Source organism: Aulonocara stuartgranti (assembly GCF_965226115.1).
Source record: "Aulonocara stuartgranti genome assembly, chromosome: 7".
Taxonomy (NCBI): Eukaryota; Metazoa; Chordata; class Actinopteri; order Cichliformes; family Cichlidae; genus Aulonocara; species Aulonocara stuartgranti.
The window spans coordinates 1,370,946-1,443,034 of NC_138945.1; the positions used below are offsets into that span (position 1 = coordinate 1,370,946).

Genomic DNA, 72,089 nt, shown 5'->3' on the forward strand with positions numbered 1-72,089 from the left:
CTAAACTTACACTATTAATTCATCATTTTCACTCTGTGCCACTGTTCCTCATCAGGGCTGTGTGAAGCACAGCAAAGAACTCAGTCAAGGCCTTGAGCCATAAACAGACATCACGCACAGACATTGTTTTCATAACCAAACTTTTTTAGACCTTATTCCTAAAATCTACATAAATGCCTTCTAGGTGACATATAACACATTCTAAGTAATCAATGGCTCCTCATAAAAATTATGTATTGGGATGTTTGTGTGCAGCATTTTGCATATCAGCATAAGCAAAGCATTCTTCATTGCATCAGCGTGTATGTGTGTGTGCGTGTGTGTGTGTATGTGGATCACTTCTCAGTGAATCAGCATTCCAATGTGTGTGTGTGTGTGTGTGTGTGTGTTTGGGCGTGCGTTTGTGTGACCTCCTGGGCCCTGTTTCAGGAAGCCGGTTTAGAAAACTCAGAGTGAAAAACGATACTCAGGGTTGAGTAACCCCGAACTGTCCAACTCGGAATATTCGGTTTCAGAAAGGCTGATAACAATTAGTTCAGTCAACGCGGAGTTGCTTTAACCCCAAGTGAAGCGCGCGGACGAGGATACATAAAGCCCTGATAAGCGGAGCACAGATTAAGCGAGTCACCATGGAGACGGAGGGAAAGAAGGCGCGGTCAATGTATTTTACAGCGCTTGAGGCCGAAATTCTGATGGCAGCATATGCTGATAACATGCAAATTCCGCGGAAAAAAGTAACACAAAAAAGTATCATAAACCAAACCTACGGACGTGTTTCGCTCTCGCGTTGCCAGCGTTCAACTGCACCGTGAAGCCAGCATCTGCTTTTCCTTAAATCAACTTCTATTTCATAGCCGGCAAAAGCCAGGACGTCACTGACACCATAAACAAAATAAACAAACCTCGACTTCAATGTACTGGACTAATGGCCGCGTCTTCAGAATAAATTCTAACGTATTATTGCTACAGAAGCCAGTATTAGACAAAATTAAATGTGGAAGGTAAAGTGGCTGCAACTGGCTCAACGTAGTATCTTATTAGTTTCTCGGTAGAAGCAGTTTATTTAACACACTGGAATTCAGCCTCAACTTATGTTGTTAGTATCTTGCGCCAAAAACCAGACACCGACAAATTTACTGTGAAAATACATGTGACTCAGCGAACAGAGTAATTTGGAAAGCCCAATATGCACATTTGGTATTTATAATACAACAGGCTGTGCTTACCTTTTTATTTTTGGACCGGTCCTCTGTTCACCTCGCCTCACGATCTCACCAAAGGTCAAATCTGCACCTCCTCAGCACACCAAAGATCCGGGTCACACGGCACCAAGTTGTTGAAATCTCCCAATTCTTTGAATCTTTGGGCTGAAGGAGGGACAATACTCGGTGTATCAATGCTCAATCAACAATCATTTATTTCCATACAATTCAACAGTCAGAGCATTACAACGTCCGGACGGGAGAGATGCTACCAGAGGGTCAGGCACATGTCTCAAAATGGTGACGGGTTGCTCAGCTTTTTATAGTCTCTAGTGGCCCCCAGCTAGTCGTAAAAGCCAAAACATCACATTTTTTCTCTGTTACAGCGCCTAAGTTATGACCTCGGCAGTTGTTTCTCTGCTTTCTGTAAGGTGGGGGTGTGGAATGTGGTCTATCTATCTCCCCTGTCTTTAGACACAGAGTCTCCTGCTTACAACCTTCTCTTCATGATTCAACAATTAAGCATGTCAAGAAAACAGTGTAACACATTCCCAGCAGATCAAGGATACAGAGTGATGCACATTTATCTAATGAACTAATATGTGAATATGTTCTGTTAACTCAAAAGTATAATGAGAACTAAACTACATACAGCTCACACACTCTATATTAAAGGGTATAATGTGATCTACAGCAGTATTCTAATTCACCTACTTTGATTACATATATAAGGTAACATATAATAACAGAATAATCTAATAGAACTGAGAGCATGTCCGCGATGTGTCACATGAGCAATATTAGGCCTGAGGATGTTATTCAAATAAATTATAGATTGTGCTGAAAAACGGTAACGTTCACACAGAAAATCATCAGGAAATGATAAAATCAATCAATCAATCAAAATTTATTTATATAGCACATTTTTAAGACCGAAGTACACCAAAGTGCTTTCCATTAAAATCGCAGTACAAATAAAATCACAATAAAATATAAATTACAAATATATAAAATATAAGATAATTACATAATCTAAATACAGAGCCAGATGTAAATTACCCTAATTCGCCTTAAATGCTAGATCAAACAAATACGTTTTTAAACGTGATTTAAAAGACTGAATGGAATCTGACGCGCGAATATGAAGAGGGAGAGTATTCCATAGCCTGGGTGCAGCAACGGCAAAGGCACGGTCTCCTCTGGTCTTCAGCCGAGACCTAGGTTGCACCAAGAGCAGTTGGCCCGATGATCTTAGTGCTCTCTGAGGGCTGTACAGACAGAGGAGATCAGCTAAGTAGTCAGGTGCCATATTGTTCAAAATTTTATAAGTAAACAATAGAATTTTAAAATCAATTCGATATCTGATAGGAAGCCAGTGTAAATTTTTCAGAACAGGGGTGATAGAGTCAAACTTTCTAGTGCCGGTCAAGAGACGTGCTACGGCATTCTGGACCAGCTGGAGACGCTGCAGAAGAGAAGATTGTAGACCCAAGTAGAGAGAGTTACAATAGTCCAGTCTTGACATAATGAAAGCATGGATGAGTTTCTCCATATCTTTGTGTGGTATGTAGGGTTTAGCCTTAGAGATTAGGCGTAGTTGATGAAAGCTAGTTTTTACCACATTAGAGACCTGTTTGTCAAGTTTGAAGGAACTATCCATGAAAACTCCAAGATTCCTGGCAGTATCAGTAAGGTAGTTAGCAACAGGCCCAAATGTGTCAGTCAATTGTCCCAGAGGCATATTTTGGTCAAAAACAATAATTTCTGTCTTCTTTCCATTTAAAGTAAGATGTAAATGTCCAAACACGCTCTAATCACTCTCTCCCGGCGGAGAGCTCTGCGGAGAATTTGGGCTTCAACATCTACTGGCTCTTCAAGGAAGGAGCACGCCATGTCTGACACTTCCTACAGTCAGGTTTCTGACAAAGAGGCGGAGACAGTCAGGGTTAGTTGAAGTAAACCTGCTAGGGGGCAGGTTAGCTTCACGGAGTGTGTCGTCATAGTAACTCACTCAGAATTAATCTAAACTCGCTTTGTGAAACCGAAAACCCAGAGTTTTCGTTAACTCAGGATATACTTACTCAGAGTTTGCACTAAACCGGCTTCCTGAAACAGGGCCCAGGTCGTCTGTTGTTTCACACCATGTTTCCAGGTCGCATGTATTCATGTCCAGGTTTGTTCATGTCAGGGTTCTTCATGTTGTGTTTTAGTTCACCCAGTTTAGGTTAAAGTTTAGTTTTGCATCAGTTTGCCTTGCCCCTTTCTTTGTACCCTTCTATCAGCCTTATTGAACTGCTGGAGTGATGATGTCCTATGACATCATCACTCCATAAGCCAATGAGATTATCACATGACAGTTTTGAATGGGGATATTTCTTTTGAACTGTTTTCAATTTAACGTAATATTTAAGTGTTTCTTAGTTTTAGACTAGCTGGTTAGTCTATTTCAACGTTTTAAACCATGTCCCAGGGTTTTTACTTCACCATTGATGGGGTTTTAACAAGCAAATAAAAGACAGAGCTTAACTCTGTAAAGATTAGATGAAAAATACTCAAAGGATAAATTCAATTGGTTTATTATTTTCTTACATAAGTTGAAAAAAGTAAAACAAGTAACTACAGAAACAACAAAAGAAAAGTTAAACAAGCAAATAAGTAAATGAAGGGGGGAAAGGAGGAGGGGAGGAAACCCCAACAACCCCCTCTGAGCAAGCACGAGGCGACAGTGGGGAGGAAAAACTGCCTTTTAACGGGCAGAAACCTCCAGCAGAACCAGGCTCAGGAGGGGACAGTCAACTGCTGGGACTGGTTGGGGGGGGAGGGTGAAAAACGAAAAAAGATGAAGAAGGTGGAGAATATGTGTTAGGGGGGACAGGAGAGGTGCAAGGTAAGATGGATCACAGGTGGAGGAGGACGAGGCTAAATCATCTGAATAAGCGGCAGAACCAGCCTTTTTTCTTCTTTTTCAGGTATTTTTCCATGAGCTCTTTCTCCAGGATAAGGGTTCTCAGCTGATCGTTTGTTTCTGCATTCTGCTGCTCGAGTTGCTGGCATCTTTGCTTCATTTCTTTTAAGGTTGCTTGTTTTTTTCTAAGCTTTTCTTGCTTTTTGTTGTGCATCTCTTCTAACAGCTCATTTTTTCTCTGGATTTCTTGACTCGTACGCTGCAGGTCTTCATGCATTTTCTCTTGTTGTTGCTTTTGTGCCTGCATTTCAATTATTTGGCTCTTCAAGTCACTGGACTTCAACAACATCTCCTTAATGACCGCTGAGTGTTTCCTCTTCATTCCATCAATCCTACACTGCATCTCTGAACATCGTTTTTCCAGTATTTCCTTTTCTCTTTCCAGTTCAGGTGTTTCACAAAGTTCTAGCAATGCTAGATTCCTTCTCTCAAAGTCCTGGATAATACGTTTTTCTTCTTCCTGTTGCTTTCTTTCTTCAAGAAGCTTTTTATTTTTGCGCTTTATTTGACCAAACCTGACTATCAGATTGTTGTACAATTTCCGTGTGGCTTTGAGTTTGTCCTTCATTTGTATTTCCTTTTCTCTTTTCAGTTGAAGTGTTTCCTCATATTCTTTATTATAAAATTCTTGCAATTCTAGATGCCTTCTCTCAAAGTCCTGGATAATACGTTTTTCTTCTTCCTGTTGCTTTTTCTCTTCAAGAAGCTCTTTATTTTTGCGCTTTGTTTCACCACACTTGACTTTCAGATTGTTGTACAATTTCTGCATGGCTTTGAGTTCGTCCTGCATTTGTATTTCCTGTTCAGTCTTCTGTTGGTGGATTTTTTCAATTGTTTTCTCCGCTTCATTGAGCTTTCCTCGAAGCACCTGATTCTGTTTCTCAATGTTTTGGAGATCCCACTGTATCTCCTCAATATTAGCTTTCTTTCGTTGAAGCTGGGCAGATGTTTCTTTTAATTCAGCACTCTGTGTTCCTGATGAAAGAAAACGAGAAAAAATCTTCTCTCGTCCTTCATCAAACTTCACTCCCGAGCCCTCGTTGATCATTTTTATATCAGGCTGGCGTTGCTGTTTTTCTTCCAGGTCTTTATTTCGTGCTTCCAGTTGTCTGCACTTTTCCTCTAGTTGAAGCTTCTCTTCTTCAATTTGTTTAATTTTGTAATGTAGGTCAGATTTTTCCTTCTGACTTTCCTGTAATGTTCTTAGGACTGATAAGACACCAGCCGTGGTAATTTCTCCTGGAGAGATTGGCCGCACAATTTCTCCTGGAGAGATTGGCCGGCCAGAACACAAAGGACAGGGAGCATAATCTTTTTGTCTTTGTTGGCCTTTTCGAGGCATGTTGGAGCCCGTGCACAGTGACTCTGAAAAGGCTTAGAAATATTTCCAAATGTATCTCTGGTCGAACGTTTGAAGGCTGTGAACAAACTGATTAATTGCTGCTTCTGACCCCTATTTATAGACTTCAGATCAAAGGCAACAAAGTCCTTGTGACATCATCACTCCGTAAGCCAATCAGATTGTCACATGACATTTTAGAATGGGGATGTTTTGTTTTAAATTGTTTTCAAATGTAACTTTAGTGTTTCTTAGTTTAAGACCAGTTGGGCTAACACCCCCCCCCCCCCCCCCCCCATTTAGTTGATTCACATATTAATTGCCACAAACATGTCAATAATAAATTTTATGATAAATGTTTTTTCATTATCCTACTTTTATAAAAGGAAACATTATTTAAAGCAGCGGTCCCCAACCTTTTCTGCGCCACGGACCGGTTTATGCCCGACAATATTTTCACAGACCGGCCTTTAACCTGCAACCAAATCTGCAGCTCCATACAGCAATGTTACGACTTGGATTATATCTTATAACTCATAACTCTTATGTTAGCTCCCTCAGTAGCATACTGTCTGAAATATTCGACGGCTGCAATAATTCTTCAAGTGTTATTTTTTTCTTTGTATTCTAATTTCACCGAAGTTTACTAAACTCAACAAACTTAATATTACGTACCGGGACATTTATTCTCTCCTCATTTTCTTTCGCCGAAAATTGTTTTCTGACAAACCATCCTACTTTGGCAAAACGTCCTACCGTAAGTAGTTTATGCACATTTCTGCTGTCACAGAGTAATTCCAGGCCAATTTAAGTAGGTATGACGGTTTGCCACCTAACTTTGCCCATCAGAGTATACTTGTAGCTGTTATTAACAAAAGTAGGACGATTTGCCACTAAATTTTAGCCGTTTAAGTATGCTTGTAGGTGACATTCACAAAGGTAGGATGGTTTGGCACTGAATTTCGTGTTGTGCGCATGCGCAGAAACAACGGGTAGGATGGTTTGCCAGGTAGGATGGATTCCCAGAACACCGTCTTTCGTGCTTGGCTCTCCTACCTTTCCTAAGGTGATGCTCATAGTGCAGAAGCCAATGCTGCATTCACTTACACTCGGATATCTGAGCTTCACTGTGAAAACATGATCGTACATTTGATTGAATTTTATTGTTTTAGCTTCGGGGTGGCACCTGGGGTGGCCAGTCTGGTTGGGGCTGTGGCCCGTGCCCCCCCGCTGGACATGCCACTGAACTTCACACAATGATGTTAAATCAGTCAGTCTTGTCAGCTTTAACCAGTCAGTCAGTTCCCCATTGTTTTTTAAATTCTCACACACCAGAAACTCACAATCAGCTCACTCATTTAGGCCACAGACATGTTTTATTCAGTTTTCCTTCTTTCCCTTCATCATAAAACACGTGACATGTTGTCATGCACTTCACAAAACAAGTTTGTTCTTATGTGTTCAGTATTGTGTATCTGGGTGCAGGGTTCGCTCGCACATCAAAACAGGAAACTCAGTGTTTTAGAGTCTCCAACACATCCCATTCACTTGTGCTAAAATTCAGTCACCTTTCCTTAATCTAATTATGATCAGCTAATTTGCATATCAGCTACCATCCCACCAAGTTGACAGGACAACAGAAATGCATGTTCAAAATGTTATCACAAAAATAGAATTTCCCTCATACAGTAAATTACTTGTGCTGCATCAGACAGAAAGCATCTCCCAATTTACTATATTAACAACTAAATTTATTGTCTGATCACTGGTTGTTCAAACCAGAATCTTTTTCCCCACAAAAGTTAAACTGTTGTCCTGCAGCCTACAGAGTTAATTTGTCAGCATTGGATAAATTCAGCATTTGGTAACAAGCTGATTTTCATTGCATGTGTGTGTGTTATTAGGCAGGTTTAATCGATGTCTGAGGAGCTGCATCTCCAGCAGAACATGTTGTTAAAGCTGCCTTTCCTACACACTTGTTTGCTATTATTTGATCTTTTTTTTTTTTAAACTAATTTGCTATTAGTCCAATGGTCTTTGCATCACTTTTCATCACACTAAGTGACTTGGACAAGATGACAAGCAGAATCTCATGCTTAAGATGCCGTCTGGTCTTCATGAGTATCATTGTATGTGTATATGCATGTAGGGTTAGCATGGTTAATGCATTTTCTGTATGTTTTTGTGTTCCTCTGTCATCAAATTTTCATTATTCTCATCACTGCTTAAAACAACACACATCTCTCTGTTTTTTTTAAACTGTCCTTTTCTCCAAAACAGAAAGTAGCGTTACAGTTGTTTCAGACTGAGAAACACCAAGCACTCTTCATGTTATCATTCATACTTCATCCACACAAATATTTTATTTCTTTTTGTCCACTGGGCAGGTGACCTGCAGAATCATGTCTGCCCCAGCTGGATACCTTTTCACACACACCGTGATGCCAGACACACTCACTTCTGCTTAGCGCACAATTTCACTTCATTCGTCAACGATCCACACACCACGTACTGCCCAATAAATACTTTGCAGTGTATTTCACCCTTGGACTTCTTTTACGTTTGCGGCAGGAAACGCGACTTACCCCAAAACCCAGGCTACGTGTACACAACAGATCACAGAATTCTAGTTTCTAGGTATGTGTCTGTGTGTATGCGTGTGCATGTGTGTGTGTGTTTGGGCGTGCGTGTGCATGTGTGTGTGTGTTTGGGCGTGCGTTTGTGTGACCTCCTGCTCACCAAAAGGGTCATAAAGGCAGGACGTTTACTAAACAAGAAAACAGAACCCTCACATAGGCTGTGCCTGTAATAAAAGACTACAGCCTCCCCCACCATTCAACAGGCTGGGGAGGGGGTCACAAACAAAGGAATGTCCTTGACCATATAGTTTGAACCAAGACTTACAAGTTTAAGTACAATGATGGCAACATTTAACATTTGACTCCAACACTTTCACTACCCCTGATCACCTCCTGTGTGCTTTAGTCTGTGTTTTCATTCGTTCCTTATCTGGGCCCTATTTCAGGAAGCCGGTTTAGAAAACTCAGAGTGAAAAACGACACTCAGGGTTGAGTAACCCCGAACTGTCCAACTCGGAATATTCGGTTTCAGAAAGGCTGATAACAATTAGTTCAGTCAACGCGGAGTTGCTTTAACCCCAAGTTAAGCGCGCACACGAGGATACATAAAGCCCTGATTAGTGGAGCACAGATTAAGCGAGTCACCATGGAGACGGAGGGAAAGAAGGCGCGGTCAATGTATTTTACAGCGCTTGAGGCCGAAATTCTGATGGCAGCATATGCAGATAACATGCAAATTCCGTGGAAAAAAAGTAACACAGCCTCAGCTGCAAAAGAAAGTGAGCATGCATGGCAAAACATAGCCGACAGAGTCAATGCGTGAGTGTTAATTTAAACATTGATCTAGGGATTTCCACCCATTTAACACGTTATTTTATTATATTATTTTATTTTAGCAAGTAAAAATGAAATATAAAAATATAGTCCAAACAGGTAAGGTGTAATTGTATTATGAGCCATAGTGCTTGGTCTGTTTGTCCCATGTAAATCAATTGCAGTTAGAGGCTACATTAATTTCCCCTCTGTAAGCACTTATTGAAATTATCTGAGCACATTACAAGTACATATTTGCTTACTCTGTATGCTCAAATGTGGCCCGTTATAGCCAACAGAAAAAAAGCGGAGGCCCGAAAAACAGGTGGGGGTCCTCCACCACCACCACTCACAGAGGCTGAGCAGTTGGCCCTCAGCCAAAACAGTGGGCGCCCTGTGGCCGAAGGCATCTCTGCGGGGACATCCTCTGAGTCAATAACCCCGCAAGACACAAGTGCCTACATAAGGGGTAAATCCAAAATAATACATGATGTGCATACATCCTTTCTTCACAGTCACCTTTGCAGTGCTGCTCATTCATCTGATAAACTCTTTACCATAATGGATTATTTTGTAGTGAAGTTATTTTCCGACTGATTTTGCCTTCCCTCAGTCTTGGTTGTCTTTGAGAGCATAATGACAATGAAGTGTAAGGTGCTTGGTATGTTTGTTAATTGCCATTTGGTCCCTTGTAAGTTATAAGTGACCTGTATAAACCTCATATTCTATCAGTTGATGGTGGTGGTGTACTGCATCTGGTGCAGCCTCCTGTTGAGCCAGACCAACATGCAGTTGTGAGTAATACTCCACAGATTATATGAGTTTACAGTAGAACAGCAATGTTGTCTATTTCTTTACTACAGGAAAATAATGAAGAAACATTGACAGCTGTTACAGAGGAGGAAGCAACAGAGACACTTTATGAGGTTTACATCTTTTAATACTTTGTGTACAGGAAACACAGGCGACCAATAAAGCCAGTTGAACAAAAAATCTGTTTATTCTTCTTTCAACATGTTGAGGTGATGGGTCAAAAGAAATGATTGTGACATATGGTGTCTCTGACTGCGCTTCCATCTTGTATGTCCGTGGGAGGGTCAGGATGTTCATGGTTTGGATCACTGCTGATGTTTGGTTCAGAAGGACAGTGTTCTCCTCTAATTGTGGCAATGTTGTGAAGAATCACACATGCCACAATAATGTCACATGCCCTTTCTGGGGTGACCCTGAGTCTTTGCAGGCACTGGAACCGGGCCTTAAGCATTCCGATAGTCATTTCAATTCTGGCTCTTGTCCTGCAATTAGCCAGATTATATCGCTGCTGTGGGCCCGGTTCAGGGTCAGGGTAAGGGGTAAGCAAATAGGGTAAACATGGATACCCCCTATCACCAAGCAAGTAGCCAGTGAACTCTCCTAAGACAGAAGGGTACACTTCAGTTCAAATGTCCCTGAAGCAATTGGTCTTTATATATTTTAAAGTATTCTCAACTCACCATGTCCAAATTTTGTGCTCAGTGTACATTCACGGAATATTTGTGAGTCATGGACAGAGCCTGGCCACTTGGCTTCCACATTTGTGATAATGTTGGCAGCATCACATATGATCTTCACAGTGCAGAGAACACAAATTAGCATCCATTACTATAATGAAATAATTTGTTAGTTTGAAATGCTACAGGGAACTATGTACCTGCACATTAATGCTGTGGAAAGACTTCCTGTTCACATAGTCTCCTTCATTTACTGAAGGAGCAATGATTGGAATGTGAGTGCCATCTGTACAGCCAATCACGCCTGGGAACCCTGAGAATAAATGTAAAATTTAAGTAGTAGTTCAAGTATCACCACATCATGAATTAAGTTCTGGTCATCCTGATACCTGCAATTTTGTGGCATCCCTCTTTGATAAATCTTGTGGGTCTATGACCGGGGAACACCACAAACGAGTACAGGAGACGTTTCAGTGCAACTGTAACATTCCTGACTGCCCGACAGACGGTAGCCTTGGAAACGTGCTCAGCGTCACCAATATTATACAGAAAGCTCCCGTTTGCAAAGAAACGGAGTGCGGTACAAATAATATGTAATGAACTGTTGAAATCTCCCAATTCTTTGAATCTTTGGGCTGAAGGAGGGACAATACTCGGTGTATCAATGCTCAATCAACAATCATTTATTTCCATACAATTCAACAGTCAGAGCATTACAACGTCCGGACGGGAGAGATGCTACCAGAGGGTCAGGCACATGTCTCAAAATGGTGACGGGTTGCTCAGCTTTTTATAGTCTCTAGTGGCCCCCAGCTAGTCGTAAAAGCCAAAACATCACATTTTTTCTCTGTTACAGCGCCTAAGTTATGACCTCGGCAGTTGTTTCTCTGCTTTCTGTAAGGTGGGGGTGTGGAATGTGGTCTGTCTATCTCCCCTGTCTTTAGACACAGAGTCTCCTGCTTACAACCTTCTCTTCATGATTCAACAATTAAGCATGTCAAGAAAACAGTGTAACACATTCCCAGCAGATCAAGGATACAGAGTGATGCACATTTATCTAATGAACTAATATGTGAATATGTTCTGTTAACTCAAAAGTATAATGAGAACTACACTACATACAGCTCACACACTCTATATTAAAGGGTATAATGTGATCTACAGCAGTATTCTAATTCACCTACTTTGATTACATATATAAGGTAACATATAATAACAGAATAATCTAATAGAACTGAGAGCATGTCCGCGATGTGTCACATGAGCAATATTAGGCCTGAGGATGTTATTCAAATAAATTATAGATTGTGCTGAAAAACGGTAACGTTCACACAGAAAATCATCAGGAAATGATAAAATCAATCAATCAATCAAAATTTATTTATATAGCACATTTTTAAGACCGAAGTACACCAAAGTGCTTTCCATTAAAATCGCAGTACAAATAAAATCACAATAAAATATAAATTACAAATATATAAAATATAAGATAATTACATAATCTAAATACAGAGCCAGATGTAAATTACCCTAATTCGCCTTAAATGCCAGATCAAACAAATACGTTTTTAAACGTGATTTAAAAGACTGAATGGAATCTGACGCGCGAATATGAAGAGGGAGAGTATTCCATAGCCTGGGTGCAGCAACGGCAAAGGCACGGCCTCCTCTGGTCTTCAGCCGAGACCTAGGTTGCACCAAGAGCAGTTGGCCCGATGATCTTAGTGCTCTCTGAGGGCTGTACAGACAGAGGAGATCAGCTAAGTAGTCAGGTGCCATATTGTTCAAAATTTTATAAGTAAACAATAGAATTTTAAAATCAATTCGATATTTGATAGGAAGCCAGTGTAAATTTTTCAGAACAGGGGTGATAGAGTCAAACTTTCTAGTGCCGGTCAAGAGACGTGCTGCGGCATTCTGGACCAGCTGGAGACGCTGCAGAAGAGAAGATTGTAGACCCAAGTAGAGTGAGTTACAATAGTCCAGTCTTGACATAATGAAAGCATGGATGAGTTTCTCCATATCTTTGTGTGGTATGTAGGGTTTAGCCTTAGAGATTAGGCGTAGTTGATGAAAGCTAGTTTTTACCACATTAGAGACCTGTTTGTCAAGTTTGAAGGAACTATCCATGAAAACTCCAAGATTCCTGGCAGTATCAGTAAGGTAGTTAGCAACAGGCCCAAATGTGTCAGTCAATTGTCCCAGAGGCATATTTTGGTCAAAAACAATAATTTCTGTCTTCTTTCCATTTAAAGTAAGATGTAAATGTCCAAACACGCTCTAATCACTCTCTCCCGGCGGAGAGCTCTGCGGAGAATTTGGGCTTCAACATCTACTGGCTCTTCAAGGAAGGAGCACGCCATGTCTGACACTTCCTACAGTCAGGTTTCCGACAAAGGGGTGGAGAAGGTCAGGGTTAGTTGAAGTAAACCTGCTAGGGGGCAGGTTTACTTCACGGAGTGTGTCGTCATAGTAACTCACTCAGAATTAATCTAAACTCGCTTTGTGAAACCGAAAACCCAGAGTTTTCGTTAACTCAGGATATACTTACTCAGAGTTTGCACTAAACCGGCTTCCTGAAACAGGGCCCTGGTCGTCTGTTGTTTCACACCATGTTTCCAGGTCGCATGTATTCATGTCCAGGTTTGTTCATGTCAGGGTTCTTCATGTTGTGTTTTAGTTCACCCAGTTTAGGTTAAAGTTTAGTTTTGCATCAGTTTGCCTTGCCCCTTTCTTTGTACCCTTCTATCAGCCTTATTGAACTGCTGGAGTGATGATGTCCTATGACATCATCACTCCATAAGCCAATGAGATTATCACATGACAGTTTTGAATGGGGATATTTCTTTTGAACTGTTTTCAATTTAACGTAATATTTAAGTGTTTCTTAGTTTTAGACTAGCTGGTTAGTCTATTTCAACGTTTTAAACCATGTCCCAGGGTTTTTACTTCACCATTGATGGGGTTTTAACAAGCAAATAAAAGACAGAGCTTAACTCTGTAAAGATTAGATGAAAAATACTCAAAGGATAAATTCAATTGGTTTATTATTTTCTTACATAAGTTGAAAAAAGTAAAACAAGTAACTACAGAAACAACAAAAGAAAAGTTAAACAAGCAAATAAGTAAATGAAGGGGGGAAAGGAGGAGGGGAGGAAACCCCAACAACCCCCTCTGAGCAAGCACGAGGCGACAGTGGGGAGGAAAAACTGCCTTTTAACGGGCAGAAACCTCCAGCAGAACCAGGCTCAGGAGGGGACAGTCAACTGCTGGGACTGGTTGGGGGGGGAGGGTGAAAAACGAAAAAAGATGAAGAAGGTGGAGAATATGTGTTAGGGGGGACAGGAGAGGTGCAAGGTAAGCTGGATCACAGGTGGAGGAGGACGAGGCTAAATCATCTGAATAAGCGGCAGAACCAGCCTTTTTTCTTCTTTTTCAGGTATTTTTCCATGAGCTCCTTCTCCAGGATAAGGGTTCTCAGCTGATCGTTTGTTTCTGCATTCTGCTGCTCGAGTTGCTGGCATCTTTGCTTCATTTCTTTTAAGGTTGCTTGTTTTTTTCTAAGCTTTTCTTGCTTTTTGTTGTGCATCTCTTCTAACAGCTCATTTTTTCTCTGGATTTCTTGACTCGTACGCTGCAGGTCTTCATGCATTTTCTCTTGTTGTTGCTTTTGTGCCTGCATTTCAATTATTTGGCTCTTCAAGTCACTGGACTTCAACAACATCTCCTTAATGACCGCTGAGTGTTTCCTCTTCATTCCATCAATCCTACACTGCATCTCTGAACATCGTTTTTCCAGTATTTCCTTTTCTCTTTCCAGTTCAGGTGTTTCACAAAGTTCTAGCAATGCTAGATTCCTTCTCTCAAAGTCCTGGATAATACGTTGTTCTTCTTCCTGTTGCTTTCTTTCTTCAAGAAGCTCTTTATTTTTGCGCTTTATTTGACCAAACCTGACTATCAGATTGTTGTACAATTTCCGTGTGGCTTTGAGTTTGTCCTTCATTTGTATTTCCTTTTCTCTTTTCAGTTGAAGTGTTTCCTCATATTCTTTATTATAAAATTCTTGCAATTCTAGATGCCTTCTCTCAAAGTCCTGGATAATACGTTTTTCTTCTTCCTGTTGCTTTTTCTCTTCAAGAAGCTCTTTATTTTTGCGCTTTGTTTCACCACACTTGACTTTCAGATTGTTGTACAATTTCTGCATGGCTTTGAGTTCGTCCTGCATTTGTATTTCCTGTTCAGTCTTCTGTTGGTGGATTTTTTCAATTGTTTTCTCCGCTTCATTGAGCTTTCCTTGAAGCACCTGATTCTGTTTCTCAATGTTTTGGAGATCCCACTGTATCTCCTCAATATTAGCTTTCTTTCGTTGAAGCTGGGCAGATGTTTCTTTTAATTCAGCACTCTGTGTTCCTGATGAAAGAAAACGAGAAAAAATCTTCTCTCGTCCTTCATCAAACTTCACTCCCGAGCCCTCGTTGATCATTTTTATATCAGGCTGGCGTTGCTGTTTTTCTTCCAGGTCTTTATTTCGTGCTTCCAGTTGTCTGCACTTTTCCTCTAGTTGAAGCTTCTCTTCTTCAATTTGTTTAATTTTGTAATGTAGGTCAGATTTTTCCTTCTGACTTTCCTGTAATGCTCTTTGGACTGATAAGACACCAGCCGTGGTAATTTCTCCTGGAGAGATTGGCCGCACAATTTCTCCTGGAGAGATTGGCCGGCCAGAACACAAAGGACAGGGAGCATAATCTTTTTGTCTTTGTTGGCCTTTTCGTGGAGGCATGTTGGAGCCCGTGCACAGTGACTCTGAAAAGGCTTAGAAATATTTCCAAATGGATCTCTGGTCGAACGTTTGAAGGCTGTGAACAAACTGATTAATTGCTGCTTCTGACCCCTATTTATAGACTTCAGATCAAAGGCAACAAAGTCCTTGTGACATCATCACTCCGTAAGCCAATCAGATTGTCACATGACATTTTAGAATGGGGATGTTTTGTTTTAAATTGTTTTCAAATGTAACTTTAGTGTTTCTTAGTTTAAGACCAGTTGGGCTAACACCCCCCCCCCCCCCCCCCCCATTTAGTTGATTCACATATTAATTGCCACAAACATGTCAATAATAAATTTTATGATAAATGTTTTTTCATTATCCTACTTTTATAAAAGGAAACATTATTTAAAGCAGCGGTCCCCAACCTTTTCTGCGCCACGGACCGGTTTATGCCCGACAATATTTTCACAGACCGGCCTTTAACCTGCAACCAAATCTGCAGCTCCATACAGCAATGTTACGACTTGGATTATATCTTATAACTCATAACTCTTATGTTAGCTCCCTCAGTAGCATACTGTCTGAAATATTCGACGGCTGCAATAATTCTTCAAGTGTTATTTTTTTCTTTGTATTCTAATTTCACCGAAGTTTACTAAACTCAACAAACTTAATATTACGTACCGGGACATTTATTCTCTCCTCATTTTCTTTCGCCGAAAATTGTTTTCTGACAAACCATCCTACTTTGGCAAAACGTCCTACCGTAAGTAGTTTATGCACATTTCTGCTGTCACAGAGTAATTCCAGGCCAATTTAAGTAGGTATGACGGTTTGCCACCTAACTTTGCCCATCAGAGTATACTTGTAGCTGTTATTAACAAAAGTAGGACGATTTGCCACTAAATTTTAGCCGTTTAAGTATGCTTGTAGGTGACATTCACAAAGGTAGGATGGTTTGGCACTGAATTTCGTGTTGTGCGCATGCGCAGAAACAACGGGTAGGATGGTTTGCCAGGTAGGATGGATTCCCAGAACACCGTCTTTCGTGCTTGGCTCTCCTACCTTTCCTAAGGTGATGCTCATAGTGCAGAAGCCGATGCTGCATTCACTTACACTCGGATATCTGAGCTTCACTGTGAAAACATGATCGTACATTTGATTGAATTTTATTGTTTTAGCTTCGGGGTGGCACCTGGGGTGGCCAGTCTGGTTGGGGCTGTGGCCCGTGCCCCCCCGCTGGACATGCCACTGAACTTCACACAATGATGTTAAATCAGTCAGTCTTGTCAGCTTTAACCAGTCAGTCAGTTCCCCATTGTTTTTTAAATTCTCACACACCAGAAACTCACAATCAGCTCACTCATTTAGGCCACAGACACGTTTTATTCAGTTTTCCTTCTTTCCCTTCATCATAAAACACGTGACATGTTGTCATGCACTTCACAAAACAAGTTTGTTCTTATGTGTTCAGTATTGTGTATCTGGGTGCAGGGTTCACTCGCACATCAAAACAGGAAACTCAGTGTTTTAGAGTCTCCAACACATCCCATTCACTTGTGCTAAAATTCAGTCACCTTTCCTTAATCTAATTATGATCAGCTAATTTGCATATCAGCTACCATCCCACCAAGTTGACAGGACAACAGAAATGCATGTTCAAAATGTTATCACAAAAATAGAATTTCCCTCATACAGTAAATTACTTGTGCTGCATCAGACAGAAAGCATCTCCCAATTTACTATATTAACAACTAAATTTATTGTCTGATCACTGGTTGTTCAAACCAGAATCTTTTTCCCCACAAAAGTTAAACTGTTGTCCTGCAGCCTACAGAGTTAATTTGTCAGCATTGGATAAATTCAGCATTTGGTAACAAGCTGATTTTCATTGCATGTGTGTGTGTTATTAGGCAGGTTTAATCGATGTCTGAGGAGCTGCATCTCCAGCAGAACATGTTGTTAAAGCTGCCTTTCCTACACACTTGTTTGCTATTATTTGATCTTTTTTTTTTTTAAACTAATTTGCTATTAGTCCAATGGTCTTTGCATCACTTTTCATCACACTAAGTGACTTGGACAAGATGACAAGCAGAATCTCATGCTTAAGATGCCGTCTGGTCTTCATGAGTATCATTGTATGTGTATATGCATGTAGGGTTAGCATGGTTAATGCATTTTCTGTATGTTTTTGTGTTCCTCTGTCATCAAATTTTCATTATTCTCATCACTGCTTAAAACAACACACATCTCTCTGTTTTTTTAAACTGTCCTTTTCTCCAAAACAGAAAGTAGCGTTACAGTTGTTTCAGACTGAGAAACACCAAACACTCTTCATGTTATCATTCATACTTCATCCACACAAATATTTTATTTCTTTTTGTCCACTGGGCAGGTGACCTGCAGAATCATGTCTGCCCCAGCTGGATACCTTTTCACACACACCGTGATGCCAGACACACTCACTTCTGCTTAGCGCACAATTTCACTTCATTCGTCAACGATCCACACACCACGTACTGCCCAATAAATACTTTGCAGTGTATTTCACCCTTGGACTTCTTTTACGTTTGCGGCAGGAAACGCGACTTACCCCAAAACCCAGGCTACGTGTACACAACAGATCACAGAATTCTAGTTTCTAGGTATGTGTCTGTGTGTATGCGTGTGCATGTGTGTGTGTGTTTGGGCGTGCGTGTGCATGTGAGTGTGTGTTTGGGCGTGCGTTTGTGTGACCTCCTGGGCCCTGTTTCAGGAAGCCGGTTTAGAAAACTCAGAGTGAAAAACGACACTCAGGGTTGAGTAACCCCGAACTGTCCAACTCGGAATATTCGGTTTCAGAAAGGCTGATAACAATTAGTTCAGTCAACGCGGAGTTGCTTTAACCCCAAGTGAAGCGCGCGGACGAGGATACATAAAGCCCTGATTAGTGGAGCACAGATTAAGCGAGTCACCATGGAGACGGAGGGAAAGAAGGCGCGGTCAATGTATTTCACAGCGCTTGAGGCCGAAATTCTGATGGCAGCATATGCCGATAACATGCAAATTTTGCAGAAAAAAAGTTACACAGCCTCAGCTGCAAAAGAAAGTGAGCATGCATGGCAAAACAAAGCCGACAGAGTCAATGCGTGAGTGTTAATTTAAACATTGATCTAGGGATTTCCACCCATTTAACACGTTATTTTATTATATTTTATTTTATTTGTTATTTCATACATTTTATTTTGTGATGTGATGTGAGCGCAGGTGCAACCCAACAGGCCCCAAACGTTCCTGGCAGCAAGTAAAAATGAAATATAAAAATATAGTCCAAACAGGTAAGGTGTAATTGTATTATGAGCCATAGTGCTTGGTCTGTTTGTCCCATGTAAATCAATTGCAGTTAGAGGCTACATTAATTTTCCCTCTGTAAGCACTTATTGAAATTATCTGAGCACATTACAAGTACATATTTGCTTACTCTGTATGCTCAAATGTGGCCCGTTATAGCCAACAGAAAAAAAGCGGAGGCCCGAAAAACAGGTGGGGGTCCTCCACCACCACCACTCACAGAGGCTGAGCAGTTGGCCCTCAGCCAAAACAGTGGGCGCCCTGTGGCCGAAGGCATCTCTGCGGGGACATCCTCTGAGGCAATAACCCCGCAAGACACAAGTGCCTACATAGGGGGTAAATTCAAAATAATACATGATGTGCATACATCCTTTCTTCACAGTCACCTTTGCAGTGCTGCTCATTCATCTGATAAACTCTTTACCATAATGGATTATTTTGTAGTGAAGTTATTTTCCGACTGATTTTGCCTTCCCTCAGCCTTGGTTGTCTTTGAGAGCATAATGACAATGAAGTGTAAGGTGCTTGGTATGTTTGTTAATTGCATTTGGTCCCTTGTAAGTTATAAGTGACCTGTATAAACCTCATATTCTATCAGTTGATGGTGGTGGTGTACTGCATCTGGTGCAGCCTCCTGTTGAGCCAGACCAACATGCAGTTGTGAGTAATACTCCACAGATTATATGAGTTTACAGTAGAACAGCAATGTTGTTTATTTCTTTACTACAGGAAAATAATGAAGAAACATTGACAGCTGTTACAGAGGAGGAAGCAACAGAGACACTTTATGAGGTTTACATCTTTTAATACTTTGTGTACAGGAAACACAGGCGACCAATAAAGCCAGTTGAACAAAAAATCTGTTTATTCTTCTTTCAACATGTTGAGGTGATGGGTCAAAGGAAATGATTGTGACATATGGTGTCTCTGACTGCGCTTCCATCTTGTATGTCCGTGGGAGGGTCAGGATGTTCATGGTTTGGATCACTGCTGATGTTTGGTTCAGAAGGACAGTGTTCTCCTCTAATTGTGGCAATGTTGTGAAGAATCACACATGCCACAATAATGTCACATGCCCTTTCTGGGGTGACCCTGAGTCTTTGCAGGCACTGGAACCGGGCCTTAAGCATTCCGATAGTCATTTCAACTCTGGCTCTTGTTCTGCAATTAGCCAGATTATATCGCTGCTGTGGGCCCGGTTCAGGGTCAGGGTAAGGGGTAAGCAAATAGGGTAAACATGGATACCCCCTATCACCAAGCAAGTAGCCAGTGAACTCTCCTAAGACAGAAGGATACACTTCAGTTCAAATGTCCCTGAAGCAATTGGTCTTTATATATTTTAAAGTATTCTCAACTCACCATGTCCAAATTTTGTGCTCAGTGTACATTCACGGAATATTTGTGAGTCATGGACAGAGCCTGGCCACTTGGCTTCCACATTTGTGATAATGTTGGCAGCATCACATATGATCTTCACAGTGCAGAGAACACAAATTAGCATCCATTACTATAATGAAATAATTTGTTAGTTTGAAATGCTACAGGGAACTATGTACCTGCACATTAATGCTGTGGAAAGACTTCCTGTTCACATAGTCTCCTTCATTTACTGAAGGAGCAATGATTGGAATGTGAGTGCCATCTGTACAGCCAATCACGCCTGGGAACCCTGAGAATAAATGTAAAATTTAAGTAGTAGTTCAAGTATCACCACATCATGAATTAAGTTCTGGTCATCCTGATACCTGCAATTTTGTGGCATCCCTCTTTGATAAATCTTGTGGGTCTGTGACCGGGGAACACCACAGACGAGTACAGGAGACGTTTCAGTGCAACTGTAACATTCCTGACTGCCCGACAGACGGTAGCCTTGGAAACGTGCTCAGCGTCACCAATATTATACAGAAAGCTCCCGTTTGCAAAGAAACGGAGTGCGGTACAAATAATATGTACAGAACTGAGAGGATGTCCGCGATGTGTCACATGCGTAATATATGGCCTGAGGATGTTATTCAAATAAATTATAGATTGTGCTGAAAAACGGTAACGTTCACACAGGAAATCATCAGGAAATGATAAAATGTCCGAACGCGCTCTAATCACTCTCTCCCGGCGGAGTGTCATGGATGTGTGAAACAGACAATCTGAGAATCAGTAGTGTATCACGTCTCCTTTCTCACTCCGGTCTCATAGGCCCAAAAAGTGCTGGTAATTAATTACCAGCACTTTTTCCGTTATTGTACGGGCACTTCCGTAAACCTTAAAACGGATATTTCTGTAGATTTACCCGAGTTTTTCTGTACCATTGACGGACATTTCCGTCAAACCTAAAATGGAAAATTCCGTATTTTCCATAAATTTCGGCGTTATTGCACAGACAATTCCGTAAACCCTATAACAGATATTTCCGTAGATTTACCTGACTTTTTCTTTACCATTTACGGACAGTTCCATCAAACCTAAAATGGAATATTTCGTATTATTTAAGTACTCAATCCATACCATTTACGGACACTTCAGTCATCCTAAAATGTTTAATTCTGTACCATTCTCTATACCGTTTACCATCAATAAAGCACAAATGTAGAATCACAGCAATTATTTATTTCCTTTAACAGCTGCCAGTGCTTTAAAGTGATTTCACTTTTTGTGGTGAATGATTTGCAATATTTACACTACAACCATTAAAACATTCAGAACATCACCTTCACATTCAGAGAAATTTTACATACATAAACCAGCTGTTTTCTCAAAGAAGTACAGCCATGTCCTTTAACAGGGAGATGCCAAATCTAGCAACTTTTTAGCATCCACAGGCTGACAGGCATTAATAACAAATTGATTTGTTAAAGACAATGACAAAATAAGACAATAAAACTGCCAGCATTGCTGTTGCTGTCTCACCTGTCAGTGCAAAATGAGGAGCCCCCTCCAGGAGGATGCAGAAACCTACACCTCCAACTCCACATATCACACCGACAGGCAGAGCTCTGCAACCAGTGGCTGACCTTTCTACAAAAAACAAATAGAACATTAGAAGTATTACATTATACAACTTTTCTATAAAACATCAGTGCAGCAATAACAACCATGACCTTAGAAGGATGACTGTGCAACATGCCATAAAGAGATTTTTAAAACTCTTAAAACAACTTAAAACTAAAAAAAAATTAAAACTTACACCTCCAACTCCACAATGACAGGAAAAGCTTAACTGGAATGACAAATATCGCCCACCTTCCCTCCCCCTTAACATGGGGGATTTGAAACTGCAGCATGTGTGTTGTGGGCATCTAGTTAAAACATCTGAACTCACCTAATACTGTAAAAATCTGTATTTCTACTCCCAAGCCCCATGTTTTTGGATTTGCCTTTGTGTGTGTGTGTGTGTGTGTGTGTACATTCAGTCCAAAAAGGTATTTTCTGAGCTCTGAGAACAGCTCAAATGGCCCATTCAGATTCCTTCTGCTTGCATTCAAATTCCTTCAGCTGAGAAACCAGCTTGCACACCTGTGGAGGAATGAAGTGCCGTTTCTTCCCCTTCTTCTCTGCCTTGGAGCCGCGCTCAGGATTGACCCCAAAGAAAACTCTGAGGGAAAAAAAAAAAAACAATAGTGATATGCAGACAAAGTTTGCACATGTAGTGTGGCTTGACAGGAGTGGAGCAGTTCAATAAAATCCTACATTTGTTTTCTTCAATATGCCCCTATGTGTGAACCTCTCTATCATTCTAGTTGACCATCTGTCTAGAACCCAATGTTGTTGTGGTGCTGGTGCCAGTGGCTAAGCTCTCTTCCTTTGTCTTTTCAAGACACATGCATTCACACTGTGCATATACAGAAATGTTTGCAAGGGTGAGAAGTCTGCTTATCATCAACACATGACAGCATGCATCCTCAATGTGTATGCAGGGATATTATAAATGCACAGAACACAGAAGGGGATAGAAAACACAGTTGACATTGTCCTATCAAAAGGTGTAACAGCACATTTGAACACGGACTGTCCTGGGGGTTATTCAAACATGGAGTGGAGAAACTGTGACATTCAGTGCACGTTACACATCAGTACAAGTATTAACATTTGGGCATGAATCCACTATGTAGTATTTTTTAAATTAATATGTTTAGTCTTTCCTTCGGGGGGGGGGGGGTCCCTGGAACAACATATTTTGAGTTTGGGGTCTGCAGCCAAATAAATTTCAGTTTGTGTGTCTTTGACATGAAAAGGTTTGACCACCACTGACATAACCTGGTCTCAGGTGCTAATGGTTTTAAAGAGATAGCTCAAACGAATTTTGTGTCAACAAACCATTCTGAGAAAAATATGTTTTTGCTCCATTTCCCAACTGGAATCATGTTATGTTTGTTTTGTTATTGATTGACTTAGGACACTATTTAAAGCAAAAAGCATGTTACCTGCCCTTTAAAAAGATATGACACATTTATTCCAACAATAGTCTTCAACAGGGAGCTACAAAATCTCTGAACAAATCCATATTCAGGGGGATCATAAGCCAATAACAGCTGATCTAAAAGCTCACAGCATGTGACGACACATTTTGAGCTTGTACATCTCAGACAAACGGGTTTAGTGTAGATTGACAAAAAGCAGGTCAGGTGCAGAAAGGCACGGCAAAGTCACATTTACAAAGTATTTCCAAACAATGAGTGCTTACCTTTGCATGAATTCGAGAGTAAAAGCCATCTCCGGTGGGTATTGGACGTTCCAGACATAAAACATGGAGAAGACGTAGCTCAAGGCCACAATGGGAGAGGTGATGTGGTCATTGACAAGTAACCCATCAACAGCAATCTTGAATTGCTGGTCACCTTAAACACAGATAAAAACCATGTACCATTTACAAAAAAAAAAAAAAATCCTATATTTTAAGGCAAGCAAAACATTTCTTTAATAAATATGACACAACAACAGCTTATAACAACAGCTAACAACAGCTTGCTGGGATACAAAAAAAGATTTAACTACAAACCTCTGATTAGGATGCATGGGGTCACTGGGAGTTCGACTTCAGGATCTGCAGAGATCTGTTTTGGTGACAGACATGATACATGAATTAATGTTTCCAGTACACACAAACCTGCTGGCAAATTGACTATCTGCTAGTGTCTTCATCAGACAGAGGTAGCCATTATGCACAAACATTAATGTAAATAGTTTATAGATAGAGAGTTTATAGAGAATATCAGCAGCACAATTAGGGGAATCTATACTTCCTACTGTGGTTGGTTACTTGGTTCACCACTGGATGCAAATAATTATCTTGCACACAGTTTAAAATCTACAACATCTACCTCTTTTTTGTGGAAGAGTTTATAAGAGTCTTCCTTGAAGTATTTTGAAATGCCACAGATGAGCTGTATTGGACCTTCGCCCATCTTCATCCCTTTGGAGTCAAGGAAGTCATTGATCCCCTTTTCTTTTTTGGAAAGTTCCTGTTCAAGGTTCAAGGTGTTAATTTTGTACAAGTACATAAGACTAACACTCATTTTCGTTTGGAGCTATGGAGAGAATTTTGAAAAAAATAAAAATAAAAATGAATTATTTCATTTTCATTTGCAACCTGTTCTGTTTTGATCTCAAATGTCCTGCTTTTTTGGTTGTCACTTCCTGATTTTTGGTCTCAAATCTATTCCATTTGATTGTTCATCCAAGTTATTCTATTTGATTGGTTGCCAGTTTATCTTTTTTGGTCTCAACTCTCTTTTTGGTTGCAAATCTTTTTCTGATTGATTAATAAAGACAAAATTCTCTCCATATGGAGCAGCACAGCACAATCATAATAATAACAATAACAACACACCTGTGCCAGCTTGTTTTGTACAGAGAAGCCAAGGAGTTTAGATGCATGATCAAACAGGTGAGGAACTTCAAACAGGAACGGCCACTCGTCCTTTACAACGGCAATAGTGGTATCATCATCGTTGAGGATTTCACGCTGAATGGGATATGTTTCAGTCATCAATTTTCGAACAGATGACTCCTAAAGATATGAGGCAGTTAGACAAACAGTCGAACAGTTAGTCAAACTAACCAATTAAAATAATAAAACAGGGTATCAATTTCAATTGACTATGGGCATAGTGATCTACAGACGATCTACAATTTCACAATGTGTCCTAAATTGTACTTGGACCCAGACCTTATCGCATTACTCCTGCTATATACTATTGCTGTGTGAATGGTTGTATGTCTAGATGGTGGACTGTAGGAACCGAATTGCCCTTCGAGGATTAATAAAGCTTTCTGTATCTGTAATGGATGATTGCAGACCCACCTGAAGATCCTGGGTTTGAAAGGCACGTTTCAACTCATCTCGTTTAGACAGCAGGTCTTCTCTACACACGGCCCCCTCAATGATTGGATCCCACGCCACACATCCATACAGATCTGAATTCCTGGGCCTTTTCTTTGTTGAATTTTCACCCCCTGCTTGCCTCTTCAGTGAGCTTTGTGGCCTCTTCATATTTTCAATTCTGTGTTTCAGCTGACGAAAGAGAGTTTCAGAACCATCTTTTGCAAAAGGTTTGTTTCCAAACGGCTCTGTCAGCTTGAAGGAGGCAGGATATTGTCCTACAATCATACTGGCGAGTTCCCTCAGCTTTTGTCTACCAGGTCTTCCTGGGTGTTTATGGAGGTAATCTTCAGCGACGATCCGAACCATCTCTCGTCTGTCTTTCCCCATTATGTACTTTTTTTCACGCAACTCATCCATGACTTTTGAGGGACATTTGTGCCATGGTACTGAATATGCGTCTTGGGATGGGGAGTCGGCTGTCTCAGGTGGTGTTGAGGGCAGCTGAAACCTCTGTGGTTCAGGTGTTGATGAGGGGCCAGGCCGGGTGAACTGCGGTGGAGTTTGTGAATCTATGGATGACATGACAAACATCTCCATAAATTAAACACATCACAATTGTTGCAAATCAATTAATACATTGGTCCTCAATGTCCAGTTTGGGTCAACCAGGAATACAAATGGACCTAATTATGAAAACCAATTATAGAGTAATTATTGCCATGTACAGCTGATGGCAACTTTTATTTTTCCCTCGAAGCAAAAGTAGGACAGTAGTTTCATTTTTTACAAAAATGCTTGCTATTTGTCCTAACTGCAGTAGTCCTTTTGCGTAGCTCAGTAAGACCAGCATTCAATTTGCATATGTAGTGCCTTTAACCTGCACACTCTCTGTGACAACTGAGTTACTTGAGTTCAAATCAAATTCTCCAACCACTGTCTTTATGTTCTGGTCATAGAGCTCTGGATAGAACCGTGTTGAGTCTGAGACATGAACCTGGGAACGAAACAAGGTACCACAAGACTGATAAGCCTGAAGCAACTGGTGCCGTTCAGCCAGAGACTTGGTTACATTTATGAAGTTCTTACTTGCCCTAATGCACCTTTTAAAATAAGAATGTAATGCCTTGTGCATAGGGCTCTGCTCGTATATACTATTCCCAAGAGATGTTACAGTCTCCCTTGGAACACCATACTGCCCCAGTTCACAGGCTAGTGCATCCACAGTATATTCCTGTTGAATATCACTTATAGTTCTCATTTCATTTGCTATTTCTGTTATTGTGGAGGCTGGAACCAAATATTTTGCCTGTAAACCCAAGTAAAACTGAGCAAGACTCTCTGTGAAGTTGTCTTTCACTTGATCACTGCAGAAATTATCACTTTGTTCTGCATCAATGTTAAAACTTTCAGGTTCTTCAGGTTCTACATGTGATCCTTCACCTTGGAAAGACCGTTCTGTTAGTTCACATATATGAACTGGGGCTATCTTGGTAACATCCCACCCTTTATGGTATCTGGAAATATGCGTTAGGGATGACTTTACATTGAATGTCTTAGAACATCCATCAAAGGGACACGTTACAGTCAAACCCTCATCTATGTGACCACTCAAATGACACTTTAAAGTTTTAAGATCATCATATTCACTGCTGCAAAAATTAAACAAGCACCTTAACTGTACAGACACATTACGGTTCCATGTTTGTGTGCTCCTTCTGTCTACATGAGCTCGTGACATATGCACAGCAAGGCTACTGTATGTGTTAAACTTCCTTCTGCAATCCCTATGGCCACATAAAAAAGATACATTATTATTATTTCTGTGTGTTCGGCAGTGTTTCAAGTAATCAGTCGAAGACCGAGCGTTAAAGCCACAAATGTTACAAGTCAACATTTTTAAGAGATTGAATTTGCCAATTGACGGATAGCCAGAATCAGAACAGAATCAATATGAAAACAATAAATTTATATCAGCACAGTGAAGCACATTCACTTTTCAGGTACCTTCAAATAAGTAATCTGCGTTGGGCTGCATGGGCCACTCTCTTTGGGCTGCAATGTTTTCTGCAATGAAATCTGATTCTACTTAACTATCACCCCTTTTAATTATTACCATGTTCAGTTGCATGCTAACGTAACACAGTGAGCTATAACAATACACACATGTGGCTAATTTACACACACACAAGCGCGCGCATCCAACTTATGGGCTAACGTTAACTTTAGTTGGGCAAACCACGCTTCAAAATAACGCAAAACCCACACATTCAAATGTTACCATGAAACACACACGGCTACCAACTGACTATCGAGACCAAATTTCATGTAAGAGGGAGGGAAAAAATGGTTTTTGACGTACTTACGAAGCGCAGGCGGCTAGCTAATGCTAACGCAGCTAGCAGCAAACGTCCACTCACATACACACCACTACCAACTGCCTATCGAGACCAATTTAATGTACGAGGGGGAACAAGGTGGCACTCCATTCTCATTCTCATTCCACACAACCAACCTGTTTCCAACTTTCCTTGTGACTTGCAGAAATTTAGGTAGGCACTGACCGCACTGAAAGTAATGGCGTCGGAATATTCTGGCTGGGGGAGAAAATTCTGCCTCGCGCAACAGCAAACTTTCCGTATTTCGCAAAACGGAGCGAATCCGTAGCAAATCCACGGTAAAGGGACCCCTAAATTTACGGATTTTTTTTAACAGTGTATAACATGGCCATCGTAAACGGTAAGTAAAACAAAACCTATTATTGGATTTTTAAAAAGTGTTATGTTAACATATTATAGGATATTCAAACTATTTTTTTTTCCTAAAACAAAAGCTTAATTTTTAGGAGTTCGGGAGAACGGCCCAGGACCCTTTTCTTCAGAAACGGGCGCTTTTACAGCTGGAACTAGTTCTCTAACAGGCACAAGGTGTGTACAGCATTACTGGATTTTTAAACGTATGTATGTTTTAAACTAGCGATTGTTTTAAATTATGTAATAACGTTTTTGTTTGATTAGTTCCAGGGTTAACAAACTGAGCAGGAAAACATTCAGACCCCGCGACCACAGAGCCCTACCTTACATCAGGTGTGTATACAACGCGATGTATAGTTGTGTATTTTTTTTTTAAAGGGGTTTAAACAATTACAAATGTTCTAAACTGACCGTTTTACACATACAGAGCCACGCCAGAGAACCGTGTGTGTGGAGGAGCAGGACCATCCCGAATAACGCACACTACAAGGTAAGCATAGGCATAATAAATTAGATAAAAAGAGATAGAGAGGGAGACACGGTTATTCAGTTTGAAATGGGTACATGTATAAAATGTTTTAACACATGTCTATCTATCTTCACAGACTGCAGAACAGCACCCCTCCTCATAATGATCAGGACACCGTACGATTCCAGACGTTTTTGGAATGTTTAAGCAGTATCGACCTCCCAGAACAACAAAAACCTGGAGCTTTGTGCAACAGTGGAGAGTCAGAACCGATCTTCATCAGCGAACCTGCAACACCTCCGAGTGAGTGGCTACATCGCGATTTCTCTGATGTTTTTGAGTACAGTATATCAGATTTTGATCTAGTTCATATACCCACCACCCCACAATGTGTCAGAAATAGCGTTGATTCACACATAGATTTCGAAGAAGGCGGCATAACAGACTCTCAAATATCAGCGGCGTATGATGCTTACATAAAGCTTCCAGACGCTCAGCCTGCTGAACAGAGTCATATAGCCTCAATAGCTGATAAATTATGTTTGATTGAAGCTAGACTCAATCAATACCACCAAGAAGCACAGGTACAAAGGCAACAGTTTACCAAACTCATAAACAAAGTGTGTAGTACATTAGACAACATCTGCAGCAAAATTTCAAGTCCCTGACTTTTAAAATCCAGACCATGGACCCTCCAAATAAATTATTTAAACATAATAACGGAACCTCCACTCCTGTTAGATGTTTTGACTTAGAGACTTTTATGCAGTGGGCTGAAGAAACAGATAAAAAATTAGACGATATTATAGCTAGACTTAATAGGGTGCCTGCATCAGCCTCATCCGATACACATCCTTGTCAGACTGTTCCTACATCTGCTATTGCTGATGGGGCTATTGTTGCTAATAATAGTGATAGTACAGCAGGTGTTGCTCGGGCCGTTGCTGTTACTGATGCTAACCATATAGCTTGTGCTGCTGGTGATTTTGCGTCTGATGCACAATCTAGCCGGGTCACCTCTGCTGCAGCTACTGCAGTTGTTATTGAGCCCGTTGTGCAGTCTGGATCCGGCAGCTGCTCTCAGTCACACATTAGAGAGATACCTAATTTTAATGCTCGCGAATTGCGTGAACGCCTTGATTTTAGGGGTATAAGTCTCGATCATCCAGAACAAGTGCCGGCGCGAGTGCTTAGCCAATGTGATAGACAGAGCTGTGGCGGGATCCCAACAGGGCAGTGTTCTAAACGTGGTCCTGCGTGGCCCCTCGCTGGCTTCAGATGTTCAGGCTGTTTTAAACGCTGATGATCGGTATGATCCGGAGCTGTTTCTCGATCAAATTGCACAAGTTATGCAGAGTAATGATGAATCTATCGGTGATGATGAATTAGAGTTTATTGTCACGGTAGCTCAGAACAGTAGTGGCGGGTCTCGCTTAAGACTGGCGCACATACCTTTATGATGAGATTCTCTCAAAGAAAGGCAGACATTTATACACACCAAACAACACAAACAACAATTTGTGCTTCTCCCTATGCATAGCACATTCATTAAACTCATCATCCTCTGAGCATGAAAAACTTGCTACAGCTAAACAGATGCATGCTGAAGTAGGTCTATGCGACACACAGCAAGTATCATTCTCTGATGTCGGTAAATTTGAGAAGCACTTCAACATTAAGATTGTAATCTATTACCACACAGAAGGGCGTAAACGCCTGGAATGTTTTTACACACATGAAGAGCCAAACCCTAACACGTTGATGATGTATCTCCATAATCAACATTACCACCTGATTTTAAACCCGACCGCTTTTTTGGGGGGGTCCTATGTGTGTAATTTCTGTTACAGTATATATAATACACCATTACAGCACAGCTGTAAACATAGATGTAACACATGTTACACACTCTGTCAACATCACAGGGGACCCACAGTGAAATGCAGCGACTGTAACCGCATCTGCAAATCACAACACTGTTACCAATAACACAAATTACCTGAATTAAAACACAACATGATCCCCTGTGATAATATGAAACATTGCATGCACTGTGGCACCACATATAGAGAATCCAAGAAATTGCCACACAAATGTGCGCAGCCTAGATGCGAGCACTGCCGCGAACCTAAATTAGCAGGAGACTCCGACCATCAGTGTTTCATACAGCCTGTTGAAAAACAGAAGCCTAACGATAAATACATTTTATATGATTTTGAGACGCGGTACCACAACGGTAAACACGAGGCTAACTTTGTGTGTGCGTCTGATCTGAAGGGCAATAAGTTCACATTTAATACATTAAAGTGTGTGGAGGCGTTTGTGCAGCATTACAGACGCCCAAGGTTTCGTGGGTACACTTTCATAGCACATAATGCATCTGGCTTTGATAACTACATACTCCTCGAGTACTTTGTCAGACAGAGCATAACACCTAGTGTCATAATGAGCGGCAGCCGTGTGATTTTAATGCATGACAGGGACTATGACCAGCGGTGGATTGATTCGTTCAGCTTTTTGCCCATGGGCCTTGCCAAAATACCCTCTGCTTTAGGTTTTCAAGACCTGCAGAAGGGCCATTTCCCACACAGGTTTAATACGAGGGATAATGAGCGTTATGTGGGCCCGTACCCAGACCCCTCCTTCTACGGCTATGAGCACATGTCTGAAAGCGATAAGGTGCGATTCATGGAATGGTACCAGGTTGCCTCACAGAATCCCTTTGATTTTCAGGCTGAACTCAGGCGTTACTGTGTTAACGATGTTGATGTCCTGCGTAAAGCATGCAGCATTTATCGTGACACGCTACTGGGTTGTACTCAAGTTGATCCATTCATGTATACCACCCTGGCTGCATTTAGTATGGGTGTGTATAAAACGCTGTTTCTGCCTAGAGACGTGCTCGCTCTCACGTATGAAGGGGCATACGTTGAGCAGAACAAGACGTTTTCTAACGTCTCTATTGAATGGCTTCAATATGTGTCCCACACCACCAACAAAGTGGTAAAACATGCTCTCAGAGGAGGCGAACAGAGGGTTGGACCGTATTTTGTGGACGGTTTTGACCCCACAAGTAATACAGCTTATGAATTTGCAGGATGTTTTCACCACGGTTGTGTTAAATGCTACCCCGAGAGTGAAGTTAATCCTGTCAGCAAAGCATCCTATGGACTGCTGCATCGCATGTTTTGTGACAAAGTTGATGCACTGAGATCACAACACAGTGTGAGCGTAATAGTGATGTGGGAGTGTGAATGGGCTGCCTTGAAGCAGACAGACCCTGCAGTTGTGGCTTTCATGCATACGTACAGAAAGCCAGAACGCCTGAATCCCCGAGACGCCCTTTTTGGCGGTCGCACAAATGCTCTAAAGCTGTACCACAAGACTGCTTGTGATGAAAAAATATTTTACTACGACTTCACCAGTCTCTATCCCACAGTGCAGTCTAAAAAAGACTATCCTGTAGGACACCCTCAAGTCATTTACACCAACTTTGACAAGCTAGAAAATTATTTCGGCTTTGTTAAATGCACAGTGCTCCCACCTAAGGGTCTTTTTCACCCCGTCCTACCCTACAGATGCCATGGAAAACTGATGTTTCCACTCTGCAGCATGTGTGCTGAAGACCAGAACCAGCATACTGCATGCGGGCACAGTGACAGTGAGCGGGTGTTGAAAGGCACATGGGTCTCATTTGAGCTTGAAAAAGCTGTTGAGAAGGGATACAGGGTTCTTGCTGTTGACGAGGTGTGGCATTTCCCCAATAAGACCGACACATTGTTTAAAGACTATGTGAAAGCCTTCCTAAAACTCAAACAGGAGGCCTCGGGGTATCCTGAACATGTGAACACACCTGACGAACAGCAGAAGTACATAGACGAGTATTATGAGAAGGAGGGAATAATGCTGGACCCATCCAAGATTTGTGTAAATAAAGCTGTTCGTAACTGTAACAAGCTGTTGTTAAACTTGTTATGGGGTTGTTTCAGCATGAGGTCAAACATGGCATCATCTGAGCTCATTACAGACCCTTCCAGATTTAGCCAGCTAATGTTCAGCGACCAGTACGACGTGCGTCAGTTTTGTTTCATCTCTGACGACGTCGCAATGGTGCAGTGGCGCCACGCTGATGGTAGAGCTTCCCGTGTGAAGGACGTTAATGTCTTTGTCGGGGCCATGACCACTGCACACGCCAGACTCATGCTGTATGATTTGCTAGACAACTTGCAGCAGCGCGTGCTGTATTGTGACACGGACAGTGTCATTTTCACGGCACGCCCTGGCGAGTGGATGCCTCCTCTAGGTCAGTTTCTGGGGGATCTCACAAGTGAATTAGATTGTGGAGAGGATGGTGTGGAGGATTACATAGTGGAATTTGTTTCCGGTGGGCCAAAATGTTACGCGTATCACACAGCGCTGGGCAAGACCCAGGTGAAATGTAAAGGCGTAACACTGAATGCATTAAACTCGAAAGTTGTCACCCACGACTCCTTGAAAGGTTTAGTCCGCAAGTTTGTAGCCAATCAGACATCAGACGCACACCTAGTTGCCGTGTCTGATAGCATCAGACGCGATAAAAAGAAGCTTCATTTGAAGAATGAAACCATTGTGAAAAAAGTTAAAGTTGTTTACAATAAGCGCCGTGTGCTCCCAGACTTCACAACCCTTCCTTATGGATTTTAAATTAGAACAGCGGTTTGACGCCCGGTTGCAGCATCCGTTCAGCATGGTGGTCAGCGGTCCCAGTAACTGTGGCAAGACTTTTTTTGTTAAAAACATAATTGAAAACTCTTCCAGGATTATATCATGCAGCATTGATAACATTGTGTATATATACTCATGCTGGCAGCCACTATATGACCAGCTTCTTAAGATAAGAAACATAAACTTTGTTAACGGTATACCCGAATCTCTTGCTGATGACACCCTTCTGCCTGCAGAAAAGAACAATTTGTTAATTATAGACGATGTAATGAACGATGCAGCTAACAATTTAGAAGTACAAAATGTGTTCACAAAGTATGTGCATCATAGGAATTTGAGTTGTATACATCTAGTTCAGAATTTGTTTATTCAGGGAAAATCCAGTAGAACCATTTCCTTGAACACTAATTACCTAATATTGTTTAAAAATCCAAGAGATAAATATCAGGTTATGCTTTTAGCCAGGCAAATGTTTCCTGGTAATACTAAATATTTTATAGAAGCGTTTAATGATGCCACATCGACAACATACGGGTATCTTTTAATAGACTATAAAGCTAAGACCCCGGACTATTTAAGACTCAGAACAAATTTACTGTCAGACCGTCCGGTTGTTTACATTCCAAAACAAAAATCAGCAAAGAGGTGAGAGGATGTCATCACGCATGCGGAGGAATCTGTCTCTGTTGGAGATGATATACAGGGCTCCTCCTACTCTACGCAGAGTTATTATTAGTAATTCAAACTTAGATTTTATCAATGCATTGTGTGAGATAGCCTTTAATGTATTGCATGGTAACATTCCACTGACCAATCAGCAGTACAAACAGCTAAAAAAGAAAAAAACAATAATCAGACTGATTGCAGACAAAAAAATAAAATCTTTGAAAAAGAGAAAGACAATCAACCAATCTGGAGGGTTTTTACTGCCGTTATTAGGGGCTGCAATCCCTTTCATAACCAGTCTGATAGCAAACAGGTGAAAATGGAACATGTGCAAAAGATGTTTTTGGTACCCCAATACCAGTTGGACTTAATAAAGCAACAGCAGCAGCAGCAGCAGCAAACAGGCACCATCAGACAACAGTCTCAGAACGAGTTGGACAAGGAGATGTTACAAGTGTTACAAGATTCTGACATAGATGTGTATGAGAAGGCTAAAAAATACAGCGATGTTCTCCAAAGATACCTCACCCTTGTGAGACAAGGTGCCCGTGAAAAGAATGTATTGTCTTTATCATTACCTGAACAATTTAACAGGGATGTGCAACCCCAGTCGGCGGACACATTGCCTGTTCATGGTGATGCCGGGGTGCGGGATCTTGTTGCGGAGAATGTTTTAACACACATACCTAAAAGGAGTAGGAGGAATGCAGAACTTATTCTATCAGCGGTGAGCCGTTCGCCACACTTGATCTCTTACAACGACAAAGGCGAAATTGTTGTTGATAAACAAACCATCCCTGGTTCACACATTTATGATCTAATTAAAGCCGTCACAACCACACACACACCTTCTGAGGGTTTGAGACCTATCGGCTGGACAGAGTTTTTAAAAGCTTTCTCAGATTTAAACATACCGTTATCAGCCATATCTAACACAGGCATACGTAAGACCGTCGCCATGTATAAAACCGATTACACACTGTCTGAAGACTGCGGTTTTTTAAAACACACACCAAAAAAGAACACCCCCGGTGGACCGCTGCGACATAGTACACTAAAAAAAATAAAGAATAAAAAAAACAAATTAAAGGGGGGTCCTGTAGAGTGGTTGGATTTTTGAATTCAGTTTTTTTTTTCTTATTGCAGAAATAGTTTTTCTGCTAAAAATATTTGCTGTTTAGTGTTTTTCAACTGTTATGTTTTTTTTTCACTTATTGCTGCTAAATTGTTTTGTTTTATTTTCTTTTATTACTGTTAAATATTTTATGTCTTTTATTACTGGTTAATGTTTGATTTCTTTTATTTATGTTTAAACAAAGTATGTTATGAATCTATATATATATATATATATATATATATATATATGAGATTTGATAATAAATACCATTGACTCGATTAAATCATGCTCTCATGTTGTTTTTATTATTATTCTCATTAGTACATATCAGTATCCACATTGCACACACACATAATCACTGCATACAGCAACAGGTTGTATGTTGTTGACAAATCGACACACCATAGCATCATTACAAATTAAATCAGACCCATACATGTTAAGCAGGCGGGCATAAGATACACCATTTTGCATATGATATAAAAAAAATACACAATGTTGACCGCATGTGATGGAGAAGTCGTTCTGCACTTGTTTTCCTGAATATAAAACAGTGGAGCAGTTTTTTAGAAGAAACACCTTTATTGCTGGGGGAAAACTGTCTAACGAGTGACCAAAACTATCAAAAAAATAACCGCGTCTGTCTCTCGAAATATAAACAGCAAGCCAATGTTCCCCTGGCATCGTAGAAGGGTGTGTGTTTACAATACACATAGCAGGGAGTCTTTGAAGCCGTTCAGTGGTTAGCTGATCATAGGCTAACACGCCTAGGAAATGTGTGTTTTTATTGATAATGCCACCGACCACGGCTGATAGTTCTATAGTGTTCATGACCGTTTTTGTCTCAATAGTAGTCCAAGAGCACTTGTCTCATGTTAGATATTTCAATGACTGAATCAAATACAGAACAACACAAGAGGTTCACTGTACGGGGTAGTGGATTTCTGAAACGGGTTTCCAATCTCACGTTCCCTGTTTTAATTAACGACACATTCCCTGAATGTCCTTCGTCAGCTTCCAGATTGAAACAGAATAAAGTGTAGCCGTTACCAAAGTCGTCACGTGTTATGGCCAACGATCTGTCCTTTAAATGTCTTCCTGTGGTTTGTATCAGCTGGTAAAATTCTCTGATATAGTGTTTTCTCTGGAAATTTGGCTGGAATGGTTTAGCAGGATAAGCCTGACTATCAGCATATAAAGACATAAATTCTATATCGCAGTTTTCAAAATGAAATGGATTACGCTGGTAGGAGCCTGTGTATGCTTCATTGTCTATGAATGCAATGATGACAAATTTAGGTATCCTACCCATAAATAAATGGTCATTTGTTGATATTCTAGCCCCTGCAGGTATGGAGAAGGTCTTTAAAGATACTCTGTCTACCGTGTATTTTGCGTTTGCATGGTGCAATGCCTTGCTGTGTGCAAGTCTGACGCTAGGTGATACACTAACTTTCTTGACAAAGAGACTGGCTGAGACAATTTTAACTCTGTATGCATTGGCATCCGCTGTCATGAGAGCAAATTCATCTTTAGAGCGCACAAATTTCAGCGACAGGTCGATTCCATTAAGTAACAGTTTTTCTTGAAAAAACAGGTCTGCATGTACTGGTGCAATCAATTCAACAATACTACTATTTGCTGTGTAGCCACCTCTGGTCATCAGACCCTGGTTCTCTCCTTCTATAGATGTGTCATTCATGTGTGATGCTGTATCCTTACAGAATAACCCGGTGCTGAACTGTGTGTCTAAAGTGTCCTTATTATAATTGATAAGACATTCTATCACACCTCTGTATGGATATGTATTGGATGATTGACTAATGAGCCGGTCTCCCAAATTAATATCGACTTGACTAAATATGCTGCATCCAGGATAATTAATAAATCCTACATTAGCATCCCTAGCCAGGTTTGAGCCATCAGCGTTTGTGATTCTCACCCGTGTGTAGATATATGAGTCATTTAGATCCAGGTAATCTTCACCCGACGATGAGATGTAAAACTCGATCGGCCCTCCATCAGTGATTGCAGATACAGGTGGGATTTCAATAAATGTACTTTTCTCAATGCTAGTCTGTGTGTATGGGACAGTAAAAAGATCGAGCTCTGTTTTTACACATTCTCCAGAATGACTGTGTAACAGTGCCATTTAGAATATGTCAAGCGCTGCAGTTTTTGAACGACTGGTTCTGGGTCTTTTCACTCTGCGTGACGGTGTCCGTTTGGTGGCTCTCCTGCTAGGTTTTGTGGTTTTACGCTTTTTAGACAACGGCTGCCCTGGGGGTGGGGTCTTAGATGGTTTGGGCGTATACACATACAAGCCGTTACCGTCCTGCTTAGTGGTTGAGGGTCTAGTTATGTTGGTTATGACATCAGACACTATGCCCGATGCGGCTGTTTTTAGGTGTGGTTTGACTATGCTGACTCCTTTTTTAAACAGCGGTACTGCAAATCTAAACAAGCTACGGAACAACCCACCCAGACCTGTCCCATATTGTGTACTGGTCCCAACATACCCTCCGAGCTCTCCACCAGCCTATGATAAGTAGTATTTTACATATTTTGAGTCATCAGAGTTGTAGACGGCCATCCTTTTTTTTCAAAAATGCTGTGTTATCGGTCGGAAGTGTAACTTGACAAACACTTTGCCGTATAAAAAGGGTATGTGTTGATTTCGATCGTCTTTCAAATCAATTTCTATGTCGTCGATTAATGTCTTTGACACAGGTGTGTAGTGTGGGCTGTCAAATTGTAGAATAGGCAACCGGCGGTCATCGTCTGTAATATTTATAGCTCTTAATAGCCTCGCGTGGGCGTCACCCACAAGCTGGTAATCAACGATATCTGAATAAATAAAGATGTTATATTTTCCCCCGTATATGTCTGCGGGGTGCGGGGCATATGTGTTTTTATAATGAAGTGCAAACGGTTCTCCTGTTTTGAATCCTAGGATTTCCGCCAGTCTCCCTCTAAATGTGAGAATAGTCCCCCTAGGCCCCATAACACAGGCATGGTTACTAACGGCGTTGTACTGCATTTTAATGTCTCCAGTGGCTTGGTGCTGTTGACATTTAAAATTAAATTCTTTTATTATCTGTTCCACAGATGCATAATGGCCCACAGACAGTTCGATCATGGTTACGGCTATGGTTCCGTCTTTGACGGGGTCATGAATTTCCACTTCCGAATCTGATTGTGGAAAAGTCCGCCATATGCGTGGGTACTGTATCTCTATAACAGCGACCTCATATGGCTGATCCAAAACAATAGGTTTTGCTAGCTTTGTTCTAAAATTAGATATCTTATTACCCGGGTAAACATGTGATGAAGCATTCGAGAAGAGGCTTACATAGAAGCCTGCATTGTTGTTCTTTTTATTCATGCTTTCTCAGTCTATGCTCAGTGTTGAATGAATGTGTGTAGAGCTGCGTCATCTGAGTTAATTACGCCTCAACGATGTCTTTTTCTGGAATCCACGAATTAAAGCTGTTGGGCCATCCTAGCCATTTCACTAGCACCTGCTTTTTCCGACCCACTTTTTTTCTAGCCAATATGTTTTCAATTTTAAATGTTTTGTTTTCATCAACAACCACACGTTGTATCTCAGGCTCATAAAATGACCCTTTCAATACCTCTCCTGCTAAATCCACTAGTCTGTACACTGGGGGCTGTCTCCCTATACGTTCCTTGACTGTGAAAATCTCATCGGTGTAGGTCTGCTCGTATCCTTTTCGAAACTTTCCTCTCAGTTTTGATATTCGTACAGTGTCACCGATATTAAATTTAAAGCGCAGTTCCCTCTGAGGCCTCGTTTTGTACAGCGCGTTGAAGACCGACTTCTCATTATCCTTATTCACCTCTGCCGGAGCCATTTGGATAGATCTGTGATAAGCATTGTTATATGCTTGTGTGAGATCTGGTATGATATCTACATATCTCCGGGAGTTGGCTGATGTTAAGTACTTCCACATTCTACCCTTGAAGCTACGATTGAATCTCTCGACAATACTGCATTTAACCTCGCTAGCTGTTGAGAAATGCTTGATATTATATCGCTTCATTAGCTGTTTAAAGGTTGCATTATAAAACTCTTTGCCTTCATCTGTTTGTAGTTTCACAGGGATCCTACCCTCACTAAGTATATCCTCAAAAGCAGCTGATACAACAGACCCTGTCTTGTTTGTTAGGCATCTAACCCATGCGTATTTTGAGAATACATCTATACATGTTAGCAGATATCTCACATTATCATTATCTGTCACATATTCACACATGTCAACCAGATCGGCTTGAAACTGTTTGTCGACCCCTGTCACCAATACTCTATTTCTGGGGAAATGGATCCTCGCAGGTTTATGGAGTGTGTAGGTGTCGTCTTGCTCTAAATAATGTTTGACCTGAGATAGTGGAGGTGTTACACCTGATGCCTCCCCTGCCGCTATACGTAGCTTATTTAAACTGGCTAACCCCGCAGGATGGGCTGGATCATGATATATTTTATGCAATGTGCTTTCCATGATTTACAAACCACAAATGACTATGATGTTGATGTTAACAAGTCTTTTTATTTAATTTTCACAAAGACACAATCACAGACAATGGATACTTGGACACCCCACATTAAACCAGATGTAACCCAGCCCAGTAGTTTCCAATCATGCGGAGCATGGCTGGTTTAACACGGCGGGCGCAAGTACTTGCATCTAGCAGGTGCCCAATGTTGTCATTAATGGCGCATACTATATATCGCTCTGATCTCAGTTCACACATGATGTGTTCTGCAACTCTGCGGATTTGTGTTCCAGACCCATCTGCAGTGGATGAGCGTACAAACAGCCGGATGGCAGGGATGAATCGGTCAGTCTGGAGCCTTATCATCACATCATCATAGTAGGTGTCGAAGAAATACTCAGACAATTCCTGCAAGCAGCTGTGTTGCACCTGACTGGGGTGGCCTGTTTGGCATCCGTAACATGTCTCTTGTATAAACTCATTCAAAGCCAACATTAACAGGTGGAGAGTTGCGAGTTTGATGTCGATTACAGTTTCATCCCACAGGTCTGATATGAGGGGGTCCTGCGAGCATTGTGGTGAGGGTGGTGGAGTCTGGGGGGTCGGGATTAGCAGCTCTGTTGATGGTGACTCCAACAGGTCCCACGAGGGCGTGTCATTCTCTGTAAAATGAAAACCACAACCTGTTAATTTGTCACATAGATACACACTCAACCCCACACACCCGCACATTAAACCTACCAGTTTATTGTTTAGCTGTCGGAAGGTCTTATGATTTTAGGTTTACACAGGGTACCAGGCAAACCAGTCTTCGGACAACTCGCCAGATCGTCAAAAACAAGGCGCTTTCTAATACTCTCGTACGCAGTGTTGAGTCTGTCCCTCTTGATCGCGTCATCAATCTGGCTAAACAGACGCGACAAACCTCTCCAGTCGCACCACTGTATAAAAAACAAGTCCTTAAACCATCTTGTGCGCTCTTCGAGGTTTAGAGGGTATGGATTTAACCTCCAGTTTTCAAGCCCTCTGGAAGCAATAAGACTATCCCTGTCATCACATACACTGAGAAAAATAAAGTCGTCGGGGTTGCGATTGAAACGATCAGCCTCAACCCTGTAAAGCTCAGGGCCTGATGCACTGTTCCACTGGGAAACATACAGCAGCTCTGGGAAACCCACATTGTCCAGGTCCGCACACACTACGGTGCGGAAGAGCTTCCAGTTTTTAGTAGACATGACTTGGGCTTCCCCCCAAAACAATCCCTCACCACAATCTACACTAAGCACAACTGTCCCTTCGGTATATTTAATGGCATACACATACCCTTCGACGCCTCGATATTCTAACTTAAATACAGTTCCATCTGCGGCGTTTCCACAGCGTTGCTTTTTACGTTGAGGACCCCGACTGCATACTCCTGAAGACATACCTAGAGTGCCTGTGGCATGGGCGATGTCCTGGCTGGGTGTCATTCCGAGCTCCATAGGTCGATGCGTCGGGGATCCTTAGCGCGATGTGTCGGTGCTCCTCAGACCGTGGCGGTGATGCTCTTAGAATGTGAAAGGATCACTTTTATACCCATACAACCTAGCACATCCCACTAGGAGGAGTCGTTCCCGCCCAGAGGGTAAGAACACCTGAACGCGCATGCGCACACACACACGAAACTGGTCAAACCGGTTGTCAAACCGGTTTGGTTGGCCGCCATCTTGGATAGGTGCCATCGTATTACTGAACACTGTAAATCAATTGCAGTTAGAGGCTACATTAATTTCCCCTCTGTAAGCACTAATTGAAACTATCTGAGCACATTACAAGTACATATTTGCTTACTCTGTATGCTCAAATGTGACCTGTTATAGCCAACAGAAAAAAAGCGGAGGCCCGAAAAACAGGTGGGGGTCCTCCACCACCACCACTCACAGAGCCTGGCCACTTGGCTTCCACATTTGTGATAATGTTGGCAGCATCACATATGATCTTCACAGTGCAGAGAACACAAATTAGCATCCATTACTATAATGAAATAATTTGTTAGTTTGAAATGCTACAGGGAACTATGTACCTGTACATTAATGCTGTGGAAAGACTTCCTGTTCACATAGTCTCCTTCATTTACTGAAGGAGCAATGATTGGAATGCGAGTGCCATCTATACAGCCAATCACGCCTGGGAACCCTGAGAATAAATGTAAAATTTAAGTAGTAGTTCAAGTATCACCACATCATGAATTAAGTTCTGGTCATCCTGATACCTGCAATTTTGTGGAATCCCTCTTTGATAAATCTTGTGGGTCTATGACCGGGGAACACCACAAACGAGTACAGGAGACGTTTCAGTGCAACTGTAACATTCCTGACTGCCCGACAGACGGTAGCCTTGGAAACGTGCTCAGCGTCACCAATATTATACAGAAAGCTCCCGTTTGCAAAAAACCGAAGTGCAATACAAATAATATGCAATGAACTGAGAGCATGTCCGCGATGTGTCACATGAGCAATATTAGGCCTGAGGATGTTATCCAAATGACTTATAGATTGTGCTGAAAAACGGTAACGTTCACACAGGAAATCATCAGGAAATGATAAAATGTCCGAACGCGCTCTGATCACTCTCTCCCGGCGGAGAGCTCTGCGGAGAATTTGGGCTTCAACATCTACTGGCTCTTCAAGGACGGAGCACGCCATGTCTGACACTTCCTACAGTCAGGTTTCTGACAAAGAGGCGGAGAAGGTCAGGGTTAGTTGAAGTAAACCTGCTAGGGGGCAGGTTAGCTTCACGGAGTGTGTCGTCATAGTAACTCACTCAGAATTAATCTAAACTCGCTTTGTGAAACCGAAAACCCAGAGTTTCCGTTAACTCAGGATATACTTACTCAGAGTTTGCACTAAACCGGCTTCCTGAAACAGGGCCCAGGTCGTCTGTTGTTTCACACCATGTTTCCAGGTCGCATGTATTCATGTCCAGGTTTGTTCATGTCAGGGTTCTTCATGTTGTGTTTTAGTTCACCCAGTTTAGGTTAAAGTTTAGTTTTGCATCAGTTTGCCTTGCCCCTTTCTTTGTACCCTTCTATCAGCCTTATTGAACTGCTGGAGTGATGATGTCATAGGACATCATCACTCCATAAGCCAATGAGATTATCACATGACAGTTTTGAATGGGGATATTTCTTTTGAACTGTTTTCAATTTAACGTAATATTTAAGTGTTTCTTAGTTTTAGACTAGCTGGTTAGTCTATTTCAACGTTTTAAACCATGTCCCAGGGTTTTTACTTCACCATTGATGGGGTTTTAACAAGCAAATAAAAGACAGAGCTTAACTCTGTAAAGATTAGATGAAAAATACTCAAAGGATAAATTCAATTGGTTTATTATTTTCTTACATAAGTTGAAAAAAGTAAAACAAGTAACTACAGAAACAACAAAAGAAAAGTTAAACAAGCAAATAAGTAAATGAAGGGGGGAAAGGAGGAGGGGAGGAAACCCCAACAACCCCCTCTGAGCAAGCACGAGGCGACAGTGGGGAGGAAAAACTGCCTTTTAACGGGCAGAAACCTCCAGCAGAACCAGGCTCAGGAGGGGACAGTCAACTGCTGGGACTGGTTGGGGGGGGAGGGTGAAAAACGAAAAAAGATGAAGAAGGTGGAGAATATGTGTTAGGGGGGACAGGAGAGGTGCAAGGTAAGATGGATCACAGGTGGAGGAGGACGAGGCTAAATCATCTGAATAAGCGGCAGAACCAGCCTTTTTTCTTCTTTTTCAGGTATTTTTCCATGAGCTCCTTCTCCAGGATAAGGGTTCTCAGCTGATCGTTTGTTTCTGCATTCTGCTGCTCGAGTTGCTGGCATCTTTGCTTCATTTCTTTTAAGGTTGCTTGTTTTTTTCTAAGCTTTTCTTGCTTTTTGTTGTGCATCTCTTCTAACAGCTCATTTTTTCTCTGGATTTCTTGACTCGTACGCTGCAGGTCTTCATGCATTTTCTCTTGTTGTTGCTTTTGTGCCTGCATTTCAATTATTTGGCTCTTCAAGTCACTGGACTTCAACAACATCTCCTTAATGACCGCTGAGTGTTTCCTCTTCATTCTATCAATCCTACACTGCATCTCTGAACATCGTTTTTCCAGTATTTCCTTTTCTCTTTCCAGTTCAGGTGTTTCACAAAGTTCTAGCAATGCTAGATTCCTTCTCTCAAAGTCCTGGATAATACGTTGTTCTTCTTCCTGTTGCTTTCTTTCTTCAAGAAGCTCTTTATTTTTGCGCTTTATTTGACCAAACCTGACTATCAGATTGTTGTACAATTTCCGTGTGGCTTTGAGTTTGTCCTTCATTTGTATTTCCTTTTCTCTTTTCAGTTGAAGTGTTTCCTCATATTCTTTATTATAAAATTCTTGCAATTCTAGATGCCTTCTCTCAAAGTCCTGGATAATACGTTTTTCTTCTTCCTGTTGCTTTTTTTCTTCAAGAAGCTCTTTATTTTTGCGCTTTGTTTCACCACACTTGACTTTCAGATTGTTGTACAATTTCTGCATGGCTTTGAGTTCGTCCTGCATTTGTATTTCCTGTTCAGTCTTCTGTTGGTGGATTTTTTCAATTGTTTTCTCCGCTTCATTGAGCTTTCCTCGAAGCACCTGATTCTGTTTCTCAATGTTTTGGAGATCCCACTGTATCTCCTCAATATTAGCTTTCTTTCGTTGAAGCTGGGCAGATGTTTCTTTTAATTCAGCACTCTGTGTTCCTGATGAAAGAAAACGAGAAAAAATCTTCTCTCGTCCTTCATCAAACTTCACTCCCGAGCCCTCGTTGATCATTTTTATATCAGGCTGGCGTTGCTGTTTTTCTTCCAGGTCTTTATTTCGTGCTTCCAGTTGTCTGCACTTTTCCTCTAGTTGAAGCTTCTCTTCTTCAATTTGTTTAATTTTGTAATGTAGGTCAGATTTTTCCTTCTGACTTTCCTGTAATGCTCTTTGGACTGATAAGACACCAACCGTGGTAATTTCTCCTGGAGAGATTGGCCGCACAATTTCTCCTGGAGAGATTGGCCGGCCAGAACACAAAGGACAGGCAGCATAATCTTTTTGTCTTTGTTGGCCTTTTCGTGGAGGCATGTTGGAGCCCGTGCACAGTGACTCTGAAAAGGCTTAGAAATATTTCCAAATGTATCTCTGGTCGAACGTTTGAAGGCTGTGAACAAACTGATTAATTGCTGCTTCTGACCCCTATTTATAGACTTCAGATCAAAGGCAACAAAGTCCTTGTGACATCATCACTCCGTAAGCCAATCAGATTGTCACATGACATTTTAGAATGGGGATGTTTTGTTTTAAATTGTTTTCAAATGTAACTTTAGTGTTTCTTAGTTTAAGACCAGTTGGGCTAACACCCCCCCCCCCCCCCATTTAGTTGATTCACATATTAATTGCCACAAACATGTCAATAATAAATTTTATGATAAATGTTTTTTCATTATCCTACTTTTATAAAAGGAAACATTATTTAAAGCAGCGGTCCCCAACCTTTTCTGCGCCACGGACCGGTTTATGCCCGACAATATTTTCACAGACCGGCCTTTAACCTGCAACCAAATCTGCAGCTCCATACAGCAATGTTACGACTTGGATTATATCTTATAACTCATAACTCTTATGTTAGCTCCCTCAGTAGCATACTGTCTGAAATATTCGACGGCTGCAATAATTCTTCAAGTGTTATTTTTTTCTTTGTATTCTAATTTCACCGAAGTTTACTAAACTCAACAAACTTAATATTACGTACCGGGACATTTATTCTCTCCTCATTTTCTTTCGCCGAAAATTGTTTTCTGACAAACCATCCTACTTTGGCAAAACGTCCTACCGTAAGTAGTTTATGCACATTTCTGCTGTCACAGAGTAATTCCAGGCCAATTTAAGTAGGTATGACGGTTTGCCACCTAACTTTGCCCATCAGAGTATACTTGTAGCTGTTATTAACAAAAGTAGGACGATTTGCCACTAAATTTTAGCCGTTTAAGTATGCTTGTAGGTGACATTCACAAAGGTAGGACGGTTTGGCAGTTAATTTCGTGTTGTGCGCATGCGCAGAAACAACGGGTAGGATGGTTTGCCAGGTAGGATGGATTCCCAGAACACCGTCTTTCGTGCTTGGCTCTCCTACCTTTCCTAAGGTGATGCTCATAGTGCAGAAGCCGATGCTGCATTCACTTACACTCGGATATCTGAGCTTCACTGTGAAAACCGGAAGGTCGCCGGTTTGATCCCTGGGCTCTCTGTCCTGGTCGTTGTGTCCTTGGGCAAGACACTTTACCCTGGTGTTGGCCACAGGGGCCGATGGTGCGATATGGCAGCCTGGCTTCTGTCAGTCTGCCCCAGGGCAGCTGTGGCTACAACTCTAGCTGCCTCCACCAGTGTGTGAATGTGAGAGTGAATGAACAGTGGCATTGTAAAGTGCTTTGGGTGCCTTGAAAAGCGCTATATAAATCCAAACCATTATTATCATCATTAACATGATCGTACATTTGATATTTGATTGAATTTTATTGTTTTAGCTTCGGGGTGGCACCTGGGGTGGCCAGTCTGGTTGGGGGGATGGCCTGTGCCCCCCCAGGCCACCCCGCTGGACACGCCACTGTATAGGAGTACGAGGAAGTGAAACCGCTGCTCACATGATCTCTCAGATCAGTCAGCTCTTTCCTGATGGGTCTATTGTCTCACTCACTAGTGAGTCTTACTGAGTGTTACCAGCCAGGATCGAAGCCTGCATGTGGCTGGGCTCTCTCCTCCTGCTCTGGGGCATTTCTTCTGTTTGTTAAAGGTTTGTGGTGGTTGTTCTCACCAATCCTGCACATATTAAACAGCGTACATAACATGCTAACCCAATAAAAAGAGGTTATGAAAAAGGAAGTGGAATCTCTCGTTAGACGCTGTAGCTCATGGAGTTCTCCATGTCACTGCACATAAAAGCTGATCAAAGTCTAGGATGCTACAGACCTGAGCAACGGGAACACTGTAACGCTTCCTGGCGCATCTCCTTTACCGCTCATCGACGACTGCATTGATGACATTGGACCTGCCGCATGTATCAGTAAATTTGACGTGTTGAAAGGATGATTAAAGTTCCTTTAACCACGAGAGCGTCAGAAATTTCTGCTCTTGTGACTCCAGGTTTCTCCAGCGCACCATCATGCCTGCTTCAGCTACATCTCAGAGGCTTGTAAACAAAGAATCAGCTAATGTGCAGAATATATCCTGATGACATCACTGAGGATCTCTCGCCGCCTCCTCTCTGCTGATGACCAGCAGCCACTGAGGTTGAGACTTCGGGTAAGTGAGGATGCAGTTCATAGGGCTTCATTTCCAGCTGCTCTGAAAGTCCTGCTGGGGGAGAGCTAACAGGGCCACAGTCTACAGGAGCCTGGCTGCCTACAGTGCTCTGCGTGGTGTGGGGTCGAGCTGCAATTCACCGACTCCGGTCTGAGGAGTAACTAAACACACAGAGCAGGGAAGCAGCTAGACCGTGCTGGTGTTTCAGCTATAATGCTGTGGCCATTTTTGCTTACTTCTTATGAATCATAATTTAGAACAGTAAGAACTTTTAGATTTGCTATTTAAATCTGTAATCTTGCTTTTGGAAAAGCCTCCCATTAATTGATGGATTAACGGATGGGGTGCGATGGAAACGACCGAGGGTTTAAGATTGAACACTTGGGAACAAATTAATTTAACTTTCATGTCCAAGTTGCAAAAATGATTGGGTTGACTTTAGGTTTAAATTTTAGCACGAAACAAACCTTTTTTTTATTTATTTATTTTTTTAAGAATCAAGCTGGAAGTGCGTTCTGGGACGAACCACCTGTTTCCACCCACGGCCTTTATTGGACTATTTTTTTTGTTTTGGGCTTATAAGGCCGTGACAGATAAGCTAGTACATCTAAAAAGCTCAGTGTGTGAAGAAAACTGAAGGCGATTCATCAGAACGTTTGGTCCACTGCTGTATTCTGTGCTAAGCCCAGGCTTTCTGCCTTCCTCCACCTAATCGTCCTCAGCATTCCCCACCTGCCATGTGGTGGGGGCAGAGCCGAGCAGGGGTGGGGGGCTGTCGGAGCTCTTCACATTTACGTCTGTTGAATAAAAGGTGAAGTGTGAGCAGACTTGAAAAGAGAATCATTCGTCTTTTCTGCTCTGAGACTTCCTCATTAAATCTGAAATGTGTGTGTTGTTGCTGTTCTGGCTTTTTCAGTGTGTTTTGTTTGAATGAGGAAGTCGTCGCTAAAATGAATCCTGCACAGTGTTCAATAAACAGCTGAAGATGCTTCTTTATTCAGTCCTCTATTTTTTCAACTTGAGCTGTGAGAGATGCGATTTTGTTCTCAGGACATTTAAGAGGTAATTCAGTGAATGCTCAGAGGCCGGCACAATACAGCAATCGAATTTACTGGGTTACAGTTTCAGACACTCTAGTTTTATTCTTCTAATCAAAATATTGCCTTTCATTATTGAATTTTTCTTGTGAGTGTGCAGTCAGTTGAGGGGAGGTATTGCACTTCTTGTTGGCCTCGCAAACACACACTGGCTGCAGTTCAGCAGGAGGCACTGTGAGCTGCTTCTCAGTGAATAATGTGAATGACATAAACAACGTTCATGCTGCTTGGTGGGGTTTAGGGCAGGATGTCCTCCCCGACTATCCAGAAACCAGGAGCGCCCAATTTGGAACAGGACATCTAGAACCCAGTTCTAAATTTACCCCCCAACACTTTAACAGGTGTAACTCTGATGTGTCGATTGTGCTGCTTAATGATTAATTTGTGCTGGAGAATAAAGTAAATACTCTTCACAGTTTAAAAGACAACGCCACTCTGGGAATTTCACCCAGAGAATACTGGAAGTAACACTAATCACCAAGAAGGCAGTTAGGTTTGTTATACTCAGTACAGAGACGAGGTTCAATGGTAAAACAAGTTGACAATTTATTAATAATTATTTAAAACACCGTATAAAAGCACAATCATAAATATCCATGTACAGATATGCTTAAAAAGGTATTCAGAGCTGAGGCTTACCAGTGGAGGGGCAGGGATGCCACACACAAACTCAAAAAGAAAACACACCAAGACACAAGTGCAACACAAAATCACACACTCACACTAATAAACTAAACAAGGCAGGTGTGTACACTCAAAGGATCCCACCACCCTCGTCTCCTCCACGTCGGCACTCCGCATCTGAAAAAAAGAATAAAGAAAATTTTAATATATTACAACAAAACTAATGTAGCGCTGGAGAATAACCCAACTGCATGACCACACTGGTGATCTGCAGCAAGAAAAAGGGCCTCCCACCAGTAACAAAAATCCAAACTAAAAAACAACATACAATACAATCGGGTTCAAACTTTAAAATCTGGAGCAAACGGAATCGCCGCGTTGCTCCAACTTGCCGTCTGCCCGACTATAAGTTAATCATCCGGTCAATTAATATGTACGCCAGCTGACTCCCATAACCGGCATGCATATGGCCGCTGTCCACGCCGACGTCCACTTTGCTGGACGTCGGCGTGGCAGCAGCAGGAAAAGAAACCTCGCAACGGGAACAGACGGTCAAAGCAAAGCAGCAGCACTTCAGTTAGCGTGGCGTTGCCTAAAACTAAGGCCCACACTTCCTGCAAAGCATAATAATTACTATAAAAGAACAACAAAAGGCAGAGATCGTAACAAAATTGAATTACGTACTGAGTAAAGCGCGTCATGAAACATGAGCAGAGTGGCTCATAGGAGGCTTCCACAGCTATGACCTAAAAACAATATCTGTTTACCACCAAGTAAGGTAATGTACGCACTACAATGAGTACACACCTACCAGCCGCGACGGAGGCTTCAGAATGATCTCTGCAACGCCAAAGGGAAGTCAGGTGACCAAAAAGGAGATCACAGGTAAGCGATCCAGGAATGCTCAAATGGCCACTATTCATACTAATGCGCCAGGCTGAAAGTGGGTTGAACCGAGAAATAACATTCATCCTGCCACAAACACGTGGAGGAGAGAGTCACTTTGTTTGGGGAACCTGGAACTTGATTATTGATTATCGATGCCTGCCAACCAATCAATTCTCCACCATCACCATTCCTGGAAGATCGCTCAGTCCTCTGTGGACGAGTAGGAGGGTTTAATGTTTCTCAGTGTATGAAATCTTTAGCATCAGTGATACATCTACATTCCTGATGCAGCTTTATTCCTCGAGTATTTTTTTTTCCTGTATCTGATCCTAAACACGGACACCCACGCTGTACTTGCAGACCTCATCAACTTTGTAGGTAGACTAAGCTTGTTTGAATTCATTTTCTAATATTTAAATACTTAAATCCTTTAACAGAGTCTACAGCTGAGAGAATACAAACTAAAACTGTTGGCTGCAGAGGTTTTAGAATAATCTGGAAGTGCCACGTTTTCACTCTTCCAGCACGTATGAGTCTCTGCTGGGTTTATTAGAGCAGCTTGTTACGCCGTACCTCACCAAGGCTACGTTCACACTGCAGGCGAAAGGGCATCAAATCCGATCTGGGTCACTTTCGTATGTGGTGCTGAATCCCATACATATCCGATGTTTTAGAAAGCGACTGCTGTTTGATGGCCATGTCGCATTAAATCTGTCTTTTACGTCACCGACACAAGACAGACGCCAATTATCAGCTCCGGAGAAGACATCGCGAACGCTTCCTGTCCAACCAGTGTAGATGTCAGTGAAGACAGCGTTGGAGAAACGTGAACATTTTCTTTGTTCTGTATAATCTGCAGATTCTGACAGAAATCTGCAGCTATCCTTTGAAGCAGCGCTCCTCTAAAACAGCAATAAGGATCATTATTAGGTTATTTACATTATTATGTCAATAACAAAATAACTTAAAGCAAAAATTGGGAAACGTAAAGTCCGAAGTCTTTATATTAAGGTCATCAGTCAAACAATACTGTACTCTGGGTCTAAACAGAGCGCGTTGTGTGTGACGTCTTCTTTTGCGCATGTGGCGCTTTGAGCGTTCACACTAGAGCGCGTTTGCTGTCGCATTTTATTTGTAGTGTGAACGAGCAGACAAAAACATCGGATTTGATCAAAAAATCAGAGGTCAAATGTAAGCAAAGCAACGCTAAGTGACGTAGAAATCACAGCACATATGGGTCGGCAACACATCGCTGGACTGTATGAGACGGTACTAAAAGTATGACCAATTATATGACTCAAGGAGGAAAAGGCCAGCTACTTCCAGTTTATGTAAGATGAAACCATTCATGTGGTGCTGCCTGTCATCTCGTTACTAAATATACAGATGACATCTTTGACCATTAACTTTGTCTCATCAGCTCTTACATGAAGTATCTTTGAGTGAATTCTGCTAAACGAATATTCTGTTTTCTCACTTGGAACCAAACGTGGCAGCAACAATCAGGTGCACATGAAAGGACTCGTCTATGATGAGCTAGGCTGAGGAATCGGTGTGCCAGAGATAAGACGGCTGTTACAGATGAATGGAGGGCATATGAGTCACTTCAGACTGTAATAAATCACACCGCGTGTTAGCAGTGGAGCTGAAACCAGAATCTGAAAAATGTGCTCCTGTCCACGGCCACCTGATGCTTCTTGTGCCTTTAATGAGTTTGGAAGGAAGGCTGACAGCGAGCTCAGAGCTCACTCACAGGATTGGCTTAAAATGCTGAGAAAACTGCAGAAAGAAAGAATGGATTATAAAATCATTATTTAATATCTGAAGCTGAAAGGCGAGCCCATCGAACCCGGAGTCTCAGGAAGACTTTGCTGCTCCCATCTCTGTCGTCTCCCCTTCAGCTTCTTCAGTTCTGAACTGAAGAAGCTTCTCGGATGAGAGGTGAAACGTCTTCAAGCAACTTAGACTTCTTCCTTAGAGTCGACACTCACGTACAACAGCTTTGCCACCTCTCAGCACTCCTCTCTTACCTCGTCCTTTGTGGAGGAAGGAGGAAGAGCAGGAAAGTATTCAAAGTCTCCTCGTCCTCTTTCCTCAGAGGAAACAGCAAACACCTCCTGGCAGTTTCACTCAGCACTGCAGCTGAACTTTCCCAGTCACCTGCCGACTCTTCCCTACCACTCAGCTCCTTCCTGAACTCTGTGCAGCATTAATCCTTCTTCTGCTTCCTCTTCTGGATTTCCAAATGCATCCTTTAGACCAGGGTTCTCAAACTCCAGTCCTCGAGGGCGGCTGTCCTGCAACACACCTCAATAAAATGAGTAGATCATTAGCAAGACTATCGAACTTGACTGCATGCCGAGGTGGCAACCTGTAACCCTACTCAAGTAAATAAAAGTGAAGTATGTGTTTGGACAAATGTACTTTTATTGCACCGTGTTCATTCACTCATGAGCTGCTGTAACATGAATTAAATGGCTGAATCACCACGCATGCAGTCACGTTCTATACTCTTGCTAATGACCTGCTAATTTTATTCAGGTGTGTTGCAGCAGGAACACATGGAAAAGTTGCAGGACACCGGCCCTCGAGGCCTGGAGTTGGACACCTCTGCTTTACAGTAAACTGATGTTGACAACATTCAGCGTCACCACTTGGATTTCCAGCTTCAGACTCATGATCCTGTCTGGTCCTCTCTCCTTCAGAATGACTCCCACACCCTTTATCTTCCTATATTCACCATGGCAGAACAGTAAGCACATCATACTGTCAGCTCTCTCTCTGCTTCCTTTGGCCTCGGTTTCCGTCGCACCCTGATTGATCCGATACGGAGATGTCATTGTTGCTGATCTGCATGTTTGTTCTGGCAAAGACGTTACATAAGCACAAGCCAGTGTGCTTATGTAAGCCCCCCATGGTGCTGGGTTATTTATGTGTACTAACATAGTATTAAACAAAGACATCTGAGATTTGTTTCACCATCAGCCCTGAGCTCAAAGGCCAACGTGAGTCAGAGATGACTGCAGCCGTCGAGTTCTTCACAGCAGGGACAGAAACGCTGTGCACGGTTCTCAGCTCCACTTCCCCAAATTGTCTCTTACTGTTCACTGTTGGGTCAAAACCAGAAACCATCACTGTGACAAGAATGGCACAAATAAGAAAAATGACAGTGGTGTGATGAATCTGTGCAAGTTTGTGTTTAAGTCAGATTGTTTTATGCGAGTCTCAGAGCTTCTCTTTACATTTTTACATACTGTAGATATTTTTGGAGCTTTTCAGCTCTCAGTGCATTAATACAGCCTTTATATTCCCAAAACAATATGCATAGCTAAAGCTAAAAGGAACTATTTAGTTATAGTAACTAAATAAATGACTAAGTGCAACAAACACAAAACATGCAAAATCAGTTTCTGCACATATGTTAGTAGACGTGCGGACATTAACTATCCTGATCCCAAGCTTAATCCAACGCAGCAGAACATTCATGACTGATATGGACGGATTGTCTCAGGCGTTCTGTTGGCTGAAGTTTGGCCTGTTTTTGGCGTCTTTGTCCCGTCATGTCATGCCCTACTCACCCTCATGTAGAACCATCACATTCTGATAAAATGGGAGGTTTGATCTGCAGGATACGAGCGAAAACTAAAGCAAAGGCAGAAGGAAAACGGAGACGCATTTAGAGTGAGAAATGGCCAGGAGGAGCAAAAAGGAAAGGCCGAAGCTTTGCAGCGAATCGGATCCTTTCGTATTTGCAGTTTTGCCGCTCAGTGGGCGGCCGAGTGTCAGGTCGATGGTTTCGCAGTCCCTCCGGAAATTTCTTCTGTGTGGAAGACTGACTGAAATAACCCTTTGACAGGAGGGCAATTTCCCCGCTGAGCTTCCCTGATAATACCAATGCCAACCTGAACCAGATTCACTCTCCCTGCTGCTAAAGGCAGCCACCCAGGAAAAATCCACTTCACGGTGCAAAATTTAGACGTCTCTACCCTTCAGTGGTGTTGGTAATGGAGCTGTGATGACAGTTTAACAGATAAAGATGCAGTCAGGTAGATGTGTGATACCACCTTACATGTTAAACAGGAAGCAGGGTGAGTAAAAGGTGTCAGGGCTTGAAGATGGAACCTGCTGTGTCTTAATGAGGCACGACGAGTCGCATCTGCTGCTCGCAGGAAACGACGGCGAGACGCTCGGGACCAGATGTGACACTGAGAGTGACGCCCACAGCTCCGCACATCTTACCCAAAGAAACTCACGTTTAATAAATGATGACAGAAAAAGCCGCCTGATGCACGGTTTGGGTCGTGTGAGCAGGCTGTTACAGCTACAAGGTCAGGACGCTGCCGTACGATCGAGCACGGAGGAAGCCAGACTTCTCGGGGGGGATACTCCACACAGAGGCCACTGCCGATGAGGAGATTCAGACCAGGAACCTGCCGTGGGGAAAAAGTGCTCACCACTGCACCACCGTGACACTTTTGGTTTGTCTGAGAAAAGTTCGGGCGTGCCACAGAACAAGTTCAGATTTCAAACTGTGCCGGCCATCGGAAGTTTGGGAAATAAGCTTCGTATGCCCAAAGCTAACTGGTTTTAAGGTGCCGGTGATCCCGCTTTTGGCCGTTGTCGTCAGTAGGAACTGCTTGGATTGTTGGATGTTATAGGCTGTTTTCATGTACATGCTCTTAGAGGAGCCTGTTCTAAAAGACTTTCATCTTTTCTGTTGTCGTGCTCCTGGTTTGTTTCAGTTTGAAGTCCAGGATGGCTGAGCAGCTATTCTGGGGGTTTCCTGCTCTTCAGGCAGCCTGTGTTTGATCAACCTCGTCATCCAAAAGAACCAGCATCCAGTCTACCAAAGAGCCGAGGAAGATCATGTCTTCTCTTCGTCTTGTTAATGTTTTACCTCCTCGTTCCTCCACGACCTCCCATATCCAACCTGTGCACAATGAGCTCATTCGTTTCTGCTCACCCTCCGACGTCATTGTCTCCCCAGGAAAAGTAAGTAAGTAAAATTTATTTATATATAACTTTTCACAGATAAAAAAACCACAAAGTGCTTTACAACACAAGAAATGGAAATATAAAACAATGTAACAGTAAATGGCAATGTAAAACAATAAAAACCAACCATAACTATTTTTAAATCCCGGTAATTTTTTTTGCACATGAAAGCTGAGGAGTTGTACTTACATCTTATGTCGTCAGTTTCCTTGCATAAAAAGCACTTGCAGCAACAAAAACAATATTCCAGAAACACGCTTTGCCGATCCGATCAGCTGTTCATAGCGCAAACTATGGCATGTCCGCCATTACCTGCCTGAAACCAGAAGTGATGTCATTTTCGTGGAAAGTTTTGTTGCTTCTTTTTTTTTTTTTTTTACCTTCAGGGCCTTATAAGCCTATACTGGTGTTTTTAAAAGTCATGTTTGACTTTATGCTTTTCTCTATAGTTTCTGGGATGCTTAGAACTCAAGTTGCTGCTGGACATACTTTACTTTGATGCATATGCTGTTTTTTTTTGCAAATTTGCATTTTAATGTTTATTTTCTCAAAAATAAAACTATGAAGACACTCAAAATAACTTTCCTGTGGTTGGAAACTATTTAGTGCAACTTTTTTGTATTTACAGTTTTGAGGGATAAGCCTCTGAAATTTCTCTAACTAGAAAATTTTGTAAAAAAAAAAATCAATTTTTTGTAGTTTATTGCACTTTTTTGCAATGTATGTAGTTATTATGGACTTAATGCATACATATTAAAGTTGGGGCTATAACGGTTGAACTTGAAATGGCCCTACAGCATGTAAAAATATAAAGATATAAACTCTGGCGAGCTTGTCTGTGGTAGGTCTTAAAGGTTAATAGAGTGAGGAGGTGTGAGATCAGCCATTCCTCCCAACATAAGCTGCTGTAGATGGGAATACCTGTTCTTTCAGCGTCGGCGGTGCTAGTTGAAATTAAACTAACACATGGACACTAGGCAGGGCTGGACTGGTTCCTGGAGCCGTGCGGCGGCAATTCAGGTTATCGGTGACACCCTAACTCTGCTGCCTTTTGTTAAGCTGAGTTCAGCTCTCGATTCAAGTTGGCAGAAGCAGCATGTGGAGCCGTGTGCTGAATTTAAATGAAGGGAAACCCACAGCCGTGTCTTTGTCTCGGCTTCCTCTGACTTATGGAGAGTCCGCTGGGAACCTCCATGCAGCTATAATTTCCCTGTAAAACGCGCTGAGGGGAGCTTTCTCCTGCACAGCTTCCTCGCCAGGTGCGAGCAGCCTGTGTCTAATTAAAAGATGCTTGTAACGGGTGCAGAGAGGAGAATAAACCACCGAGCTGCTGCTGCTTCCTCAGCCTCTAAAAAGCACCAGAGCCAAACGGAAGCCTTTTCAGTCATAATGCTTGGAGGCAGCAGCCAGTTTAGCTTAATTACTGCTGTGCTGTTTATCTGCTCGGCCTCGAGTTTTCTAATTATGCTGATTGGGATTCTCCAATAAGAAGTGGCTGAATCTAAAGATGGAAACGATCGGTCTTTTCCAGGAAGTGAGTGAACTGCGGGTGTTTCTGCATCATTACTGATGAAGTGATTAACACTGAGCATTAGAGGAAAACCTGACGTCTGCCTTCGCAGACATGCCGATTTGCTAGATGTTGCTTTTGTGTACAGTGCGGCTTCATGGGTTAGAACCCCAAACTAGTGAGATGTGATTAAGTTCTCAGCCAAGTCGGCACAGAGAGCGAGGCAGCAGCACGTCATCCCAAACAGCCCTCCTTCAGACTTGGACAAACAGACTCAGTGTTTGAGCTCCACCTTGTTGCAGGTTTAAAGCCTAAAGTTTGTTTTCAAAGATTAAAAAACTGGCGTACTTCACGACCCTGTGCTGTTATACATCTACCACTTACCCGAGGTGTGTGTGTGTGTGTGTGTGTGTGTGTGTGTGTGTGTGTGTGTGTGTGACTCCAGCTGCCCACAGACAGTTTTCATGTCACAGAAACATTTGCACTGATGTGTATTTGTCTGTGTTCGTGTTGTCTGCTTGCATAAAGAGAGAGCTAATCAAGTGTCAAATGCAGATTTATGGCCCCGCCCACCAAATGATCTGAGACGGTAATAAAACGGTCATGTATTTATGGTGGTGTCATAAATTTGAGCTATGCTAATGAATCATCTGAGCTTCGTTCAAATGTTTAAAAACACGTCTGAAATATGTTGTGTGTCAGAAACTGAATGCATGTGCAATCATTCATAACTTTCATGATATATGGGACATTATCTTTTTTAATCTCTTTGTTTTGTAATTATTTATAACTCGGTGGCTTCTTTGATGATATTATTCAGAAGTGGTGAAATATGGTGTATTTAAAAATGTTTTTATGCACACATGTCATGACGAGGGTCGAGGGCCAAACAAGATCCGTCTTCATCATCTTTGAAAATGATGCAGATATTTATCCACAAAGTGATTCAGACGTGCATTCATCAAACAGTTTACGCAGGCTTTAGTTTCGCACTTAATGTTGTGAAATGTTTTCACTGTAATAAAGGCACAAACAGGACGTAGTGGAGCTAACGAGACCCTTAAACTCATTAATCCTCGCTCACAGTGTTTCTTATATAAACGGGGAACCAGGATAATGAGTGCCGCTGGGTTCACGAGGACTTTTCTCAAGCTTTGTTTTGCAGCTCCTGCAGTTTTCATTACTAATTACACGCACATCATTTCAGGGATGTTTCATACGCCACATTCGCTGCACCAGAGCAGTGAAGCTTTTAAGTGGCAGGTGACTCTTCAAACAGGAAACACACACTGACACGTGTCTGCATGCTACATGCACAGTTGCTGTGTTTCCAGGAATCAGAGCAGGTAAAGTTAAGATCATCACAGCTCGGCAAACTCACAGGGTGAACTTTATGCTCAGTGTTGGACTAAATATACATAATGTTTAGAGTCCTCCTTTATATCGTCTTTGGAGCATTTAGGGCTGAAAATCACTCCTGCCTTCACACACGGCTGCCGTGCTCACGCGGAGCTGCATCTCTGTAAACTTGCATCTGGTTGGTGCCACAGATGAGGAGCGAGCATCGTCTGCTAATTTCATCAAATACAAGCAAAAAGCCGCATTTTTTTCTTTGTGCCAGAGAAAACAGAGCAGAGATGAATTTGCATTGAAGCTGATGATGCTGACATTCATTCGCTGTTATGACTGTCCTCCAAGGAGCTGCTGTTTACTTTGAGCACATTTCACAGACTGAACCTTTTTTAGTTGAGTAAAGAAGTTGCTTCAGTACTTCAGTATTTTTAAACACTGGTATCTGTACTTCCACTTAAAGTCTGTACTTTTGCCGCCTCTGAAGATGAGACAGATTATTTTTAAAGAGATGCTGCTCAGTATGGAAGCTGTTTATCTGAAGCAGCAATATTTAAAATCCCAACAGCTTCCTGCTGAATTAAAAGCTCACTTTCTTCCTTTAGTTGGAGATGTTGGTGTGACTGAGATGTTCGTCTGAACCGATTTTAGCTTCAGGACATTTAATCATCCTGATGAGCCAAGATGTAAAGACCTGAATTTGTACTTAGTGCTCGAAACTTTCATGTATGATTGGGAACGAGCCTCTACAAGTCTGTTAAGGAGGCAGAAGAAAGGCACAAAGACCAAGTAGAGGATTCTTTTAGCCAATCATGCTCCTCTTTACTATCAAAACAACTCTTTAGGAAAAAAAAATCAGAGCAAACAAAAAAATAATTCACTGAGCCGACATTCTGTCCGTCTGCAGGTAACAGGCCCGGCCGTCCTGTTAGATTTGGTCCAATTCTGGTATTTTCTGGGCCGTTTCATGATGCTTGTCTGCACTCAAGGGTACTGACAGACCCTTAATGTGCAGCCTGCTGATAACACCCCGAGGGTGCTTTCAGGTAAGTGAGGCACAACACGAGAAAACCATCAGAAAAGCATTTCACACCACGTTACTCTCAGCTTTTATTTGACCTTTTAGGGAGAAAGTTCATTTTCTAATGTTAGCACCGAGAAACGTCCAACATTCACACGGGTGTTCAGCAAGCGGGTTTTATGTTCATCTCCTTGCTGCAGGTAACGTGCCGGTCATCTCTCGGACTAAAAGCTTTCGCCCTGCTGCTGCTGCAGACCTGCGTTTGGTCCTCTTGATGCCTCATTTTAGCCTCCGTTTGTCACCTGAAACAGGAAACGGCACAGGTGACGTGTTCCAGGAGGATCGCTGATCCAGCGATTGGTGACAGGAACGCTCAGCAGACTGAACCAGCTTTAACTAAAGCGATTACTACCACGGTAACAAATACTGCACTGTATTAAATACACACAAAAACACGCTGTTTAACACTTTCAGTCCCGCCGTGTCGTGCTTGGACTGAGAGTCATCTGCATCCCCCTCAGTGTGAGTCTGCAGCTGCGCATCGTTTCACGCATGTTGCTGCCGTCTCCTTGTGCCGTGCATTATTTCTGCACCTTCTGTCTTTTAATAAACCTTTTCTATGCAGAAACAGGAAACAATAGCCCTGCATGAGCTTGGCGATCAGTCCAGCCCAGACCCCGCCTCTCGCCTCCCCTGTGGTCTAACAATCGTAGCAGAGAGATTTAGAAAGTTCTGACTGGGCGGCTGCACAGAGATAACCCTTTGAACATTTCTATCCAAAGCCTGTATAACAGGCTGCTGCTCTTTTCACCTCTGTGTGCTTTTCATCCTTCAAATTGGTCTGCGGTGCCTTCTCCACAAAGCCGAGCTGCCCTTTAGCTGCAGGAATGTTCTTCCTCCAGCATGCTGCGGGCAAAGCCTAGTTAGTGCGATTCTCTGTGCACAAAAACCCTTTGATTTTAGAATTCAGTGTCTATAAGAGAAAAAGGTTGTGTCCACACCTGCAGAAAAAAATCAATTTCCAGAATCAATCCAGGGAGCAGGATGTGCAGGTCTCTTATGGCGCTCACAGGACTCTGAAGCCGTTTCCAAACATGAACTCAGGAGAGACTTTGTCACGTGTAACACGCTGCAGGAAATTGTCCACCACAGACACACTGCTGGATCTGGTTGAGGTGCGATGGCCAGCGTGAGCCGTGGAGACAGGCAGGGACACATGACACCCACTCACTGTGAATTCACCACTTCCTGTTCTATTCTCACACAAGTGCAAATCACAGTCCTGGAGAGACAGCAGGTTAAAGTGATCCATGCTGGAAATTTGTGCTCTCACGTGTGACTGATGTGATGTGAAGCTGTGAGCTGCATCTATTGTAGAACCGCCCACAGGTTCACCATAACGGACGCACGTGTCCTGCACCAAGTCAGGTTTATGTCTTGTTGTAAATCACAAACAATCGAATAACACAAAACAAAAGACAAAATGACAAAGTTTAAGAAGTGAAAGATAAAATGAAAAAACCTGAGTGAGAACAACACAAGTGAAAGTACTCTGAGCTCATCCTGATTTAAATGTAGGAGAGGTCCCGATGTGTGAAGAACATCCCAACGTCTGACTAAAACCTGGGAGGACGAAGGTGAGAGAGAGAGGTGTGAATTTCAGTGTTCTGATGAAAGTCGTTCAAGACTTCAATAGCACAACTCGGTTTTATGCTTGAAAGTCAGAGTGAGAGTATTTGCACATACACAGTGCGAAGAGAACTGAGAGAACTGGGACTAAGCCGCTGCGCAGACTTAACTAATCAGCAAAGTTCCCTGATGGTGTGTCTGTCCGATATGTATGTACTTTATTCACTTTGATAACCTTTCTCTCTGAGTGTGTTGTTGTAAATATGCATAACGTGTGAGGGAAAGCAAAGTGACGACGCCCCCCTGCCAAAGCTGATTGCTCATCCAGTCGATATTGTTGATATAGTGCTGCCCATCATCCTGGGATCAACACAAGAAGTTGGTGAAAACAAAGACAAAAGTCTTTATCCTGCCTTTCTTCTCTCGTCCCAGCCAATCACAGCAGATGGCCCCGCCCCTCCCTGAGCCTGGTTCTGCTGGAAGTTTCTTCCTGTTAAAAGGGAGTTTTTCCTTCCCACTGTCGCCAAAGTGCTGCTCATAGGGGGTCATATGATTGTTGGGTTTTCTGTATATTACTGTAGGATCTACCTGACAATATGAAGCTCACCCACTTTGGTTATTCCTGTGGAGCAGCTGTGATCCAGCCTCTTTCTGCAACAACTGGACTCAGTGTGTGTGTGTGTGTGTGTGTGTGTGTGTGTGTGTGTGTGTGTGTGTGTGTGTGTGCGTGCGTGCGTGTGTGTGTGCGTGTGCGTGTGTGTGTTCCTGTCTAGCTATCTTTGTGAGGACAGATATCTGCATTCTACTATACTTGTGAGGACACACTCACAAGGTTAGGTTCAGTGTTGGGCAAGTTACTTTGAAAAAGTAATTAATTATAGTTACTAGTTACTACTTCAACAAAGTAACTGAGTTAGTAACTGAGTTACAATATTCTAAAAGTAATTAATTACTTGAAAAGTAACTACTGCGTCACTTTAAAAAAAAAAAGTTTAACCCTCTGGGCTCCAGGGTAGAATTGGCCATTTTTTACTACTTTTGATTTTCCCACATTTTACCTTTAAAAACTGTTTACTTTGCCTTGTTTGGTCTCATTCTTTTCAGCACAACCTCACGTGTCTGAATTTACAGTCATGTTTTCATTTTGACAAACTGTATTAACACAATTGATCTAAAACCAGACAAACACACATATCAGAATAGAAAAAGTTATATTTTTACTGTAAGAACCACAAACATGTTTAATGAATCACATTTCATAACTTTAAATGCAAATATAAATGGTCAATTTTAAAATCATATGCACAAGTTTTGCAAACAACAAAGTTATTTGCAGCCATTTACCTTTTACCCTTTTTTAAATAACCATTTCAAACTATTTACAGAACAATCAGCTGTTCTTCAATAAGATGCCACAAATTATTTGTGCCACTCCAAAACAATAATTTCTGTCCACTATAAAGGAAACATCACAGCCTGATACCTGCAGGTCTGACAGCAGCAGGTGTGTCACTGCTGTTTCTACCTGGATTCAATTCAATTCAATTCAATTTTATTTATATAGCGCCAAATCACAACAAAAGTCGCCTCAAGGTGCTTCATAGATACAGAGAAAAACCCAACAATCATATGACCCCCTATGAGCAAGCACTTTGGCGACAGTGGGAAGGAAAAACTCCCTTTTAACAGGAAGAAACCTCCGGCAGAACCAGGCTCAGGGAGGGGCGGGGCCATCTGCTGCGACCGGTTGGGGTGAGAGAAGGAAGACAGGATAAAGACATGCTGTGGAAGAGAGACAGAGGTTAATAACAGATATGATTCAATGCAGAGAGGTCTGTTAATACATAGTGACTGAGAAAGGTCAGGTGTGTGTTCTTCGACCCAGCCACGGTGCTTTTAGCACCTAAAACCTGACCGAGCAGTCTTGAGTGACTAAACCTAACAAGAAAAAAAAATGAAATCAGTGAGTTTGGAAGAAATTATGATGAAGGAAAATGCAGAATGTAAAGGTCCAGACAGGATGGTGATACTACCACCATCCCTCCAACCTCTTAAGGTGGACTTTTAGGTCTCTAATGTGGGACGGTTATCTCTTGTAAATCTGAGACCTCCAAAAGAGACAGATGAGCATCTGAGTTTGGACCAATCAACAAAACCCATCTAAAGCTAATGATTCATGGCACAAAAACACCTGATCTTCCACTGCATCTCTCACGGACGCTGCAAAATGCTGAAGAAGGCAAAACCTGAAGTCCGTGCTGTTCGTGCGACTGCAGATGGTGAGCGTGCAGAAACGGTTAACGCTCTTTCTGTCCACTCTCGTTTGGCTCTGCAGTGATAATTGAACCGTCCTCGCCCGTCAGGGCAGTGAACTGTTTCAGAGCAAAGCAATTTGTCCAAGCCAACAAATCTGATAAGCTCTCATTAAACGGCAGCGAGGAGACTTTGGCGCCGACACAAAGACGGGAGGCCGAGCTGGAGGTGGCAGAGTTGAGGATCACCAGGAGGGGCAGGATTAGAAGCGAGTTCATCGGAGGGACGGCTCAGGCTGAGCAGCTAGAGAAGCGACGCTGAGACAGTTTGGATATGCACAGAGGAGGCGCAGTGGTGGCTGAAAAGATTATGACCTCAGAGTTGGTTCATGGATGTAATGAAGGAGGCACTAACAGTGCAAACAGGAAATAAGCTACAAAAACTGACTGACTGAGCTTAAACTTGATTTCAAAGCTCACACCTGTAAGCTGTGGAGGTGCAGCGCTCTGGTGAAGATGAAAACAGTGCGTTTATTTACAGTGCCCCAAAAATCCAACAAACTTCCGGGTTGGAGGCCGTTCGAGCCACGTCTTAACTGGAAACTTCTGTAAACAAAGCCCCACAGGCAGGGGAGAGGAAAAAGGGAGAATGCATGCATACAAAAACTAGGTTGTCCGAGGAGGACCGACCGACCAAGACATCAGAGCTCTGAGGTCATCTGTCCGGATGCTCTGATGGCGAGGGGATGAAGCTTTTGACTGCACTTTATTCTGCTTTTACTTTTATTTATCGTTTTTATTTGATTTTTCTGGATCCTTAGTGACGTTTTTCTCGGGGTTAGATACAGTTTTAAGACCGTGTGACCCAAGTGCTCTACATTAAATGTGCCGTATGAATAATCATGAACCCGACCTCGATCGGGTGTTTCAAGCTCGTCACGTTTCCTACCAAACAAGTCGATGCTGCATTCATGGAACCCGAAGCAGAAACATCTAAATGTTGTGGCTGAAGAGAAAGAATAGTGTTTTCAGCAGGAGTTGAACCCTCAACCTCAAAGCTAAAAGCCACAGAGCTGACTGACTGAGCCATGCAGCGCTGACAAACAGCTGTTTCTGTACGAGATGATGAATGCAGTTGATAGATCTCTCACAGTTCTGCAGATCAGGAGTTCACTGCGAGTCTTTGCTCAGCATTTACTGGAACTGAAATCAAAACAGTTTTGGCTGCATTAAGATGCTCATTGATCATCTGAAGGCTGCAGGAATTAGCAGAGTGCATGACCTCTGGGTGTTCAAGCTCTCGGTGCTCATTGCGTCGCTTTTTCTGAACGGCAGGAAACTGGTCGTGGTGGAGTGTGGGCACACTGATAAACAGATCCATAGCTTCAGAAACGGCTTTGAAGGTGTGGCAAACAATGAGGTTTAGGACATGTGACATGCGTGTTTTTCCACCTATCGCTGCTTCAACGTCATTTCGAGCTCTTCAGGTCTTTCGTGTTCTCAGAAGAACTTCAAATGTTTTTCGAATCATCTCTGAATCACAGTCATGCAGCTTGGTGTTTCCTTCTGGGCGAACATTACAAACACATACAGCAGGTCGTTCACCCACCTTGACATCATCGGACATTACAGCATACACCTTTTACCTCTTGAATAATTTGCGCTGTGATCTTTGTCCAACATCATCTGATTGGTTCACTGAGAGGTAAGCAGTCTTGGTAGAAGTTGTACATCACGCAGGAAAGCATCAACGTTTTTAAGCACGAACGTGACCTTAGTTTCGCCTTTCGTTTCATTTTGACCATTAAAAGGAAGTAAGAAGAAAGCCAGTGCCTGAAAGTTTTATTATTCGCTGCTCTCAGTCACACTGCACTTTGTAGCTCCTCAGCTGCATCGAGGACATGTCTACGCTCCGTACATCCATCTCATTAAAGTCAGTTTATTTTTATGGCAAAATTAAACTCAGATTTTGACTAAAGTGCTGCACAGGAAGCAAAAGTATCAAAGAAACATCCATCCCTGTCAGGGTTGCGATACCAGCTGTCTTAGGGTGAGAGGCGGGGCACACCTTGGACAGGTCACCAGTCTGCTGCAGGGCTAACGCATAGAGACAGATTCACATTCACACCTATGGGCAATCCTGACCCCACTAACTGCATGTTAGTGTTCTCACCCCAACCAATCACAGCAGATGGCCCCGCCCCTCCCTGATCCTGGTTCTGCTGGAGGTTTGTTCCTGTTAAAAGGGAGTTTTTTCTTCCCACTGTCGCCAAAGTGCTTGCTCATAGGGGGTCATATGATTGTTGGGTTTTTCTCTGTATCTATGAAGCGCCTTGAGGCGACTTTTGTTGTGATTTGGTGCTATATAAATAAAATTGAATTGAATGTCTTTGAACTGTGGGAGGAAACCAGAGTACCCGGACAGAGCCCACACAAACTCCACACAGACAACACTTGGCTGTATATCTGCATCTGAAGGTTAAAGGTCACACTTTGAGGACACCAATGTTCACATGTTGGACAGAGAAGAAAGAGGGTTTGAAGAGGAGTGAAAGAAACATCTATGTCCACTGTGAACGACCATCTTTTAACAGAGGGCGGGGCTTACAACACCAACTGTCTGCCATATACAGGGTGGGCCATTTATATGGATACACCATAATAACATGGGAATGGTTGGTGATATTAAAGTCCTGTTTGCTGCACATTAGTATATGTGAGGGGGCAAACTCCTCAAGATGGGTGGTGGCCATTTAGAAGTCGGCCATCTTGGATACAACTTTTGTTTCTTCAGTAGGAAGAGGGCCATGTGACACATCTAACTTATTGGTAATGTCACAAGAACAACAATGGTGTGCTTGGTTTCAACGTAACTTCTTTCATGAGTTATTTACGTTTCTGACCACTTATAAAATGTGTTCAATGTGCTGCCCATTGTGTTGGATTGTCAATGCAACCCTCTTCTCCCACTCTTCACACACTGATAGCAACACCGCAGGAGAAATGCCAGCACAGGCATCCAGTATCCATAGTTTCAGGGGCCATCTGAGCTCAGGAAATCACATGATAGGGTGGGGCCAGGTTTCACAGTGGGTTCACCTGAAACCTTTGCTGATTGTGACCCACACCAGTTTTCACACCTTGGCTTGTGTGATTAGGCAGAGGATGATTGGGGGGTCCGTCCCACAGGGATTAAACCTGGGACTTTCCACCAGTTGCTCTGAGAACTGAAGAAGCTTCTCAGATGAAACATCTTCAGGAAACTTAAAGAAGTCCCCACGCTTTTCTTTCCAAAGCTATCGATTTTTCCTCTCCTTATCCAGTTCAGGATCACGGGGGACCAGAGCGTATCCCAGCTGTCTAGAAGGCAAGAGGCAGTCAATCATTCAATTAAAGTAAAAACAACAACACAGGAACCTGAAACAAGTCTGAAGCTGAGAAAAATAATAATACGAGGCTGTTTTCAGGTAAAGATTGTCAGTGAGGAAGATAATGTGAAGAGGGAGATGATTCCGGAGTTTCAGAGGTGTGGCTGAGGCCGGTCACTTGAACAGGTAAAATCCTGAATCTGGATTAGAAAAGAACTGAACCAGTTCCACAGTAGTGGCTCTTTTAACTGGTGACCAGTTCTGGGCCACAGGCCACACGTTTGACACTGACACAGCAGCCGTGTTGGCTGAATCGATGGACTGATGGAGACTTTAAAGGATAAAAGGTGCTAAATATATTTGCAGTTTACTGATGATTGTGCAGAGCTGACATGTTCTCCTCTGCTTCCGGTCAATCACTTTGCACCCACATGAGGGACTGTTAGTGTGGACCTGCCACCTCAGGCTTTACATTCTTACTGGGGCGTCAGAGTGAAGCTGGTCTGTGAGGACGATCCATTTATTATTTAGGTGTGAGAGAATAAAAGACGAGTTTGAATCAAGGCCTGCACCATTGATCAAATCTCGATCTTGGCTTCACTCAAACGAACACCATAAAGCAATATTAAAATGCATGCTCTGCCAACAGAAGGCGATGCAAAAACAAACTGGGCACTTCCTAAAACACTGCCAATCACAGCTGTGCCCTGCACCACAGAGATCTGTGCACCGGTCTGGATGAAAAACGCAGCATTAAAGGCAGATACATAAAAATACGAGCCTTAGAAACACGAGTTTCTGAGGCGACACCGTGAGGATGGTGATTTCTGGGCTCGGTTCTGGTGTTTCATGGCCTTTGCTGAGCACTTGGGCTGCGTCAGTTGTCCTTTTGTTTGTGAGATGTCTGCTTGTATCTTGAATCTATTCCTTCCTGCAGCATTTGGAGAAGCACGAGGCGAACACTTTGCTGTTTTTCCTTCTTAGTGTTGATTGCAGCTGTTGACATCTGGCGCTCTCAGATTACCTTCAGCTGCTGCGGTCTGAAAAACAGCCTCGTGGATCCAGGCTGACCTTTACATTTCCTGCACGTCTTGGCTCTCTCTGTTTCTCCGTAGCTTCATCCTGTTTTGCTTCCACCTGGCTTTCAGCTACACGCTCCTCTGAGATCATCTGAATCTTTATTTTGCCAAGGCTGTTTCTGGAAGACAGCCTCAGCCGTCGAGCTTCATTTTTTCATCCTGGAAGTTTTCCTCTCCTGTGTCGCCTTCCTGATTTTGCATTCCTGACGTCTTTTTCATTGTCAGACTGCTTTTTAAGATCAGGGAAGGAAAGAAGACAACAAAATAGAAATGTTTCCAAACAAACATGATGTAGAAACATTCAAAACCACAGAGAGGCTTTTCTTTCACTGCTCATGAGCCGTGAGGACAGAAAGCACCACTCTCATACTGGGACTGGTTCATACTTTTTACCTTCATGAATATATTATCTATCGTTCACACTCCAAAGGATGCATCTAAGAGCCACCGGGGGTTAGTGTCTTGATTGTCTGGAGCAGGCAGGGATCAAACTACCAACTGTTTCAATAAGTAGATGACCTGCTGAGCTGCAGGTCAGAGTGCGCAGAACACAAAGAGCTTTTGTAATCAGGCACTCGAAGCCCAGCTGGTTTTGAACTGCAAATGAGAAAGTACACTGACTGGGGCTTTGTTGTACTGGGTTGGACGCTCTTTTTAGAACTGCCTTAATTCTGAGATTGAGACAAATATCAGTGTGGTTTCAGAGCCTTGCACAGCACAGAGTCTCTACTGAAGGTGTTCAATGATGTGCTTCTAGCTGGTGACTCTGGAAAAAGCACAGTTGTCATCCTTCTAGACCTGAGCGCAGCCTTTGACACTGTCGACCACACAATCCTGTTAAACCGTCTACAGACGTGTCTGCATTCGAGGCTCTGCTCTAACATGGTTTGCCTCTTACCTGGAGAGCTGATCCTACTCTGTGATGCTGGGTAACAAATACTCCTCCCAGCTACTCTCACCTGTGGAATACCTCAGGGCTCTATTCTGGGCCCGGCCTTGTTCTCCTTATACATGCTCGCATTAGGCTCCATTTTTCAGAAACACCAGATCTCCTGTCACTCCGATGCAGACGATGCACATTTCTACCTCTCTCTAAAACCAGGTGCTGACAGTACGCTGCAGAAAGTCTCAGAGTGTCTTAGCGACATACATTGCTGGATGTCTCTGAACTTTCTCAAATTAAATCACGACAAAACCGACATGATAATCTTCGGTAAGCAGGACTCTGTTAGTCTCATAAGAAACGATTTGGGCCCATTATCAGCTCGTGTACATCCCCACGTAAAAAATCTTGGTTTCATTTTTGATTCCACTCTCAAGCTGGACAAGCAAATAAATTCAGTCGTTCGTGGCAGTTTTTTTCAACTCAGGAGCGTTTCTAAACTCAAAAATATCCTGTCATCTAAAGACCTGAACACTGTTATCCATGCTTTCCTATCGTCACGTCTTGACTACTGTAAGTCTCTCTATTTAGGCATCTGTCACTCAAGCCTGACCCGCCTGCAACTTGTTCAAAATGCAGCCGCAAGGCTCCTGACGGGTACCAGAAACAGAGACTATTACCCCGGTACTTGCATCTCTACATTGGCTACCAGTTAAACATAGAATCGATTTTATTCAATTCTATGTTTCTATGGGAAAATTGCATCTACATTATATGCTATATACTCTTACATGTCTTACAATTCTTTTTTTTTTTTTAAATTCTTTGACCATATCATCCCTCTGTTCAGCACTTTGGCCGACACTTGACGTCTTTTAAATGTGCTATATAAATAAGATAAGATAAGATAAGATAACCTTTATTAGTCCCACACGTGGGAAATTTGTTTTGTCACAGCAGGAAGTGGACAGTGCAAAAGTTATGAGGCAAAAATTAGAATACAATAAGAATAAATACAGTACACAGCTGTACAGAATAGAATAAAATAAAATACTATATACAGTAGAATAAAATAAATATACAATAAGATAAAAATAGAATACAAATACAAATACTATATACAACTGAGTAAAAATACAACGATGACAGAAAGGATTATTGCACTTAGTATTATTGCATATGTGTGGATGTGTGTGCTTGATCAGTTAAAGTCTTTATTATGGAGTCTGACAGCAGTGGGGAGGAAAGACCTGCGAAATCTCTCCGTCCCACACCGTGGGTGCCGCAGTCTCCCACTGAAGGAGCTGCTCAGTGCTGTCACAGTCTGCTGCATGGGGTGGGAGATGTTGTCCAACAGGGATTATTTCCAACAGGGAAATAAAGATTACTTGACTTGACTTCAGTCCAGTTTGACTTATGTAGCACCAAACCACAGCGACAGTCATCGTCATGTTCAAGAAACCAGTTTGAGAAGGTCTGAGCTCTGTGACGTCCTGCTGGAGGCAGCGTACAGAGATGGACAACAGCACTCAGGTAGGCTGAGGTATGTGCTAAACTGGGACTAAGGAGGTCAAGGGTGAGCCAAGGAGAGATCCCCCACACCATTACAGCACCAGCCTGCACTGCTGATGCAAGGCAGGACCCTGGATCTGAATCCCAGCAGATGACACCACAGTCAAAGTCACTTAAGCTGACCTCAGTCTGATTCTCAGTTTGTGTCTACATGCCTAAATGCTGCTGTGCACCGTCCTGCTACATGATTGGCCGATTAGATGATTTGCATCACTGAGCAGCTGAACCTGAGCTGCACTGAGCCGCTCCATCAGTGGCGGCACCCACGATGTTTCCTCCCTACTGCTGTCAGACTCTACAACGTGGTCTCTGCAGATGACTGCACACACACACATGCACACAACTGTAACTGTCACTGATGTGCAAGTGTTTATTCTATTTGTATAGTACTTATTCTATTGTACATGGTATTTTATTCTATTTTATATACAGTAGCATCTTATTCTATCACATTGTTTTCTGTTTTTTTCTTAATTTTCCTGCTCTCAGCTTGTACTGTCTGCTGTGACGAATAAAGGTTTAACTTATCTTAACCTGTGTGTGTGTGTGTGTGTGTGTGTGTGTGTGTGTGTGTGTGTGTGTGTGTGTGTGTGTGTGTGTGTGTGCGCACGTGTGTGTGTGCGTGTCCCAGAATAGTAAAGTTAAACCAGGCTGATAATTCATGAGCTCATCTTTTTGCGTTTTCATCATCATCACTGAGCTGCGAGCGTCTCTGATAAAAGATGAGCGATCATCAGATCTTCAGTCAGGGGGTGTGCCTCGCAGTAGCTGCATCATTCTCAGCTGTCAAACGTTTTTCGGCGCCCTGCGGCGTTCTGCTTCGACGGGTCCACTCTGACACTCGCAGTGACGCTGATGGATGGTGTCACCATGGACACAGTTTCTCTCTCCTGCTTTAGACTTTCCAGCGTCTGACAGCTTTCACACGACGCTGAAGCTGCTTTACAGTTTTATCAAAAATCTTTCATCGAAAATGTGCAAAAGCCTTTTTTCTTTGTCAGAACTGAGTTTCATAACCATCAGGTTTCCAGTATCATTTTATCCAGTAACCTTTACATTCTTTAATGAAGCGTACATTCGACCTGATAGACTGGCTGCTGGTGTTTAATAAAAACATGGCTGCGCTTCATTGTTTGCTGTGACGCGGCTGAAAAGAGGCATCGCTTGTGTTTGTGTTTTGCTCATCTGTGAATTACTTTTCAACTTTACTTTCCAAAGTCGTCAACTCGCTGTCGCACACATCTGATGAGTCACACAGATGGCTCGACTCATTATTTGCAACAGTGGCTCGCAGACTCTGGAAGTCTTACATCTGTGATCATGTTTTAAAAGCAGCTACAAACTCACCTGCTAAACTTGCTGTTGTCCTTGTGTTTTCAGTATGTATTAATTAAACACTTTAATTCTGTTCCTGAAACACGTTTCAGGGAAACATCAAAGGAGGACGTTTTAATCAGAGTACGGCATCGGGTCAGTTAAACGTCTGGGATATTGACCTGGTCAGTCAAGCATCAGAGGGGCTGTTCATCACTTTCAGCTGCTTTGGTGTTCATGAAATTAACAACAGGAGCTCTAGAGGGGCAACAATGACACAACCGAGGAGGAGCAGGGTGAGTGCTGCCAGTGCTACAAAATGACCTCCGGCAGGCTGCTGAGGTCAACGTCTCTGACCAACCAATCGGAGATACACTTCACAGGGAGGGTCACTGCCCGGCCCACCAGTGGACAGCTGTGCCCTTCACAGATAAGAGCAGGTTCCCCCTGAGCACGTGTGATAGGCGTGCTCTTCTGATCATCTCGGGGACATTATGTTTCGGTCCATCCGACACCACCAGGGTGCACCTCAGACTGTCCACGGCGACGCCCTGCTTCAGATGTGGGTGGAGTTCCATCAGGACACGGTGTCATGTTTTTGATTTTAGCCCCCTGCAGGTTTATCATTTTCATCGATGAAGCATCCTTTAGTTCACAGCCCAGCGTGATTGTATCCCTGACGCTGACATTTGATGTTTCTGTGAGCGTTCAACATGTCAGGACCCGAACCGGACACGAAGAGGCTGACGTCCAACATCATCAACACTCTGGTTAATTCTCAGTGATTAGAAAGAATCAGGCAGAAACAGATGAGCCACCCGTGCTCTTTATCCCACGTCGGTGTAATTAACTGCAATCTGAGCAGAAAATACAGCCATCTCTGCCGGCTGATGAAGAGCTCCGCGTCTTTGTGCCTAATGGCTGCTGCTTTTTAAAGCTGAGTGACAGCTGATGTTTTCCACCAGCTTCATTTCAAGAGCTCATCGTCTGCTAATGGAGTCAAAGCAGTGGCGAGGACGGAGTGGAGATGCAATCACATCGGCGTTCTCACTTCATGACATCACGTTCTCCTCGGGAACAGTAAACTCAGACCCAGGCCTCCTGTCTCCGAACTCCCTGCTGCCTCTTAACCTGTTTATGTCTCGTCCATTTCAGCTTCATCAGGAATGAAAACCATCCACTCTTTTTTTTAACTTCCCTCATTAAACGAGCCAGACAGGAAACGATGGAAGACGGAAACGAGACGAGAGTGTGGTCTGGAGCGGGTCCTCGGCTGAATTCAGATGTGTGCTCTGCATGTACGTGGAGCGCATCTAAAGTATGCCGCCATCAGAAGCCTCCGGGGAGCCCCTACTTTAAAATATTGTTCCACTGAAAACCTGAAAATTAACATCCGCCGGCTGTCGGCCCAGACGGGCCTGGAAAGTTTGAAGTGTCTTTATGACGGCAGAAAGTTTGGTTTAAAATAAATCCTAAGAATGAAAACGCGGTCCACTTTCAAACCAGAGGAGAACATTCTGCTTCAGCCTCACTTCCCTGCAGGCTGGGAGGGTCTGACGACTGTGCGATGGTGACATGCTGGCACTGACTAATGACTAACAAACACACGTGACAGCAGATTAGAACTGGACAGTCTTAAATATGGAAAGCTGGTTAAGTTAAATCAGGGTTACACCTGCACAGTCACATGACAGGCCGGTGTTAGCATCTTCTGACCAATCTAGAAGATCAGATCAGGTGAATTTTCTTCTCGAGAAAATGATCCCCGCGAGCGTCTCCTGCTCCACAGACTTTAAATGGTGTTTAAAACATCTAACTGTAAAATACAGCAGTGTTTTAAAAAGAACGAGAGATGATTGTTAATCTGCTGATTTATCACACTTTGGCTAAATATTAGATCTTGGAGTCTGCATCAGGCTGTGGGACTGTGAGCTTTGATGTTTAAGTAGATCCAGGTTAGTTCAGCACACGTGGAAATCACTGCAGCTGGTCACATCAGTGTGAGTCAGAATCAGCAGATTAACACATGCACAGTTTGGGTTCAGTGGTTTTAGCTCAACATTTTACACACATAGAACAAATTTGCCCAATAGAGACTCTACGAACACGCTGTAAATATGAAAATCAGATTATTTTAAACCAGTTGCTCCCAACAGTTTAAGT

The 72,089-nt window shown here is 42.4% G+C and overlaps 2 protein-coding genes across 3 annotated transcripts; one reads left to right on the forward strand and one right to left on the reverse strand.

Moving 5' to 3' along the window:
• Positions 1–21,070: 21,070 nt before the first annotated feature.
• Positions 21,071–27,399, reverse strand: LOC309711828 (uncharacterized protein). The gene is made up of 7 exons (XM_082542319.1): positions 27,318–27,399; positions 24,785–25,374; positions 24,311–24,490; positions 23,802–23,942; positions 23,480–23,534; positions 23,165–23,318; positions 21,071–22,075 (listed from the first exon to the last, which is right to left on the reverse strand). The coding sequence occupies exons 2-7, from the start codon at positions 25,220–25,222 to the stop codon at positions 21,928–21,930; spliced, it is 1,116 nt and encodes a 371-aa protein (XP_082398445.1). The 5' UTR covers positions 25,223–25,374; positions 27,318–27,399; the 3' UTR covers positions 21,071–21,927.
• Positions 27,400–27,462: 63 nt separating this feature from the next.
• LOC309711829 (uncharacterized protein) lies at positions 27,463–46,302 on the forward strand. 2 transcript variants are annotated; one of them, XM_082542320.1, is made up of 7 exons: positions 27,497–27,541; positions 27,648–27,729; positions 27,820–27,888; positions 27,983–28,045; positions 28,161–28,327; positions 39,320–39,404; positions 46,186–46,302. In XM_082542320.1, coding segments are annotated over exons 1-7 (483 nt in total). In that variant the 5' UTR covers positions 27,497–27,525; the 3' UTR covers positions 46,187–46,302. The 2 variants fall into 2 exon arrangements, 1 of the variants encoding a protein (XP_082398446.1); XR_014278108.1 differs by lacking the exon at positions 46,186–46,302 and having other exon boundaries at positions 27,463–27,541; positions 27,636–27,729; positions 39,320–39,373.
• Positions 46,303–72,089: the final 25,787 nt, after the last annotated feature.

Excerpts from the sequence above, each read along its gene's own strand:
- LOC309711829 (XM_082542320.1), top strand. Across the intron at positions 27,730-27,819 it reads AGTTCTCTAACAGGCACAAG|TTCCAGGGTTAACAAACTGA; the intron begins GTGTGTACAGCA and ends TTGTTTGATTAG. Across the intron at positions 28,328-39,319 it reads CGAACCTGCAACACCTCCGA|ACCCATCTGCAGTGGATGAG; the intron begins GTGAGTGGCTAC and ends TTTGTGTTCCAG.
- LOC309711828 (XM_082542319.1), bottom strand. The coding sequence starts at position 25,222 with ATGGATGAGTTGCGTGAAAAAAAGTACATAATGGGGAAAGACAGACGA. Across the intron at positions 23,535-23,801 it reads AACTCTTCCACAAAAAAGAG|ATCTCTGCAGATCCTGAAGT; the intron begins GTAGATGTTGTA and ends TCACCAAAACAG. Across the intron at positions 22,076-23,164 it reads ACTCTCGAATTCATGCAAAG|AGTTTTCTTTGGGGTCAATC; the intron begins GTAAGCACTCAT and ends TTTTTCCCTCAG.